A 72,089-nucleotide genomic window follows, 5' to 3' on the forward strand; every position below is an offset into this window, starting at 1 on the left:
TATCCTCTTCCCTGATTTATCAGTTCCTGACCTTTTCTTTGTATCCTGAATTTTGGAAACTTCTTGGGTGTTGTTCTGATGATTCCATAGTTGCCTGCCTGTCTTCCTCCCTCCCTCCCTCCCTCCCTCCCTTCCTTCCTTCCTTCCTCTCTCTCTCTCTCTCTCTCTCTCTCTCCCTCTCCTACTCCTGTAAAATACCCCAACTCATCAAGCTCTGGATTTGGGGGTGTCTGAAGGGTAATCTCCAAAAGACATTGCTGGAAACACCACCTCCCACCCAACTGCATAAGGTCTCACAGCTACACTGTGAACCAGTGAGCCTGACTTCCCAGTGCCTCTCAGGGGTCTCCCTAGGAAATCTCTAAGAGGAAGTCATGCCTTTGGGGCTGAGCTCTATGACTTCTATACTACAATGTCCTCAGAATTATAAGGGTCCATTGTAATTCAGAGAAAGGAAAAGGAAGTTGCCCAATTATTTCTCCCCCATGTATTTCAATTGCAATTAACCACCTCTCCCTTAAATATTTTTCACACAAAAAATGAAAGTATCCTTTTTCGCTGATGACAGAACTTGTCTGTGATCAAGAAATTCTCATTTGCTCGGTGTGACTGTGAGAACAGACACCTGTCCTGTGTCCTTCAAAAATATCACGTGATCTGGTATCTACCCGGCACTTGAGAGTTCGTTCAGGGTTTCCAATACTTGTGCTATTGACATTAGGGCCCAGATAATTCCTTTTTATAGAATACTGTTCTGTATAATGTAGGATGTTTAGCTGTATCCATAGCCCCTACCCATTAGATGCCAATAGCCACCTCCTGGATGTAACAAGAGAAAACTTCTCCAGACATGGCCATACATCTCTGAAGGAAGCAAAATCTCTCTCTCCCCTGAACACACACACATTGACACTTTGAGAACCACTGAGTCAGTTGGATGAATCAAGAATGTAGTAAATGAAAGCAGACAAACTGAGATGCAAATTTGTGTTTCCTTACTTACTGCCTGTGTGGTCTTCTTAGGCGAGGAACTTAATCCATCTGAGCCTCAGTTTCCACATGTGTACGGGGGATGGATGAGATCCATGTGTGAGGGGTAGAGGAAACCATGTAGGTCTTATAAATCGATGGTGTCAGATCTATGGCGGCTGTGATTCTCATCTGCACCTGAAATCCAACAGCTCCTCCTTGAATGAGCCTGTAGAGGCCCACAGCATGGACAGGGTGTTCCCATTTCCCCAGAGTCTGGAAGGAGGGAGAGTGGGAATTCTATTCCAGCTAAACATCATATTATTCATATTATTAATGCCAGGCAACTCTTTCCTAATAAAACCCCAAACCATGTAAACACTAGTATAGTTTTCAATTTGTACTAGATTAGATGCCAGGAGTGTTTGGTTCCATTTTATTTTATTTTATTTTTTAAGTGAAATCTCTTTAGTGGATTTGAAAGCGAGCTATTTTCTGCCTCTCTGGAGAGGTGTAAGTTTTGGAAAGCGAGTTTCCCTGGAATGTTTCAGCTTCAATCAGGGTGGATGGAAAAAAAAGCTGGTTAAATCACATGATAGAATTTCTGGACCCAGATTCATCAGCTCATTTAGGAAGTGCCCTATAGAGTGAAATATGCACAGAAAGGAGGCTTTGTGTCACTCTAAAAGCTATTTTATGTCCTTGGAAAAGCAGGTGGGTGTTTATATTCATACCCTTTTGAGTATTCTGTTTTAAAAGGCTCGCACACTGCAAATGTTGTATCTTCAAAGTCATCCCATGGGAAAAAATCTTCCCATTGAGTTGGGGGACGTGATTCTCAACTCCCCACACCCTTAAGTCTGGGGCACACAGAATTCACATCATTGCTGTTATTCTTGGAGCCAAGAGCAAAGACCCCACATGCATGGAGCATTTCCTGTTGGAGTCTGGGCATCCAAGGATGAGGGGGTAAGTTTTCACCTTTTGGGGCCCACAGTTTGGTAGAGATTGTGAGAGGACAGACCTCGAGGGAGAACAGACCCCAGGAGAGCATCAGACTGTTCTTCCTCTTTCCTATGACAAGGAATTAGGTTTCAGGGGGCTGCTTAGAATGGAGAAGTAGTTCTCATTCCTGAAGCTCTGGAGACAGCTGAGCTCTGGGCTCCATTCAGAGCTCTGGGACCAAGGCACAGAGGTTCTAGTCACAGGGGAACCTGAGACCAACTTCGTGTGTGCTTGCTAGTGTGTTTGTCAATGGTGAGATGCTAAAAGTGGGGGTGGGAGGGAGGGTGGTAGGCTGACCGATGAGGGTGGCTGTCCCACAGCTGTTGTAAGTCTCCAGGCAAAGGGGCTGGTGGAAAGGGCAGTCCTGGCAAAATAGGCTACTTCTTGTTTAGCGCTGGTCCCCTAGGAAGTGATGAAGTACCCATCAGGGCCTCAGCCTGCTCTGAGAACTCACCTCCCATCCATTCTCAAGAGTGCTGGTAATTAATTTATAGACATCCCTTGAGCACTAGCCTGTGTTTAGACTAAGGGCCTCACCTGGGCTTCCTTCTCTTCTCATTCCAACTGTCTCTGGGTAAGGCCTTTGATTCCTTTAATTTCGATACCCACTGAAACGCACTGTGTGATGGACTCCATTTTTATATCTGGCCAAGACCTCTTGGTAGAGCTATGGGCTGGTATATTGATCAGGCTCCTGGAAATTTGTGCTTGGAAGCCCCCTGTGCACCTTTGCCTCCATGGGAAGCCTTCCCTCAGCCCCTAGCAGAGATGGGGCCTCATCCATTTGCCATTATCCTGGGTACCCACCTTCCAGCATCCACCAGCTTGCCCTATGGTTTGTCAATTTGTGCATATTTCTGCATGACTGTGAATACCGAAGAGAAAGGTGCCACATCTGACTTATTTCTGCCTCCTCAAGGCCTGGCCAAGGAGGTGCTTGGTGAATTCTTCTGAAGCCATGAATCTTCATTGATGAGGGCTCTGAAAAGAGACTTGGAGAGGGATCTTATGCTTGTCAATGAGTACATGCCAGTGTATGACCTTAAAGAAATTTGTGAAATGAAAGCCATCACATGTGAATACTGACAGCTTCCAGCTCTGCTACTGTGATGAGGAGGCTCACAATATGTGGCCTATATCTTCCCTCCCTCCCTTTCCTTCCAAATAGCACAAGAGGACACAGGCCCATGGTAGATGCCTTGCCAAGGAGGTGGTGGGCCCAGGGCAGTACAGAGCCTCTTCAATTTCATGTTCATTACCACTTAACTACCTCTGCCCTTTCCCTAAGGACCTAATAAAGAACAAGGAGACTAAGGGGGTCAGTGGGCATCAATGCTATTTGGAAAGACCATCTCCCAGCCTTATGTGGTGACTAAAAAAGATGTTAAAGCAACAGGGAAGAAATCATAATGTGAGAACACAGCCCTGAGCCCCGAGGAGCAGCCTGAACTTGCTCCATGGCAGGACAGTGGAAAGTGACTGATTCACTAAGATTCCCAGTAGGACCAGTTGGGATTTGCCAATAAGTTGGAGTAAAGAGTCTGCAACTGCTGACATTTGTGCTTGGGCCAGGGTCAGAACCCACTGGGTAGGGGTGAGAGAGAAGCTCTTTCAAACCAGGCTTTGGCAGATCACCCAGGGAAAGACTCAGTGGTTCCACCTGACAACTTGAACCATGAGGCTGGGCATCAGTCTTTGCAAAGCAGAATTTTGCAGGGAGGTGGCTCACCTGGGTTTGCTCACCTCAGCGCTATGCCCCTATATGCAACTGCGCAGGGGGCAGTACCTGTTTGTAACAATTCACAGGTATAGGGGTGGAGGGAGAGTCTCTAACTAGAACTAGGAAGATAGAAGAAAGGTTTTACTAGGACCCTTGAATTTGCACCATGGAATGAAGACTAAATCTGTTCCTCTATCGCAAACACCTATATAGCATTTACTATCTGCCAAAAACTCTTCCAAGTACTTAAAAAATCCTGACACATTTACTCTTCAAAGCATCTCCATGAGATATATACTACTATTACCCTCATTTGACAGCTGAGGAAACTAAGGAACAGACAGTTTGAGCTCTCTTGACTAGATATAGCAGAGGCCGGACTTGAACCTCGAGAATCTGCCCAGCATTCATGCAGCTAGTCACTGCATTAGGCTCCTTCATATCCACAATAGACACATGTGCATAATACATTTTAAAAATGAGGATTAGATACTATCCTCCAAATTGCTCCTAGGGACTGATAAAAAGTCTTAGCCACCAGCTGAGTAGAATTTGTATGGGTTGTGTGCCAGTTTTTCTTTCTTGTTGCACAAAGTCATAGATCCTATGATGATGTGGGCCTTATCATTCTCCCTAGCTGGAGTCCACACTCCCTTTGCTCTCAAGTCTTTGTAATCAGCTAACATAGGCAGCCTGCTAATCTGCTCACAGATCATTCTAAATACCAGATCAGTTATCAGTTATATAGTTTTCCCAAGGTCTGCTTTTCCCAAGTACTCTGAAAAACATCTATCATATGCTCCATGCTATTAAAGAATGGATTTTTCTGTGTTTCATAACTTTGGAACTTTGTTTCTCTCCAGTCATGACATCCATGTGTCTGGCCAGCTGCCTTGGTCTTCTGTGTGCTGTGGGTGTGGTGTGGATGATGTGGCTATTACCTCTGTGCAGCCACCACCTCTGTGGTGATCCTAGTGACACAGCATGAAGGGGAGCAGGTAGATATGGGGACCCATAGGGCACCTCTGTGTCTGTCTGTCTGTTAGTCATCATACGTCATCATGACTAACTTCTGGAAGTGATAGCTGCTGTTTCACCTTGGTCTTCCTCATCCTATGCAAGTTCCTCTTTTGGTCAAGTTTCTCCTGGAAGGACACAGTGAAGGAGATTCTGAGAAGTCTAGTTCCAGCCCATCTGAGCTGGCACAGCAGGACAAAACACTGCCGTACTCTTGTATGATCTTTCTGTCAGCCACATTGGTGACTGCTATGTTGGAGTGAGGTGGTGCACATGTACATAATCAAAAGTCTACTTGTTGAGCATGACATTGGAGCAAGGGTGATTGCATAGGTGATTTTAAGATATCTTCTTCAGCTAAGATAACTTGATGCATCCCCCCCATCCATACCTGATGTGGCTAGCCCTGAGGGTGGGGCCATGACCTTTGAGATCCATTGGCTCGAATGCCCTTTTCTCTGGAATGTGGTGGCATGAACATGGCCAGTGACTGCCTCCGTGACTCAGAGTTAATGAGAAACTTATCTTGAGCCTCTGAGTATTGAATCAATATACTTATCAAGTGACCTATACATATACCTTTCTAGGAAGGTATATAGGCCAGCTCCTATTTGATCAAGAGCCCCAATTTCAATTAAGCATAATAAACAAAACTTGCCTAATAAGTAACAGTTTCAGAGCTACAGTTTTGAATGTCATGTCCACAAAGGTGGACCTCTGCTAGGACTTTTCAGTGCTTCTACAATACAGGTGAAAGCAGGACTCTTTAGTCTTTGTCTTGGGTACTTGGGTGAGCGCCAAGTCCTTCCTGATATGAAAGCCAGGTGCCATTAAGCCTTAACATTAAGGACATACTAAGAGGGCTCAAAGGACTGGAGGTCTCAATGTATGTCCCCTAGAATATGAGGCTTGTGTCTGATTTCCATAAGTGTAGAAACAATATGACCGAAACCCTTTGCCTGAAACCAGAATGACAAGAGAAACTAACCACAACCCTCCAGCACTGTAGGGGTCCATCGTGGAAGCAGATCTGAACTGTAGGTTGAGGACTCAGCTGTAGAGTCATTATCCTGGACAAGACTTTTTAATTTTTCAAATGAGAGCATACTTATGAATTAAAGTGACTGGAAAACTTGTTATCCAGGAATACCTGAAAATGTTATGGGAGTGATATATGTTCCTCTACCCTCTACACACATGCATCCAAGGGGGGAGAAAGAAATTTTCAATGAGGCCTTCTTATGAGAGTGGTGGGAAAGAATAAAACTGTTCTCTGCTTGTACCCATCAAATCTGTTCCTGTACTGCTTTGCTCAATTTAGGGCCAAGATGAAGGATACTTTTGGATGACCATGCACCAGGTCTAGGCAGTAAGTTGAATTCTTTGAGCCTTAATTTCTCAGCCCAATTGTGGATGGTAACAGTGAATACCTTACAAGGAATTTCTGTGTGTTTGAAATGAGACCAAGCCAGCCATTTAGTAGGTGCTCAGTGAAAAGAGGAGCCTGAAAAAGAACCTCACCTCCTTCCATGGGCAAGGGGGCTCTCCAGCTTAGCCAAAATCCAAATCACAACTCAGTGACTAGCAGTGCTTGTCATGTTGAGCAAACAACAATAGATATCCCAGGTGTAAATTCAGACAAGCATTCTGTATCCACCACTTGCTTATAATGCTCTTTTCATCAGGGTCTGGATTTGAATGGAGAAGTCACCCCTCACTACACTCCGAGTCAGTGCTCTGATTTTTGATGGAAAATGGCTAGAAGTGAGAGCATGACTCCTAATCATGAAGGATCCATTTACACCAACCTTCATGGTGGGTCTATCTGGTCCAAGGGGGAAGGTCTGGCACTCTGGGGCAGGTGGACAGGCTGAGACACAGACCCCTCCCATGAGCCAAGATTCATATTGGTTCCACTTCTTGGCGCAATGCTTGGGAAGCAGCATGGTGGAGTGGCAAAGGGTGTGGGCTTTGAATTTCAACTACCTGGCACTAAATAATGGTTCTTCTCTTTCTCCATCTTTTCTTCTTGGCCTACTTTGAAATTTTTGGCAGTGCTTCCCTTTATCTTCCAGAGGCCTCACTCCCCCCCAAAACTCCTGTATTTCTTCCTCCTCATTTGGCCTCTCCCTTAATCGATGTTCATGCCTCACTTCATCTGTTTGGTCCCTGGCCCCTTCCATTGTTTTTCTCCTTGTTTTTCCTACCCTGCTGCTCTCTCCTCCCTCATTCCTCCTCACAGCTGTCCATTCAGCCACTTGCTGTTGCTTTCCGTTCCTCTCTTTCCATCTCTCCACTCCTTCCCTCTCTCTCTCCTCTGCAGTCATATGGCTCTACATATCTGCACAGAGGTGCTTCCTACACAGACACTTCCCCTCCATTCTCCTTTGCCCATCTGACTGCATCTCTGGGTTGCCACAGACCAGCTGCCAGGGAAGAACGCAGGACTGAAGACAGGAAGGAGAGCTAGGCTAAGGGTCTGCTGGGCCTCCAGAAAGAGAGGAATTGTCTTGGGAATCCCCTGACTCTGTATTCCTCTGTATCCATTTTAGTTGGAGCAAGATCTGCCTATTGGGAAAGAAGACTTCCATTTGGGCATTCAATTAATTGACACACACACAAATAAAATACCAATCTTAACAATGAAAACAAATGCAGAGCTTCAACATCTCCATTCCTCAGGCTAGGAAAAACTGTGCTCATGTATTGATTTTTCTCCCTTCCCCCTCTTTCTGCCCACTGGGTTCAGCCAATGTTCTCCTGGAAGCAAGAATGGCCCTTNTTCCTCTCTTTCCATCTCTCCACTCCTTCCCTCTCTCTCTCCTCTGCAGTCATATGGCTCTACATATCTGCACAGAGGTGCTTCCTACACAGACACTTCCCCTCCATTCTCCTTTGCCCATCTGACCGCATCTCTGGGTTGCCACAGACCAGCTGCCAGGGAAGAACGCAGGACTGAAGACAGGAAGGAGAGCTAGGCTAAGGGTCTGCTGGGCCTCCAGAAAGAGAGGAAGTGTCTTGGGAATCCCCTGACTCTGTATTCCTCTGTATACATTTTAGTTGGAGCAAGATCTGCCTATTGGGAAAGAAGACTTCCATTTGGGCACTCAATTAATTGACACACACACAAATAAAATACCAATCTTAACAATGAAAACAAATGCAGAGCTTCAACATCTCCGTTCCTCAGGCTAGGAAAAACTGTGCTCATGTATTGATTTTTCTCCCCGCCCCCCCCCCGGCCTCTTTCTGCCCACTGGGTTCAGCCAATGTTCTCCTGGAAGCAAGAATGGCCCTTTGTAAAGCATGAGCCAGAAGACAGGTCATTTAGTGTAGCTGGTGGCCAGGACTATTGCTTCAACCCTCAATTCTCTTTGTATGGCACTTGCCATAGAAACAGGCACTGCAAATTTTGACTGCAATGCATTTGAGTCTGTGTGTGTAGATGTAGAGATAAGTGAGGTCTGCCTCATTGCCCATCTGGCAAGGTGAGAGTCGGGTGCTGTAAGGATTACATGTGATGATATACGAGGAAGGCCTGGCGTATTACCTGGCACAGATGAGGACTTCGGAAATGCTAGTTTCCTTTCCCTTAAATTGTAGGCATAACGAGGAATCAGAACTCATGAGCTCATGCCATCTCCCAGGTGGGAAGGACCTCCCACCTAATGTAGAAATCCGCCTTCTATGGTGTGGGCCTGAGAGCTGCAGGTGCACGTTCTGCTTGATCCCTCCCCTGCCAGGGAACTCAGGCCCTAACTCCCACTGAAGTTTTGATTAGCCGTCATTGCTAGAGTTACTTTTATGTCTCATTATTTCTCCCCCATACTTCCCACCAAACTTATCGCCAAAGCTAAAGCTACCTAGAAGTGTTCTGCTTGTTTGTACTTGTGGCAGCCCTTCTGAAATCGGAGGTCAATTTCTGTGACTGTTCTTGTGTCCCTCCTTCATAGTTAGACATCCCCAGTGTGCTGAGTCACACCTTAAATGACTCAGTTTCCCGATCTCTCACTTTCTTGGTGTCTGAGAGGTAATGCAATACAATGGGAATGTCAGGCAGAGAGAGCTGTGTGGGGAAAGCTGTGTGTTGACTCTGGCAAGTCACTTCTCTTTCTTGTCTCAGCTTTTGTATCTGTACAGTGGGCACATCAGTGAGGTAAACAAAGTGCTTAGCACAGTGCTGGGCCTGTAGGAAGTTAGTAATCATTGCTTTCTTGGTCATTCTCTCCTGGACATGCATGATTCGCACTCATCACTCTCCAATGTGACTTAGTGAAAGTGGCCGCTTCTGAAGTCTGCATCAGACACCCATAGTGGACACCACTTGCCTCTGTCATTTTGGAACCATGACTCCAACAATAAGCAGTTCAAGGCAGCTTTGGCCTGCAGCATCACACAAGTCCCTATCCCAGCCCCCAGCCGCATGGGGAGCACATGTGATCTTTGAACCATTTTATGTAAATAGAAATTTCCCTTTTGTTACAGTCAGTTCTGTTCACCTCGGAACATACTATTGTAGGCAGAGTTTGCACCCACCATTCCCTTCTTCCTTCCTGAAGCAGTTGGGGTGAGGTGAAGGGATGTACCAGTATTTGTTTAGAAATCCGGGTTGCAGACAAGTGCTTCTGAAAGGCAAAGAGAGTTTAATTCTATCAATTCAAACAAATGACAAGTCCCAGATGAAAAAAATATCATCAGACAATAGAAAAATCATGGCCACAAATGAAAAACAGAGCTGCCACAGGTAACAGGATCATCATTATCCAAGTCTTTTTTTTACATTTGTTTGTGTTTGTACCCTTATTTGGAAGCTGTGAGTGTTGGCCAAGTGTTAGCAGGTGTCATAGCTTTAAAAATGAAAGACCATAGACTAAGTTAGCACCGAGAAGGCCCTATCCATTGACTTCATTGCTGCTGTAGGTGAAGAAAAGGTATCAGTAGTGTGGCTGCAGCTCCTGAGTCCCTGGGTCCCTTTGAGGAATGCCACTGCTCTGGAAAAAGTGAGGACCTTCTTATAAGGCAGGTCCATGCAAGTTCCCCCAAGCTGATGCTTAGACCCTTAAAGAAGCGTCCCTCTCCAAATCCTAAATATTTCCATCTTTGCATATTCTCTTCTGGTAATGGCCTTTATTTGCACACATGTATATTTTTTTACCTGAGAGGTCATAGCAATCTATTTTTTTCACTTCTCTTCATATTGGGAAGAACTCTTTGTGTTACTGTAGGATCTTTACAATGATCATTTAAAAATATGAACATGATGTTACTTCATATGGATGGAGAGTACTGTATTACGTTTCTGTTGCTGTCACAAATATCCCTGTGAATTTAACAGCTTAAAACAATGTAAATGTATTACCTTACAGTTCTATAGGCCAGGAGTCTGGGCCTCGCAGGCTAAAATCAAGTGTCAGTGGCCTGGGCGCTTACCTGGGGGGAATTTGCTTCTGAGCTCATTCAGGTTATTAGCAGAACTCCGTTGCTTGCTGCCCTAGGACTGAGGTCCTGCCTCTTGGCTGGTTGTCCCCTGGGGCCAGCCCCTGCCTCCCTGAGGCCGCATGCTGGTTCCTGCCTGCAGGCCCCGTCCACAGCAGAGTCAGCGACAGTGCACCAAGCTTTTCTCACGTTAGAATGTCTCTGACTTCCCCTTCATTTGTCAGCTCCAGCTGGGGAAACTTTGCTGTTAAGGGTGCATAGAACAGCCCAGAGTCCATCTGGATAATCCAAGGCAATCGCTTTATTTTAAGGCCCGTAATCTTAATTATATCTGCAGAGTAAGTCTCTTTTTCTTCATGTCATGTAACGTATTCATAAGCTTCAGGGAGTAAAACACTAATATCTTGGGGAAGCTATTATTCTGTTTACTGTAAACACTTAACTAACCATTACTTATTGTTGGATATGGAGACAGTTTGTAGGTGTTCTATTTATGTCTTTGTTTATTTCTATAGATAATACTGCAGTGAATGATTATTCACTTAGTTTTTGCTTTTAGGACCAGTAGCTTAGATAAACTCTATGCATGGGATTACTGCTCAAAAAGAGGGACATGTTTACAATTTGATGCTTATTATTCTATTGCTTCCCCAAAGGGTTGCACCTTATATATATACATATATATATATATATATATATATATATATACACACACACACATACATTATTTATTTATAGTTTGATGATTTAAATTTTTTTCCATTTTACAATTGTTCCAATTATCCTGTTTATATTGCTACTGGCTTTAGATTTAATCTGTTCACCTCTACCTTTTTCCAGAGCTGAGTGTTAGCATAAGCTATAAAAAAAAGATTGCAGAGTATTATAAAATGTTCTATTAATTGGTCATGCTTTCTTTCCAAAGAAACTGCAAGCAAACAATAAACAAACAGATTTGAAGACAGAGACTATCATTGTCTTTTACTCCAGAGTGCTTTGTGGAAAGCTGAGATCCTAGCTGAAGGGGGTGGTGTGCTGGATGCAGTGCATGCCAGCTTGGGACAGAGGGTTGTATACATCTCTTTCTAACTTGGCATTCAGTGATGTCAAGTTGCTAGCTTAGTTCAGCCATGGTAAGAACATTTACACCATGGAAATTGGTGAACACTAGAAAACAATGCTATATACAGATACAGATATAGATATAGATAAAGATATTTTTTTTCTTGAGTGCTATTGGTTAATGGGTAATCAATGGGTCCTTGGGGTTCTAGGTACTCACTTTTGGTGTCAAGCGGATTTTGGAGAGTATAATTTTTTTCACAATTGACACTTTTTATTGAATTCAAAAGAACAACAACTACAATTCCCACCAGTGAAAAATAAGATAACTATTTCATGGATATTTTAGTCAACAATAATCTCTTCTATGCCTCCCCAGGATGATCTGATATAAACAAATGTACCCTTGAAGTAAAAAGGACAAAGCCTCAATTATGAACAAAATGGAAAATTCCCACATTGAGGTCACACCATACAGTCAAGTACCAAGCAAGAAAGTTAAATAGGTTTAACTGAAACTTAGCAAAAGACTAATTTCTGATTTCATTAATCAGTGAAAATAATCTTTATTTATACACACTTTCATTTATAGTAGCAAACATATATGAATGGTGAGTACTTAGCAAAAAATGTCTCCATAATTGCACTTTGAATGCCTTCATGATTTAATAATGGAAAGATTTTCTAAACAGATCTGCTCTTCAATAGAGTAAGTGAAATATTAAAATTCTTTCATGGAACAATCATGCAATAAGTAATGAAAAACACCTTGCCTACTTAACCTACAGTAGTAGTATCTTAGCTAAAACATAACTTGGTCACTTCTCCACATGTGAGACTGATACAGCAAAAAATTGCAGGCACTTATTTATTTTAGGTGGGTAAAACAAATATTTCTGGGAAAATGTAAAGTAGTACAGTTGGCTGTCAAATGCTTTACCCAAGGATCCTGACCTTCCAGAGTCTAGACATCTTTGGACTTTAGAACCCTTCTGTGTTCTCAGCACCTGTGTTGTACACCAACTTCCACTGGTCTGGAAGTTATTTTCATGGCTAGGCAATACATTTTATTCTAACATTTATTTCTACTTCATTTCTTCCAGTTATTAAACAGTGTTTGTTTGAGATAAAAGAACAACCATATTTAACTAGGACTTATGGTAGTTGTATATTGAGTTGATTTGATTTTGTTTTCTTTGTTATTTTTTGTTGGTTGCTTTAAAGAAATGTAGGCTAAGATTCTCAAAAAGCAATCAACAAGCTTACGGAAAATGTAAATCATATTAAGACCTTGTAAATTGATCTTTTAAAATACAGTGTACCAAGAGTAGAGTAGAAATAGCAGAATCATTTAAAATGTGTTTCAGACTACTTCCAGCCACGATGGAGGTGTAGGTAGATATACTTTGCCTCCTCACACAACAAAAAGGACAACAAATTTAAAAATAAAACATAATCAAAACTGCCAGAGAATCAAACTGTATGAAAGCCTGAAAACCAAAGAGTTAAAAAAGAAACATTCATCCAGACTGGTAAAAGGGGCAGAGTTGGGCAGCCGGGGTGGAGAGGACCCATGGCAAGGCTGGTTCTCTTGGCTAGAGGACCATGAAAGCCAACAGAGAGAATCGAGTAAGTGGCATTGTTTCCTTTTGGACCCAACTCTCATACAGTGTCACAAAGCAGCGACCTGGGTTGCCCTGTCTGAGTGAATACATAAGGTCCTGCCCTTTACTACATAACAGGTGTGCCAGCACAAAGAAATATGGCCCAAAAGAAAGAACAGATCAAAGCTCCAGATAGAACTAAGTGAGGAAGAGAGAGCCAACATATCAGATGCAGAGTTCAAAACACTGATAATCAGGATGCTCATGAAATGGTATGGTTGCAAAATAGAGGAAGAAGTGAAGGCTGTACAGTGAAATATAGAAAAATGTACAGGGAACCAGCAGTGATGGGAAAGAAACCAGGATGCAAATCAACAATGTAGAGCAGAAGGAAGAAATAAACATTCAACCAGAACAGAATGAAGAGACAAGAATTCAAAAAAAATGAGGAGAGGCTTAGGAATCTCTGGGACAACTTTAAACATTGCATCATCTGAGTCATAGGGGTGCCAGAGGAGAAGAGGAAGACCAAGAAATTGAAAACTTATCTGAAAACATAATGAAGAAGAACTTTCCCAATCTGGCAAAGGAAATAGACTTCCAGGAAGTCCAGGAAGCTCAGAGAGTCCCAAAGAAGTTGGAACCAAGGAAGCACACACCAAGGCACATCATAATTACAGTAGGCAAGATTAAACATAAGAGAGAATTTTACAAGCAGCAAGAGAAAAGGAGATAGTTACCTACCAAGGAGTTCCCATAAGACTATCAGATGATTTCTCAAAGGGAACCTTGCAGGCAAGAAAGGGCTGGAAAGTATTCAAAATCATGAAAGGCAAGGACCTACAACCTAGATTACTCTATGAAGCAAAGCTATCATTTAGAATGAAAGGGCAGATAAAGTGCTTCCCAGAACAGGTAAAATTAAAGGAGTTCATCTTTGCTGAGCCCTTATTATATGAAATGTTAAAGGGACTTATCTAAGAAAAAGAAGATAAAAATATGAACAATAAAATGACAACAAACTCACAATTACCAACAACTGAACCTAGAAAAAGGAAACAAAAATAAAAATGAACTAAGCAAATAACTAGAATAGGTACAGAATCATAGAAATGGAGATTACATGGAAGGCTATCAATGTGGAGGGCGCAAAGGGAGGATGGGGGAAAAGGTACAGGGAATAACAAGCATAAATGGCACATACAAAATAGACAGGATAAGGTTAACTGTACTGTAGTACAGGACATGGTGAAGCCAAGGAACTTATGTGTACAACCCATGGACATGAACTAAGGGGGGATGAGTGCTGGTGGGAGGGGAATGCAGGATGAAGGGGCATAAGGGGGAAAAATGGGACAATTGTGATAGTATAATTAATAAAATATACTTAAAATAAAATAAAATGTGTTTCAATTTCATTTGAAAAGATAAAAGTTAAATTATTCTCTTAACAGTAAATCTTAATTTATTACTATAATTTTTCTAGTTACATTGAAAAATTATCAATGAAAAAATTTTTCAATTTCAGGAATTCATATAATACTTATTAAATTATTGGTTAAAAATTTCAATGATAATAGTCTAAATTTAAAATTTAAATGAATAAATTTAAATTTATTCATTCATTCTGATGAATACAGAATAAAAGTCGACTGCATTTGTGCTTGAACTGCAAAAACAAACAAAAACACCAACATAGATGGTCCATCATATGACACTAAATGAGACATTTTTGGCTATGTAAGCATGTTAAGTAAACATGTTTTCCCTGCAATTATTTTTATGCATCACAAGTGAAGGCAGACTTACAACAAATCTGAAATAAAACAATGCCAATACCTTTATTCTGTATTTTCTTTTGTAGTATTTTCATCGCTAGATTTTTGATGCAATTTTGAGGAAGAATTTTCATATATAACAAACTAATGCTAGTTTGGTCAAAGTCATTTACAAAAACAAGTCCCCCCCATGCTTTTTAACATAATATACAAAACTGTAAAGTCTGTAAAGGTGGAAACTCTCTGGAATTTCTTAAAAGTATTAGAAAGCACAGCATGGCGAAAGAAAGGATTCTATATGAATAGTGTTTAAGCGCTCTGTAACATAAGCTGTTCTTAGGGTAACTGGAGTGAAACTTGTCTATATATACACACAAAATATTTCAGAAGCAGGTGAAGTAAACAAAAGCACCAGTTCTTTAAACTGGACTTAATCACATAGACTACTAAGCCTCTGTGGTTGCTCACCCTGTTCTGTGGGAGCAACCCCGGTGCCAACAGACCCTGTGTGACCCTGTGGTAGTTCCACATTAAGATCAAGGCTAGCTTCATCTGCCATTTCTTGAAGCAGCATGTCTATTTGGTTTTGTGGTGTTGTTGTAGTGCTACTCATTGTATCTTCCATTTGTTGTGTGTGTCTGAACATCCAGTGTTTCAAGCTGGTATTCAAATTTATCCATCAGTGCAATCTTTTCAAGGTTCATACTCCTCAATGTAACATCTGTAGACTCAACTACACCTGCCGTGGACTTGGTTACCTTGCTCACTGTTTGTTCTTCTTTCTCTCTCTCTCTTTTATTGTTGTTCATTTTCACCCCACCATGCACCCCTCCCCACCCATCCTGCCTCCCACCCTTGAACCTACCCCCTCTGGCTTTGTCCATGCGTCCTTCAGACATGTTCCTTGATGGCCATTCCTTTAATTTCCCCCATTATCCACCGCTCTCCTCCCCCTGTAGTTATGGTCAATTTGTTCTTTATTTCAATGTCTCTGGTTATATTTTCCTTGCTTTTTTTGTTTTGTTGATTAGGTTACACTTATAGGTGAGATTATATGTTATTTGTTTTTCACTGCCTGGCTTATTTCACTTAGGATAATGCTCTCCACATCTATCCATGCTGTTGTGAAGGGTAGGAGCTCCTCCTTTCATTCTGCTGCATAGTATTCCATTGTGTAAATGTACCATAGTTTTTTGATCCACTCAGTTGTCAATGGGCACTTAGGTTGCTTCCAACACTTGGCTATGAACACTGGGGTGCATAAATTATTTTGAATTGGTGTTTCAGGATTCTTGGGGTATAATCTCAGCAGTGGAATTGCTGGGTCAAAAGGTAGTTCCATTTTTAGTTTCCTGAGGAAATTTCATACTGTTTTCCACAGTGGCCATACCAGTCTGCTTCCTCACCAACAGTGCACTAGGGTTCCCTTTTCTCCACAACCTGGCCAACACTTGTTCTTTGTTTATTTGCTTATGATGGCCATTCTGATTGGTGTGAAGTGGTTGCCCTGCCCATTGTTACTGCAGTTTGAACTCTGACCACCACGGCATCCACCCTAGCACTCATTTTCAAGAAATTAATTGCTTGGTTCCTCTGGTGGATTGCATTTTCAGTATGTATTTTTACAACTTCTGTATTGCCTTTCTAAATGGTCTTTTAAATCTTGGCTTCTTCTTCTTTTTTTTAATTGAAATTTTAATTGCAGAGATTAAAATACATGATGTTGATAGGATCATATGGTGCCCAGTATAACATATAAGGTGCTCAATAAAGGTTCATGAATGTATGGTGTGTATGTAGATAGATACACACACATCACACACACTCACATTAGGCATCTTTTGATGCCTAGGTTTCATCTGTTGGCTTTTTCTTCTTTACCTCATTTCTTGGTGTTACTGTTAAGCTCTTTGCAGCAAACTTCAAGTTAAATAGGTGTTTCTCCGTATTCAATGTGGTCCTACAACTTTTCTTGGGAGTCAACAGCCTGGGACAACAGACAGTTTTGATGTGAGGGTGCTCAGAGTTCCGTTCTAGTTTCGACCTGGCTGGTCTGGAACCTAGGTTTGTCAAGAATGCAGTTTAAAATGGAATAAGAGGGAGGACAGCACTTTCAGACAGCAGCCTGATGTAGAGGAACAAGTACAGATTTGGGGATGAGACAGATCTTGTTTCAAATACTGGTTCCACAAAACTTTTGGCTTGAGATTTGAGGCAAGTTGCCAAACTTCTCTAAATCCTAGTTTCTTTAACTAAAAATGAAGAAACTCATATCTATTTCATAAGGCACTTTGGGAGATTAAATAAGATATTTATATAACACAAAAGGTATACAGACAACAAATATAAGTTATTTAATTCCCTGAAGTGGTTGCCAACTCTCCTTGTGTCAACTAAATAAGTGGCTTGATTATATATTTTATCTCTTCAAACACACTGTCATTCACACCTTACACTTGGACTGCTTTTGTAATATCCAGAGAATTAATGGCTAATACATTCACCCAGTATAAGCCCTCTGATTTCCATTTTCTTGCTCCGAATTCTCAGGGAGATTTATATATTGAGGACCAGGAGGCATACCTCATTTACATCAAGACACTGAGCACTCCTTGAATTAGTCTTCTTATTTCACAAGCAGTCATTTATTTGAAAAGTATTTATTGAGCTGCTACCTCTCTGGTAGTAACAATACCCCTTTCATTTCCATAATACTTCAGAATTTACAGAGCAAGTTCACACCCATGATTTTATTAAAGCCTCATAACAATGAGATGAACTAGATATTGTTATCCCTATTTTAGAGATGAGGAAGTTGAGGCTCAGTGAAGAGAAGCCACTTTCTCAGGGTGGCTCAGCTAGTAAAAAACTGTGACAGCAATCATTCCCTCATTGCGAATAAGAACAAGTATACCTTGTTCACCGTGCCAAAGCAGAGCCACTTGATTGGTTAGCCCAGTTGTGTCAATTAATTTGTAATGATGATTTACATTTGCATAGCATAATTGTTGTTCACAAAGTACTACATGTGTTATCTCAATTGAGCCTCACAAAAACCTATGAGGTACAAGGAGAAGGAAATGTATAGCTAAGAGGGAAGAAAGAGGACATGAATTGAGGACCTACTATGCACCCAGAATAGATCTTGCTAATATAACTTGGATTTCCTAGAATGTTGAGTCAGAGGCAAAACTGATACGAGACGTTAAATTGAGAAGTGTAATCCAGGGAAGCAAAAGTGAGGAGAAAAAGCAGAAATGAGACAGAGAAAGAGGAAGAGCAAATGTAAGATGACACTTGATTGAACTGGCTACAGCTTGTCAAGAAAAACAGTAGGTTGTCTACAACTCAACACCAAAAAATAAACAATCCAGTTAAAAAAATGGGCAAAGAACCTAAACAGACACTTCTCCAAAGAGGACATACAGGTGAGCAATAGACACATGAAAAGATGCTTAACATCACTAATCTTCAGAAAAATGCATATTACAACCACAGTGAGATATCACCTCACACTTGTCAGAATGGCTACCATCAGTAGATCAACAAACAACTAATGTTGGCGAGGATGTGGAGAAAGGGGAATCCTTCTGCACTGTTGGTGGGAATATAGATTGGTACTGCCACTGTGGAAAGCAGTATGGAGTTACCTCAAAAAAATTAAAAATGGAACTGCCTTACAACCCAGTGATTCCACTTCTGGGAATTTGTCTGAAGAAATCCGAAACACAGTTTTTGAAATATCTGCACCCCTATGTTCATTGCAGCATTATTCACAATAGCCAAGATTCGGAAGCAGCCTGTGTCTACCAGTAGATGAGTAGATATACTACTTAGCCGTTAAAAAGAAGGAAATCTTACCTTTGGCAACAGCATGGAGGGACCTGGAGAGTAATAGGCTAAGTGAAATAAGCCAGTCAGAGAAAGACAAATGTCATATGATTTCATGTATATGTGGAATCTAAGGACCAAAATGAACTAACAAACAAAATAGCAATAGATTAATAGATACAGAGAACAGACTGACAGCTGTCAGAAAGGAGGGGAGTTGGGAGCTGGATGAAAAAGTTGAAGGGATTAAGCCAAAAAACAGAAAAAACTCATAGGCACAGACAACAGTGTGGTAATTACCAGAGGGAAAGGGGGGATGGGAGGAGGTAAAAGAAGATAAAGGGGGTGGTGGTAAATGGTGATGGAAGGGATGACTTTGGGTGGTGAATGCACAATAAAATATACAAATCACATGCTATAGAATTGTGCACTTAAAATCTGCATAATTTTGTTAACCAATGTCACCCCAATAAATTCAATAAAAAATTTTAAAAACATAGTAGGTTGCTTGGCCATGTAGGAAATCTCAGAAAGGAACCATTCTGACTTGGTGCACTCCTTCCTGTCTCCTGACCCTGATGACGGACAAAAACCCTCCCAAGGGCATGAACTCTTTTACATTTCTGGGATGTGTTACTCGCCCTCTCTGGGCAGTTACTGGGGGTGGCCAGAGCAGTGGGCCAGGTTAGGCTGCAGTGGCTGTTACTAAAGTTGGCATAGTATAAGCCATCTGAAGTCTGGCCCCTGCTGTGGAAGGGAGCTATGCAACTGTCGATGTTAGGGAACAATGTGACTGTGGTGGTGAAAGCTGGGGGACTTTGTGACCATGAGCATTATGTTCGCTTTCACTGGGGGACAGGCAGAAATGAGCAGACTTGTGATGGGCCTCACAATAGGTCTAAAACACAAAAACCATCTTATCTCACCTGTGGTAAAAACCTCTTATCCCACAGGCTGCATAATCTGTGCTCTTCAGCAAAGTATGAATTGCTCTACTTTACTATTTTCACTAATTTTTTTGCAAAAGGAAAAAAAGAGAATTAAGCATATTTTTTCCATCCATATTCCAAAGTCACAGAAAAATAGAATAGTCATTGCACTAGTTTCTACAAGCAGAAAGGGATCTCTGAGATGCCAGCTTGCTCCTGACCCTTGTTGGAACTTGGGGCCCACGAGTGGATTAGCCCTTTGCAGTCAGCACATTGGGTACCCACTCATCCCAGGGGTTATCTCCTTGGTGAACTCTCTCTTCTGCCTATGTCCCTTCCTTAACCCAAGGAGTGATGATGTCTTCTACCTAGAATTCCTGCTGCCACATAGTTTCCCAATTTGAGAATCATCATTCTAAAATGTTAATCTGTGTAAATCACTTCTGTAGAAAGGTCTTTCCACTGTCCTGAAGTTCAAGCCCAAGCTATTCAGCTTCCATGATCACACTATTGCCTTCCCTTCTCATATCACCTGTTAGAATGCTTCCATTTCACAACTTACGTTTGAGTGCTGAGGAAGAAAACTTCTGTGCCTATGTGCCCCTTTTCCTGCTGTTTCTTCTGTTGAAAATACTTTTGTCCTTAACTTTTGAGAACTTCTGTTTGTGTAACCAAACTTTTTTCAAATGCTTCCTGTTCTCTAAAGTCATCATGGCTCACCTGTTCAATCAAAATTGTTCTTGAGTTTTTATTTATACCTCATTCAGTAGTAATGATCACAGAATCTCATTATATGTTTACTCAATTTAGGCATCATTTTCTCCCTCAGATCATGGCAGAGACTATTCTTTGGGAGGCTGAGGACTGGGTTATATCAGGAGCTCGATAACTGTTGGTTGATGTAATTTAAATCTCTAGATTCATCCTTGGGTGGCCAAACTTCTCAACTAAAAGCAAATTCTTGTGATTGCCATAGAATTTTAGGTCCTAAAACTCAATATACATTCCAAAAAAAAAACAAACCCAGTTCTTGTAGACCCTGAATGGTTGCTCCAGCACCAATCTATCATTTGATGTTTCTTTCTTCCCAAAGGCCCTTGAGTCCACTGTAGATATACTTTTGATTATCACGTGATTACTTCTTCACCTTGAATATTTGACTAAATATGAATATGCACATGTAAAGGGTGAAACTGCATGAGGACAGGTTAAAAACCCCCACAAGTATCCAGAAGCAAAAACCAAACAATTCCAGAGATCACACAAGAGACATTACAGTTCTAAGTAGTCACAGTGAAGAGACCTTGCTGAACACCTGCAACTTTCGGTAATGACCTGTCACTTCTTAGCAATGATGAACCATGGAGAGAAATGAAGAAATGGAAATACGCTTTTGTAAGGTACTACACTAAGCATGAAATAGAATATCTGTCAAATATAGACTATATAAATTAATGTAAATATATGTAGTCTAAACCCTAGAACAATCACTAAAACGGAAACCAATGGGAGATAAAATGTAATACTAAAAGGAGAAAAAGGGGCAGATACAAGAAGGGACAAATAGAAAAATGGTAGATTTTTCTATTGATAAGTAAAACATATCAATAATTATATTATATGTAAATGTCTGTCTCCATGGAAGAAGGACAGCCATCATGCCATCACAAGTATGGGAATGATAGAAGCTGTGTCCCCTGTCTGAACTGGGCGCCAGAGAAGGCAAGGAGGTGAGCAGCAGAGCACAGAGCCTCCATGACAGGCAGCAGAAATCTGAAGGGGCCTGAGAGGCTGGGGCAGAGCCAGAGAAACACTGACAGGGGTGTTTATTGTGAAAGGGGGACAGTTCCCAGTAGAACGTGCCTTCACCAACCCATATAGGGCAGGAAAACATTCATTAAGAACAGAGACAAGACTGTGAGGGGAGTTGCTTACCTATGTATGAAAACCACAAACCTGAAGCACTTTGAAAACACTAGATGATGATTTAGAGAATTGATGGGCTAACTGATTTAGACCAACAAAACATTACTTTAGATTTATAGGGTCTTCCACAGTGTGGGTCACATAACCACATGGTGCAGCTCCTGGTGCCTAAGTTCAGACATTGAGAGTATGCATTAGAAATGTTGGTATCAATTATCAGTGGATTTGTATTGTTAAGCTCTTTTACTTTCTTTTTATTTTTATAGTAGGCAATTTGATATAAATGTACAAAAGTATCTAATGGAGGAAACTTGGAAATCTAAAAAGATGGGTTATTTATCATATGTAGTCTGAGAATTATTGCCACAGAGCAGAGGTTGGGAAACTAGCCCACAGGCAAAATCCAGTCTATATGCTCTGTACAGTTTATGAGCAAAAAATATATTTTTTAAAAAAATTGTGTGACTTATGAAAATCATAAAAAATTCATACTTCAGTGTCCATAAAAAATGTTATCAGGGCACAGCCATACTCATTCATGTACACATTCTCTATCAACTATAATAGCAGAATCAAGTAGTTGCAACAAAGACCATTGGGCCCGCAAAGCATACAATATTTATACTCTTAGTGCTTCAGAGAAAAAAGTTTGTTACTTTAGAAATAGTTACAACTCACAAGCCTGCATCTTGGTAATCTGGCTGTTTGAAAATCATCAAAACAAAAGTCTTTCTTCAAAAATTGTCTCTATACGCTCTGGGCTCATTTTAACAGGTCTGCCTCCAGTGAAGTCTCCCTAACTGGGGGCTGCTACTGTCCTGCTCACAGCTATTTCATAGATGACCCATGACTGCCAGTACATGGCTTGGCTCACCCTTGTCTCCCTAGGAAAACCACCTGCTGCCTTTGTTGTTCTGGGCATTCCCATTCCCATTCTCACCTGACTCTGCCTGGCTTGTAAAATCTGATGGGATCTCTGCCCAAGGAGGGATGGCGGAGAGTGAGTGGAAGTGCCACCCAAAAAAGGTGGTAATGTGAGCAAAAGGAAGACTGCACAGAGATGGGCAACACTTTGTGCCTGCACACCTGGGCTGTGATCACTTAGCTCCTGGGTTTCCCGAACATTGAATTCATACACAACTTGAGACAACTGTGCTCAGGAAAGTTGATAGTTCAGGCTTCTCAAAAATCCAATGTTTTGGGACTTCTGGCCAAGATGGAAGCATAGGTAGACACAATGTGCCTCCAAGGAGTTAAAATAGACACATTCATCCAGACCAAAAAGAGAGCTGGAGTCGGGTGGCTGGATGGAGAGGGGTTGTGGCAAAAAAGGCGGTGGCTAGTGGGCCCCAGGTGCAGGGGTGGCAGCTGGCAGACCCAGGGAGGCGGCAGATTGTGGAGGGGTGCAGCGCACCAGGCCACTGTCGGACTGGGTGGACCTACATTCATATGCAGATAAACCAGGTGAAACTGGGGAGCAAGACAGACTGCACAACCCAGGGCTCCAGTGTGGGGAAATAAAGCCTCAAAACACCAACTGAGAACACCTGTGGGGATTGAGGTACATGGAGAGACTCCACCCTCATGTGTGAGTCCATTGGAGAGACCCGCAGGGTCCTAGAACGTACACAAGTCCACCCACATGGGAATCAGCACTAGAAGGGCCCAGTTTGCTTGCGGGAGCCGCAGAAGGGACTGAAATTTAGCAAAGAGCGAAACAAGCACCATGGTTCCCTCTCTTACTCCTCCTCCACATACAGGGTCACAACCCAGAGATGTGTCTTACCTTGCCCTGGTGAACACCTAAGGCTCCTCCTCTCATACATAACAGGCACGTCAAAACAAGAAAAAAAATGGCTCAAACAGAAGAACAGATCACAGCTACAGAACAAATACAACTAAGTGATTAAGAGATAGCCAACCTATCAGATGCACAGTTCAAAGCACTGGTGATCAGGATGCTTACAGAATTGGTTGAATTTGGTTGCAAATTAGATGAAAAAATGAAGGCTATGCTATGTGAAATAAAAGAAAATGTACAGGAAACCAATAGTGATGGGAAGGAAATTGGAACTCAAATCAATGGAGTGGACCAGAAGGAAGAAAGAAACAGCCAAACGGAAAAGAACAAAGAAACAAGAATTCAAAAAAATGAGGAGAGGCTTAGGAACCTCCAGGACATCTTTAAATGTTCCAACATCTGAACTGTAGTACCAGAAGGGGAAGAAGAGCAACAAGTGGAAAAGTTATTTGAACAAATAATAAGGCAGAACTTCCCCAGTCTGGCAAGGGGAACAGACTTCCAGGAAGTCCAGGAAGCTCAGAGAGTTTCAAAGAAGTTGGACCCAAGGAGGAACACACCAAGGCACATCATAATTACATTAGCCAAGATTAAAATGAAGGAGAGAATCCTAGAAGCAGCAAAAGATAAGGAGACTGTTACCTACAAAGGAGTTCCCATTAGACGGTCAGCTGATTTCTCAAAAGAGACGTTACAGGCAAGAAGGGGCTGGAAAGAAGTATTCCAAATCATGAAATCAAAAACCTACATTCAAGATTGCTCTATCCAGCAAAGCTTTCATTTAGAATGGAAGGGCAGATAAAGTGCTTCTCAGATAAGGTCAAGTTCAAGGAGTTCATCATCACCAAGCCCTTATTATATGAAATGCTAAAGGGACTTATCTAAGAAAAAGAAGATAAAAAACATGTACAGTAAAATGACAGCAAACTCACAATTATTAACAACCAGAACAAAAACAAAAACAAAAACAAACCAAGCAAATGATTCGAACAGGAACAGAACCACAAAAATGAAGATCACATGGAGGGTTAGGAACAGGGGAGTGGAGGAGGAGAAGGGGGGAGAAGGTACAGAGAATAAGTAGCATAGACGGTAGGTAGAAAATAGACAGCGGGGAGGCAAGAATAGTATGGGAAATGTACAAGACAAAGAACTTATATATATTACCCATGGACATGAATTAAAGGAGGAGAATATGGATGGGAGGGGGTATGCAGGGTGGATGGAAATAAAGGGGGGTAATGAGACAACTGTAATATCATAATCAATAAAATATATTAAAAATAAAGAATCCAGTGTTTCCCAAGAAGGAATCTGCAGGGGGAGAGGGCAGTTCTGGGGGTATGAGACTTCTCTGTGAAAGCAGGAACACTGTGCTCCTCTAGGTGACCAGGTACCTTGGGAGGAGTTGAGCTAGATAAACAGTTTCATTAGAAATAAGCCATGTGGAGATGACTGAGTAGATATGTCAGAGATGGACTTTTGCTTTCTGGTGCTTGCTCAGTCCTTTGGACCAGCAGGGAGGCAGCTGGGATACAGTGAAAAGAATACCATTCTTGATGCCAGAAGCATCTGCCACTTACCAGATGCATCATTTGGGGCCGCTTGCATTGCCTCTCAGAGCTTTGTGTGTGAGGTCCTATCTAGTTCACCGGGTAGTGGAGAGGATCACAGTAAATAGGGGAGTGAAGAGTTTTACCAACTACAAGGCCCAGTGTAAATGTCAGAGGCTATTACAAGGCAACTTGTGAGAACCACGCCTTTCAGTACCCTGGAGTGACCAGGGAGCAATTTTAGTGTTAAGATTGGGCCCAAAGTCTTTTGACTTCTATGAAAATCATTTGAGGTTTTTCTTTAAGTTAGATACTCTGATTGTAAGGGATCCAAAAGCTCTTTGCATATCCCACCCCACCTCAACCCCAGCTTTTGCTGGTACTTGGTTTCCTCTCTATGACAGCCTTGCTAGATTATTTGCTGAACTCTGTTTACATGCTTCCAGGGATGGAGAACTCACTCCTCATCAAGGCAATCCCGTGCACCTTGGCATAGCTCAGGCCACTGGAGAATTCTTATTATCGAACTGAAATCCACTTGTTGGGCTTTCACTTATGAGTTCCTTTCATTATTTGTATCCCTTGGGTTCACTCAGAACCAATTCAACAAATGCAGTCTTCAGCTCTACAAAAATCAATCCAATTTCCTTTATAAATTGCTGGCACTTTCATAATTCTCCACCCTTTTTGTTTCCCCTAAACTAGCTACTCTCAAGCATATTAGTTTCCAAACCCCTTTATACTCTTAAAAAATCTCAAGGGCTTGAAATATCTTTGTTTATGTTGATATAGAGCTATCAGTATTTGCCTTATTAGAAATTAAAGCTGAGAAATCTAGAAAGTTATTAACTGACTTAAGAATAAAAATTATAAACTGATTGTATATTAACATAAACAAAATTTTTAATGAACAATAACTGTGCAGTCTAAAAATGTTTAGTGGGAAGAATGCCTTGGTTTACATGTTTTGTAAGCCTCCTTAATACCTAGCTTAATAGAAGACAGTGGAGTCCTCATATCAGCTTCCTTATGCAATCTGTTGTCACCTACTATTTTGGTTGGCATGTATAAAGAAAATGTGGTTTCACATGGATGTATAATAGGAAAGGGTGTAGAATTTTAATAGCTATGGGTATGTCTAATTTTTAGATACCTATGGGTATGTCATGTAACTGCTAGAAATCACTGCACACCTGTGATGTGTTTAGAAAGGTAAATAATACCTGGGAATTATTATGAACATAATTTTGATTATGTTCACCTGCATCCCAGTGATCCTCAAAGGATCCTTGCTCTGACCCTCATCGGCTGGTAAATCTGATCCTGAAATTTATGCCTTGGGAAATGAAGGCTTCTTACTAGATTAGCCTTAGATCCCCCTCGGGCTCTAGCATTTTGCTGTTTGATGATGGTGGATGGCCCTGACGGGGGGATGGGCATTTTCTGTAGGCATATAGCAAATGTGGATATAGCTATGGCAGCCATATAAAAATTTTCCTGTGGCAGCGTTTCTTTGAGAAATTATTTCTAAGGTTGAGTTCATTTATTTTCATGCAGCAAAGGAATTCAACAAGCTGACAGTAATTCTGATATATAGGTACCCTATCAGGTTGCTCTGATAAGTGATAATAAAAAAATTTAAATTTGTTTGTTCCACTCTAAGGAATGACTAAGAAAATGCCGAAGTGAATGTGGTGGGATGACAGAGATTTAAAACACTCATAGGTCTAAGACCCGCCATTACTCCCTGACTTCCAACACCGATTCCCTGAGGAGGCGGACGGGCTCCTCTGAAAATTATGCATGGAGGGTTTAAACGAAGTGTCTCTTCTGGGGAAGCCATGGTCCAGGTGAACCAGCTGCTTGGTGGCTTGTTGCAGAGGTAAAAGTAGAATGTTTCCATTGCCTGCGTTTTTCTGCTTCATGCACAGAGTTTTATTCTCCGGTGTACATTTGCTGCCAGTGTGACTGGGGCTGGGCCAGTTCAGGAAACTGCCACCACACCCCCACAGGTGCTCCTTCCCGGTGCTGCCCCTATTCGCATCCAGCACTTGCTTTGAGCTTGTGCTCTGGGCTTGTTGGTGCTCTGGGTTCTCCTGTGTCGTCTATCAGAACTTTCTGCCGTGATGGCCAAGTGCCATACCTGTACTGTGGACATGGTAGCCACTTGCAGCATGGCTACTGAGCACTTGAAATGTGCTCAGTGTGCCAAGGAATTCAATTTTTCATTTCAAAACTTTAATTACTTGTAATGAAAATAGCCACACGTAGCTAGTGCTACCATCTTGAACAGTGTCCATCCATGGCCTGATTTTTCCTGTCACTGAAAGTTCTCCATCTACTGATGTAATTATCTCTTTCCCTCGTCAAAGCCACTGAAACTCCCCTGAATGGCCCCACTGAGTGGCGGTGAGGATCCTGGACTAGAATTCAGAGGCTTGAATGTTCCTTGTACAAGTTCCACGGATCTCATCTCTTCTCTCATATCTGCATTAGTTTTAAAATGGCAGCTTATTCAATAATGCCCTGGCTGGGCACTTGGCCTCCGTAGCTGCCTGAAATATTTTTGTCTTTCCTTGAAATAGCTTACTATTTATTATGATTAGATCTCAGGGAATCTTCCCACCCTTCTGAGCTACCTTCTTTTAAAGAGTTCTTTCTCACACTTGAAAATGTGTCTCCCTTTAATCTGAAGCTGGTTTCCCTTCCTGAAGAAGCACGAAGGTTGACTGGCGAGGGCTCCTTTGCCCCAAGGTGATGTCCCTCAGCAGCTCTCCTGGCCCATCCAGAAGAGATGCAGTGTCAGGTCCCCTATGAACTGCTTCTCTAACAAGGCGAGGATTGAGTTTCTGCTTTAGCCAAAACAAATATCTAGAAATCCAAAACCTTTCTCAGACCTAAAGTGTTTTTTCCTTTTGATGTGGAACCTGCCATCTCATTAGCTGCATTATTTTAGTGAGTTACATCTTTTTTCAGGTATTTCAAATCATCTTGTCATGCTTCTCCTTTACCAAAATGCCTCTGAGAAATTTGACTACCAAGGAAAGGAAAATAAGAAGAAAACTAGAATTTAAATGAGCATCTACTTACTTTAGGGCCTATTAGCATTCATCTTATATTATCTCATTTGATTTTCACAACAACTGTGTTTTGCAGATGGGAGGACAGAGACTTTGTGTATACACACATGTGCACACACACAGCTTATAGGAATACACATAGATACAGTAACACCATATATTAAGAAGAGCAAGGCAATGAAGAATACAGGAATTAGGGTAATAGTTACCAAGTATGAGCAAAGGCAGGTGAAGGAGTTGATAGAAAGACTATTTAGTTTAGATGAAGGTTACTGTCATGGTCCTAGTTTTAGTTCTGAGAAGTGGTTTCATTAATGCATACATTATTTAAATTGACTAATTAAATGACTAATAAAAATGGCCATGCAAGGACCAATGATCAAAATGTTCCATGAACCTCATTATTAATTCAGTGCTTTTTGCCTGTGGTCTGATATGACCAAACCAAGTTTCTAAACATAGTTGCCACTGGCTTTACATAATAGGACTTATTTCTTGCAAACATACAACTTTTTTTTTATTTTTTTATTTTTTTATTTCTTTTTTTATTTTTTCCAAATTTTTTATTTAATTATTTTTCAAGTACAGTTTTCNCAGATGGGAGGACAGAGACTTTGTGTATACACACATGTGCACACACACAGCTTATAGGAATACACATAGATACAGTAACACCATATATTAAGAAGAGCAAGGCAATGAAGAATACAGGAATTAGGGTAATAGTTACCAAGTATGAAGAAAGGCAGGTGAAGGAGTTGATAGAAAGACTATTTAGTTTAGATGAAGGTTACTGTCATGGTCCTAGTTTTAGTTCTGAGAAGTGGTTTCATTAGTGCATACATTATTTAAATTGACTAATTAAATGACTAATAAAAATGGCCATGCAAGGAGCAATGATCAAAATGTTCCATGAACCTCATTATTAATTCAGTGCTATTTGCCTGTGGTCTGATATGACCAAAACAAGTTTCTAAACATAGTTGCCACTGGCTTTACATAATAGGACTTATTTCTTGCAAACATACAACCTTATGAAGGTTGAGAGGCTCTCTGCCCTCCCATAATCATGCCAACTAGATTATGTGAACTCCCACGAAGGCAGGAGCAGAGAAGAATGGAAGAAACACACGGGTCTTTAACTGTTTCAGCCTGCAAACACTATGTGTCANCCAGGCTGTTTTGATTATAGTGGCCTTGTAATACAGTTTGATATCAGGTATTGTAATCCCTCCTACTTTGTTCTTCTTTCTTAACATTGCAGCTGCTATTCGGGGTCTTTTATGGTTCCATATAAATTTTTGAAGTGTTTGTTCTAACCATACAACTTTATGAAGGTTGAGAGGCTCTCTGCCCTCCCATAGTCATGCCAACTAGATTATGTGAACTCCCACGAAGGTAGGAGCAGAGAAGAATGGAAGAAACACACGGGTCTTTAACTGTTTCAGCCTGCAAACACTATGTGTCACTTCTGCTCACAGTTTGTTGGCCAAAACTAGTCACATGGCCCCAAACTAATTGCTAGAGCGGCTGGGAAATGTAGAGGAGAAAGTGAATATTTAGTACTATCTGTCTCTGTCACCTTTTATATTTTCCTCTTGTTGGAGTATAGATGGGCAATTCTGGGAAAGATTCTATTTTTATTTACCCTTCCTGTACACTTTGGTAGAGAAGGTAGCCCTGTCAAAAGAGCCTAGATTTAGAGTCAAATGTATCTGGGTTTGAATGTTAGCGCTCCTCTAACTACACAGGTGTATTTTTTTTCTGAGCCTGTTTTCTTATCTGTAAATTGGGGATACTAATCTAAATGTTCAGGTTTAGTGTAAGGGTGAAACTGGCCAAGGGTGTAAGGTGTCCACTAACATGTTGAATCTCAGTAATTTACTAAATGGTAGCAGTTATTACTATGCAAAGCTGCTATGAGATCACTGTTCAAGTTATTTAAATCTCAGTGTAGCTTTAGGGATTGTTAAATATATCTTCCTTCATAACCACTTCAAAATAAAACCACGAAGCTCTTGGTAGTGTTGTTATCTTGAATAGGTCTGGTCTAGAATGAGGAAGGCGTCTAATTGTGCCAGAAGCCCGGTGCATGTGAAATAGCTATCTCTCTTTTGACCATTAGGATGCTTAGGATTAGTATCCTCAGAAAAGCAAGCAGGCATATTAGGTCCAAAGTGGTCTTCAGAAGATAATGGTATTTCTTCAGCTGCTCTGTATCACTCGGGATGGAGTAGGTTAAGCTGATATGACAACATCCCTAAACTCCCAATGGCTTATGGGAAGTTCACTTAAGATCTAGGAGACTTTCTAAGCCACTCACTCTCCATGGAATGATTCAGTGATTCACATGTTAGCAGCTTCCGCTGTCCGCAATGATACTGTTTGGAAAATATATAATCTTTTCAGTGAACATGGCAGGGAAAGAAGTGCTGGACATTACTGCATTGGCAATTGCTTTGGCCAGAAGGTGACAATGACTACTTCTACCTACAATACATCATCCAGAATCAGTCAGATGGCGCTGCCTAACTACAGTGCTGGTAGAGACGTGAATCCTCCTTTGTGTCCAGGAGAAAAAGCTAAACAAGGGGGACCACCAGAAGTCCCTGCCAGACTCTGGTTCTCCACCCAATCTCCACTATAAAAAGCCCGTCTCCCATGAGCTAGAGCTCAGTAATTAATCTGTGTGTATAGAGGGTGTACTACATAGTCTAAATACATTGAACTCTTTACTCTAAAATCTTTTAAGTATACTGCTTTCCTGTCTCTGTTTATGTTGTTCCATTGGTTTTGGAATGGAATTCCCTTCCATTTCTACACTTCCAAATTTTACCCATTTTCAAGGTTCCATCTTAAATACTGATTCCTCTGGCCACATCTCCTCCTGTGCTTAGTTTTTCATTTATTCTCCTATAGCACATTAGCCTTCTCCTGGTCTGACCTGTTTGCTTTTACTCTCTATTGTTTGTTCAAACATTTGAATGAGCCAAAGACAGAGTATGGAAAGGAACATGTGGATCTTGACATCACAACTGAAACCTTAAGTCTGAGGATCAGGAAGTATAATTGTGTCCTTTACATGGGTAAAATCCTGCCTGCCTTTTAAAGTCACAGTTTGCCACCATGGCAAGATACTTGCAAGGCTCTCTGCCAGGTGACTCAGTTGGTTGGAGCATTGTCTCATACACCAAAAATGCTGTGGGTTCGATTCCTGGTCAGGGCACATACCTAGGTTGTGGGTTTGATCCCTGGTCGGGCATGTGTAGGAGACAGCCAATCAATGTTTCTCTCTCAATTGAATCCTCAATTGAGAAATCCGCACTTTCTCTCTCTCAATTTCAATCCTCTTGAGTGAGGATTAAAATAAATTAAGGTCATAATTTGCATAGAAATCAAGAAGAGTATGAGCAGAGAAGCAAGAATAGCTTCTCAGAAGCTCTTTCCTGAATTTAATGCTTGCACCACTTTCTTAGGTCAGTCACTTCATCTGGCTCGATGTCTGTTCCATACCTAGGATAGACAACAACGTACAACCCACTGGTACTGGCCAGGTGGGACAAACCATGAGACCCAGCTCTACAAGAAATTTCCTTTGGGAAATGCCATTGCTAACTATCCAAATGACACTTGGTTATGAATCACAGAAAGACCTGATGTCCAAGTAGTTTGCTAAACACAAGCAGTGTAATTGGGTTTCTTACCATTTGGGGGTCAGATGCAGAATATCTATTGGTAACTGGCCTCTACACACGTTTCTCAGGGACACACGTTCTTTTCAGCAGCATTTCTGATGATGGTTTGCCCACAGATCTGCTCAGGAAGTGAAGCCCTTCTTGTTCTGTACATGATGTGTGAAAACCTAACCAAGTTTTTAGGACTAACACATGAAGCAATAAGTACCCATTGAACTTCCACGACATTCTGGGCACCTGCAATGTGTTCACATACTTTCTCTTAATTTTTTACAACAGCCCTGTGAGGTAGAGTAGAAACTACCAGATCTATTTAGGAGAAGAGTCTGAGTGTCAAAGAGCTAGTTCCCGAAGCCACACAGCTAGAAGGTACATCAACCAGGCAGGTTATTATAGTTCATGTGGTCAAGATGGACCATCAAATTTCTTCCTTCTTGCTGTCCTGTATTAGGCAAGTGGATATAGTCAGGCTGGCTTTAGTAACTAGATCACTCACTGGCATTTCTCATTCAGAAGATGAATTAGAGTCTGAGTGAGGAACCTGCGGTGTTTTCTATAACTTCAAAGACAATCTTCCCAGGTGCATTATCTCAGTGAATCTCCACAACCACCTTGCACACAGGCAGAAGTTCAACAGGAGGAAGCTGTGGCTTAGAGCAGGTTCTGGTGAGTGTCCAAGGGCACTGTTGTTTGGGGTGATGCTGGGACTAGAGCCACCCTTCTGCTATTCAGGGGGTCCTGTGGGAGTAGCCACAGTCATAATAAAAGCCAGAAAAGCTGCCGTAGACTCAGCAGCAAGATACACGAAAGGGTCTCTGCATGAAGATGAAATAGAGATAATGTTGTATAAAAGCCTTTGGCCTACCTCCTGGCATGTAGCAGACGCCTGAATGAAAGTGGGCTGAACTGTTAGCTGACAATCAGATTGTTTCTAGGAGGCTGGACAGAGACTGCTTTTCACTCTTCTCACTGAAGTCTAATTCATCATCATATTTGCCTCAGTGGCAGGCGTAAAAGAGGAAAAAGTAAGAAGAAGAGGAAAAGAAGAGCAGACAAACCATTCAGGATGCCCCCTCACTTTTAATTTATTACTCCTGGGGCCAGTGGTGTGCAGGGCAGACAGGGAGGGAGGAAAGAATCCATTCACGGCCTTATCGGCGGCGCTTCCTTCCTGACTCCCACCCTCCATGCTGACAGAGGTGGGCTTTGCCAGAGTGTTGGGAAGCTGAGCTGCCAAGCTCTGTGGGTAATGGCTGTGCATAAGCACTATCTGGATTTTCACAGCCAGCTGACTGATAAAAAAAAAAAATCTTGACAGCGAACCCACCCCAGCAGTGGGTAGTTAATGGCACTTTCGGCTGAGCTCATTTCTGGCACGAGAAGCAGAGGATCACAAACCAGACCTCTAGCCTCAAGATGGATTCGATTTCCCAGATAGGGATGGTGGTTTCTAAGCCTTGAGCAGTGACGAAGCCTCCAGTTTCCGGAAGTTCTACTCTGTGCGGCGTTCTCCTGTTCGCAGAGCAGCCTCCTTTCCATCCGTGCTTTGATCCTCCTGGAGGCTCTGCTAGGTGGGTCATCTAGGGAGATCCCTCTTTCCTCCAACAGGAAACTGAGGCCCAGAAAGGGCAAAAGGTGTGCCCAAGCTGGCACAGCTGGCCTTGACCCTCTCCTTCAAGAACCCCTTGACTAGAATTTCTTTCCCAGGTGATTTTGTTTGCAGCGTAGGATTCCAAGAGGTTTTCTTACCTTTAATCAGTACTTCTGGGCCCAGTAATCTAAAATGAGGAAATTGAGGCTTTAGAGAGATTACGTTCCCTGTTCCAAATCATCCAGCTAGTAAAGGGCAAAGCAGGATCCAAACCTGGCTTCTTAACTGCCCTGTCAGTGCTTCGCAAATGAGGAGTAATTCGTGGTTCATTTTGGGGGAGCCTGGAGTTACACAATTGTAAACATTTTGCATTTTTGTTTTGATGATGAACTTTAAAATAATCTCATTTACCTATGGTACATTAAAAACTACTTTAATCAATGTCAATGATCATTTGAAATGGAAATATTTCTTTTTAATAGAGAAACCATAAGACACTCATTGTTTCACTTTGTGGATCTTGAAGTGGAGACAAGTCCCATGCCCCAGGACACTTTCCCAGGGTTCTATGAGAAGGTGTGCTTCTTCCATACAAAAATGTTGGCACTTGAACGACTAGGACTTTGGGACGCTGGCTCCTCCCTGTACAGTTGAAAATCTAGGGTGACTTTTGACTCCTCATAACCTTAACTATTAGGAGTCTACTGTTGACTAGAAGTCTTACCAATGACATACTCAATCAACACATATTCTGATTGTTATATGTATTATACACTGTATTCTTACCATAAAGTAAGACAGAGAAAAGAAAATGTGAGTGACAAAATCATAAGGAAGAGGGAGCACTTTTCCGGTACTGTACACATTTACTGGAAAAAAATGTGTGTATAAGTGGACCCATGCAGTTCAAACCCGTGTTGTTCAAGGATCAACTGCATATATTACACAAGTCTCAGTCAATCTCAGCTGTGGAGCTGAAGAAACATTTCCACATTTTTCTCCTTGAAGTCCGTACATGAGTGATTATCACAATATTTTGAAGATGAGGAATCTGAAGAGAGGTTTAGATCTGTACCCAGGGTCACACAGCTAGGAACTAGCAGATTCCAGCTCCAATCTCTAACACCAAATCCACACTGGCGAGCACCTAAGAAAATGAAAAGTCCAGTTCCCTAGCCAGAGAATGACTAAAAGGCTCCAATTTCTTCTCCGGAAAAGATCTAGAGGGCACAGATTCAAAGTGGGTGGGAGTGGAAACAAGGAATGTTACAAACTTCCTGTTGGTCAACAGGGGTCCTCCTCCTGGGGGAATGAAAAGGTGTTTCTCCCACTAGCTCTGGCCAGCACCTGTCCCAAAGCAAAACCAGCTCCGTCTGCCTCCAGGATCCTACAAGGTGATGATCCCCAAATTCCATCACAGTGTTTACAGTTCTGCAGCCAAACACTCCCTTACTTCAGCTCGAAGCAAAGGATTGCAATTGTTTGCATCCACTTTCTTATCTGGACCGCCTCTCCCACAGCTCCTACATGTGGTTTTCATATGGCTTTTATGAATGCCCGAAGTCTGTTCCAGCTTGTTCTAATGTTGCAGTGTTTTAACTGCCATAACACAGTGGTATCAACAGATAAATCAACGAGATATGCTGAAAAAATTATGGGCAAGAATCCTGTTCTCTTCACCCGGCCTAATTCATCCAAGAGTAGAATCTGCCTTGGGAGTTGCAGGGAGAAGAGTTATGTGGAGTATGGACCAGGAAAGTACGCCAGCCCAACGAATCTATTATTCTAAAACTTCTGGACTGTTTTCACTTAAATCAATGGCAGTCGTCTCTAGAGTTGCCCGTTCTCTGAACCTTGTGATTCCTCCTTTTAGAGTGTCTGCAGAGCTGCTTCTCAGTTTCAGCTGTCTCCTTTTTCTCGTGATTTCAGTTGCTTCATGGGACTTTCTGCAGTGAATCACGGTAGTTTGGTTTGCCGACTCACAATATTTTTGTATCGCCAAGGATGTCCTTGTCCAGACCTCAGATTTCACTCCTCTCACTTTCCGAAAGGAGAAAGTTTCTGAAAGGTTGTGAGAGCACGCAGCACAAAAGACCTCTCTCCCTCCCCTCTGCGTTCCAGCATCCGGTGCTCCCCTCTCCCTTCATTCTCGGCATCTTCCTTAGGGTCGGATAGAGAGAGTTGGGGAGCATTTGCTTTGGGAAAATAGGCTCTGTAATCCTTGGACCCTGGAGTGACTTTCAATAGGAAATCTGAATTCCTGCTCTATGTGAAATGAGTCTCAGATGCTGAGAAATGAGTATTTGAGAATAATTCATGATTTGCTTTCCATAAATCAGTGCTATTTTACCTACAAATCATTTTGAGAACTGTATGGCTTTGTAAAGAACTGTGTCTGGGCAGAGAATTCCGATTGGGAGTTGAGGGTTATATGTTGATCCCCAGTCCTGTCACTGAATAGTTATATGACTTTGGCAAGTTGCTTCAGTTATTAAATTACATTTTTCAACAATTAATTCATTAGTTCAACAAACATTTGTTGCCTGCCAACTCTCTGCCAGTCACCATGCTGGCCCTTTCCAGCTGTGATGTTGTGAGAACAGGATTCTGTGATTGGTTACGTTCTTATAGAATAAAGCTGATAGAAAGGGACTACCATTATTTAACACTTATTAGGAATCTGAGAGGAGATTTTATCTGATCTTTGCACTAACTCTGCAAAACGGTACCTCCACTTTACAGATGAAAAACTGAGGCTGAGTGGGCTAAATGACGTACACAAGGTTACATTTCTTCTACGTGGTGGCATCTGGGCTGGCACTCAGGCCTGGCTGGCCACTGACTGCCTTAGAAAGCTAAAATGTTATGTCCATTCTTAGTATTTACAAGTGTTCCAAGCAACCTGGGGTACAGCTTTATTTCTAGGTAAAAATGGAAATTGAGTTGCTCACTCTGATTGATTTCACTGCTTTCTCTCACCAGGACAGATTTCTTCTTATACCTGAGAGTGGAGACACACACGGTCCTGTGCTTGGGAAAAGGGCGTAGCTGGTGGGCCTGCTGTGGGGTGGCTGAGCCTCTCCAGGCTGCTTTTACATCTGGAGAAGTGTGCCTTGAGGAAGGAACCTGAAGTTTGGAGTCCATCACAATCTCTGCTCTGCCTTCACGGTATAGACAATTTAGCAAAAGTGTAGGCATTCACATTTAGAAAATGCCAGAAAGAGAATTGTCTCACAAGTCAAGAGGGCAGGTCCCCAGAGAAGTCAGTTACCTCTGGAGCTGGGCTGTCAGCTGAAGCTCTGCACTTTCCAGAATTTCTCCTATTTAGGTTTATGTATGAGACATCAATGAGTTCATGGTTTTGAATCCCAGAGGGGGCTTTAAAATGGAGGGCTTCAGGCAACAAAATATGTACCAATCAGTGTAATTTTATAAAATAGAACTTACTGTAGGTATTTTCAGCAGGACAGAATTTAAAAGAAATAATTATACACTTACAAAATAGTTTAAAGGCTAAAGGAGCAGGTTCTAGACTAGGGTTTTTTTTTTGTGTGTGTGATTTCCAAGCAATACAGAATTTACCCACCAGGAGAGCTACTATTTCTGAGGTGCCACTGGTGCTAGTTAGATCTGGAGTGGGAACTGCCACCAAGAGGCAACAAGAGTCAGGAGAATGGCTCTCCAAAGCTGCAATCCAGGGATGAGGAAGACAGATCAAGAGGCTGGCATGACCACCACTATTTTTCAATACACATAACCTTGGAGAATAAACACTGCAACCTGCTGAAAAAAAATCAAAACTTCCCTAAGGAATGATGACAACCAGAAGCCAAATAAATAAGCTCTACTTCACTTTTTCTTTCAGATCTTAAGAGTGTGTCTCTTAAGATCTTATTGGGCTTCCAATCTCTTCAAATATAAGAACAGCGAAATGAAGATTGTAATGCCAATCCAACTACCTACCACAATGGGACAGGGTAATTCTTCAAAGAGGCCTTTTTTTTTCCAGCTGTACTTAAAACTCCATGAATAAAAGAACTTCTTCCAAAATAAGCGAAGTAAAACAAAACAAAACCCCTTAGACATACAACATTTTCTCCTTTGAGAGGAAAACCCATCCTCATAAAGAAGACACCCTTGTCCAGTATTTACATCCTTTTTGTCCCATTCGGGAAAAGCCAACCCAGCTGAGCCCTACCATGGGCCCAATAACTTTCCCTGCTGGAGCCCCACCCAGCTCATGCCTAATGCTACTTCAGCCCAGTAGGGAAGTTTCTCATCAAAGAAAGCTGAGTCCAATGGGGAAAGTGCTATCCCTGTCTTCTTGCTAGAACAGCAGATGGGAAATGTCTGTTCAGGTTTATTTACAATAGACCCTGAGCACCAGCTCTGTTTTAGGCCTTACATTGGCCACTGAGTACACAGAGATGAATGAGACACTGTCAAGTAGGAGAACATTACCTAAGTTCCGTGATGGAGGTTAAGCCAGAAAGAATGAAGGATGATGACCTTAGAAGAGCCAGACCCTATAACTCTTCTTTGTGCAACCAGTCTGCTCTAGCTGTCCACATAATTCTCACCTGGACACAGGAGCCAACTTTTCCAAGTGACCATGTTCTGAAGATCAAGGTGCTCTGGTAATTCCTTATGGAAGACAGCTTCTGAAATGGCTCCCCTTGACCCCACCTCTTGGTATTAACCCCTGTCTAAACTCTTCCTCCTCTAGACTTGGTGACCTTCTTCTGACAAATAGAACATGGCACACATGATAGGATACCACTTCTGAGATTAGGTTATAGTACAAAATGTGAAAGGTGCTGAGGTTGAGAAACCCTGGACAAGAACTTGATCCTCCTTCCCTGGCTGTGATCTTGGTTCCCCTGGTTGACCAGATTCCAGATTTTTCCTCTGATGTTTCTCCCTCCAGCCAGTTCTGGAGGGACTGGTACCAGTTCAGATACTTCAGTGAAGTATCCAGCTCAGCTAGCAAATCCTGACCTATTCCCACTCCTAACACACATATCACCCCCACTAGACAACATGGCTCTCTGAGAACATCCTTTTGGGCCAGTGTTCTCTAACTTCACCTTCTATGGTTGGTGACACATTCAGGCAATTCTCTTCTGCCTCTTTCAAACATCCTTTATCCAGCCAGGGACCTGAGGGGTGCAAGGTGGTGGAGGCCCAGCCCCAGCCTGTGAGTCAGTCTGTCAAAGGTCAGTCCCCCTAGCAAAGGTCTGTGCTCTGTTAGCCCCATACCTGATGGCCTCAACTCAGACCCACTGTGACTTTTGCTGATAGTTTCTGGCAAAGACAAATGCACTTCCTAGAGGAACACCACATAGCAGGGCTTTCTGGAGACATCAAAGTGACAAATATTAAAGTGCAGAAAATCCCTCAAAATCATCCAAAACAACCTGTTCTGTTTGTGAAGAGCAGAAACATCATCATTACTTTGTCATTTCCTTTTACTTCCGAAAGCATCAACTCTGAGAAGAAAGACTTCTGCTGTCAACTCACCAGCTGGTGGACTGAGACACGTGCTCTGCAGTGAGTAGTCTGAGAGGAGGAAGGAAGTTAATGAACACAGACAGAAGAGGTTGAAACAAGGCCTCCTTTTGCTGCTGCTTGAAACTACGCTTTCTTGCAAGGCAACTTTCCAAAGGTTTTTAATAAGCAATAGTCTTGTTTTTATTTTTTCTTCCTGAGAGTGAGACAAACACCATGTATTTGGGAAAAATGCCTAACCTATGTGTGATCTGTGATCATCTCATGTTCTTCTTCTACTTGCCATTTGTACCTCATCTATCAACCCCAGGACCCAAGAAGTGGACCATAGAGAATGTTCCACTCCGTGGCACATGCTGTATTGACAAAGAACCTCAGTCCTGAGTCCATGCCACCTTCCCCAGCCTAGGAAGGCAGAAGGGAAACTGAAAGATTTTTGCCATCTTTGTTTGGCTTACTGGTTCTTTTGTTTAACAAACACAGAAAGTCTAGCATATTGCAGGATCCATGTTTGATGATGGAGATTTTAAGAGGCTCAGACACAAGATCTAAACTCAGAAAGTTCATGGTCTTTGGGACGGAGTGGAGTATGGATGAAGAGGTACAGACCAGGAGTAGTGGCAATCCAGGGTAGGGTGTGGGGACCTCAGGGATGGCCCCTCAGTGCAGGTGACATGTGAGTGGGGACTCTTGGTTCAGTTCCCCTTGTTGCCTGTTCTCCTTGAGCACTTGAAAGATAGATGTAGCACAATTACATTCTGACAACTTCTGTTAAAAATATTTATACTTACACATACTCAAATGTACTCTTTTTGAAAAAGACTCTCCTTCTAGAGGAGGTTTAGGTTTACAACAGAATTGAGAAGAAGGTATATAGACTCTCAAATATACTCTTAAACCGAAACTGTCTCCATTCTGGGAATTTACAGCATAGAAAAAACACTAATACATAATGGCATGAATATACAGATAGGTTGTTTTTGCAGCACTGCTTATACCAAAAAAAAAAAAAACCCCACAGAAAAATAGGAGAATTACTAAATAACTATAAAATAATCATGCATTCATCTTATGGAAAATTTTGCAGCTCTTTAAAAAGAAAAATAAAGGCACGGTTCTAAGAGATGACCTAGAGGGTTTGTCTGTGAGATATTGTTGAATGAAAAAAGCAAGATGAGCAAAAGTGTGCAAATATGATGCTACTTTTGTGAAATGATGAGAAAAACCTCATGTAAGATGTATATGAATATATAGGTCTCCAGAGAGTTACATGTTTTCAGAGATAGAGTGCACTTTAGATTGTGCTGGGTATCATCTATTGGCCTCCAAATCCATCCCCCACCCTTCCAACCAGCCAGGTCTGACCTACATGATCTGTGTCTATAGAGTCCAGTGTGCCCTTAGGCTCCTCATTGGTTTGGCACATGGGAGGTTCCAGCAAAAAAATGAGAAGGAGTCCCTGGCTGGTGTAGCTTAGTTGGTTGGAGTGTCACCCCATACACTAAAATGTTGAGGGTTCAAGTCCCAGTCAGGGCCCAAATCTAGGTTGTGAGTTTGACCCCCGGTTGGGGAGCATATGGGAGGCAACTGATCAGTGTTTCTCACATGGATGTTTCTCCCTCTCTCTCTCCCCCTTCCTCTCTTTCTAAAATCAGTACACATATTCAATTCTTTTTAAAATAATTTTTTTAATTTATTCATTTTTAGGGGGGAAGAGAAGGAGAAAGGAGGAGAGAAATATCAATGTATGGTTGCTTCTCGTGAGTCTCCTGCAGGGAATTGGCCTGCAACCCAGGCATGTGCCCCGACTGGGAATCGAACGGCGATTGTGCGGTTCGCAGGCCCGCGCTCAATCCACTGAGCTACACGAGCCAGGGCTCAATTCTTTTTAATGAGAAGAAGGGAGATATGTGAGGTTAGGGCATATTCCCCTGGCTCCTTTCAGTGGTGGTGGCTGCAGGAATGTGCCACCACGGCTCCTGGTAGAGACCTTCATATGACGACTCTCTTTTATCATGGTTATTTTTGGCTCTTCCAGCTGAGGCCTATCTGCTCTTGCTTCACCATCTTTTACTCTTTTGTCCTTTACCCTGCTCATGCCTTAAAAATTGCCCCTTAATTAAAGTTTTCTTGAACACTCTGTATCTGTTTCCCGCAACGTCCCTGACTCATGAGGTTGTGAACATGCAGGGACTGGGGCAGGAGGCTAGAGAAGTGAGAGACAGTGATGGAGGGGAGAGGAGAGGGAGGTGGAGGAGCCAGGCTAAAACAGAAAAGGAAAACAAAAATGCGTGAATGGAGTCAAGTGCATCTACATACATACACGGGTCTATAGGTAATGAAGTTACGTAAAATAGTAAAAAGGGAGGAGATTAAGAAAACTCTTCCCCTTTCCCCACCCCTTCTTTGCAGCAGAGGTGCTGTAAGGAGCCATGGTCTCTGCTCTCTGCTTTTTGCCCATCCCCCCACCCCCGCCCATCTTTCCAGGATAGGGAAGCTGCCATGAGCTCTTCTTTCTTGATCTCACACAACTGCATGGCGTGAAAGGGGCAAGGTCCCAGAGTGCACACAGGTCAGGGAAAAAAGACGCAGCCCTTGGAGATGGGAACCTCCGTGGGTATGCAGCCACCGCAAGGAGTTCTCCCATATCCTACGCCTGCAGCATTTTTCTCCCTGCAGCCTTTACTCTTGCTGACATGGTACTGGGTCCTACAGAGTCCAGTTCTCATCTCCCAACACCCCCAAAGTCTCCCCAGACCTCCTCCTCCTTACTTTTCAGATGAGTTCATCCCTTCCTTCATTCCTCACTCCTCATCTCTTCCCTTTTCCATATGCCTATTGTCACTTTTTTCAACTGTAGGTCATGGTTTGTTCTGCTTCAGGCACTAAAATGGGAGCTTTTGAGGGCAGGCATTGGGTGTAATACCCATGTGTGACTATAGCACTTAGCCCAAGGCCAAACACATGGAAGTATGCACTGACTGTGCATTGGATTGAATTGACTGATGGATTATAGGGATTTCCCAATGGTGTGGATCTCTCCATTGAACCAGTCTACAACAAAGTATAAAGTTACCTGTAAAAGTATAAACAAAGTCTACAACAAAGTATAAAGTTACCTGTATAAAGATTGTTGAACATGGAAGGGAAAACTAATTCACCAAAGTCTCAGAGTACACCCCATTGGCAGGGCTTGGCTGGAGTCCTTTGTCCAGGGTCCGTTTGGAGGGCCTGGGAGGCAGCCCCTGCTCTGACCCCTCTCACTCTCTTCCCACTCATCCCCTCAGTGTCAGGGTGTCCTCCCTGGAGAGTCCTGGGGCTACCAGGGGTTCTTTCTCTCGCCATGTCAGCTCTGCTTAGCTTCTTACGTGGCTCATACTTGGTCCTCTGTGCCTGACAGTCTCTGCTCTAGGATGACTGCTTGTTACCAGTTCCACAGGGAGAGGTGGTAGGGATGCGTATCTCTTAGGCTCTGACATGTGACACTTTCCAGACACGGTAAGCAAAGCATGTGGGGTTGACATTCCTGTTTTATTTCAGAAGGCAGAGTGGCTCCGCACTCTGCATGAAAAACCAGAAAAGAAATGCTTACTCATCTTTTTCAGACTTCCAGAAAATTTACATTCCTTCTAATATTTGCTTGTTGCAGCTATCTCTCTAAAGAAAGGATGGCCCTGGTGATTTATGGCCCAAACCTGACTGCTGTCCAAGAGGATTATTAGACACTCTGTGCCTAAAAAGTAAGTTTGTATCACACGCGAACACATTTCCGCCCCCCTTCTCTCTGTCTCTGTCTCTCTCTCCCTCAGTGAAACCTAGACACAAGCTCTCCTATTAGGCCATGGGCTTTCCAGGGTCCATGATATTTGTATGGCATTAGAATTCATCTCCCAGTCACCCAGACTATCACCATCGGTGTTCTGTCCACTGAACAAGAGTTGTTTGGGGCTGTGCTTTTGAAACTGCAAAGAACTGTACAATATGCAATATTGAAAGTAAGATGATTGCCTAATAATTCAGAAAGAAAATTCTTTTGTCTCAATTGAATGATTTAGGGAAAAACATTAAAAATTTTTTTTAAAGATTTATTTCTGGGAAGACAGGAAGGGAGGGAGAAAAACAGGGAAAGAAACCTCAATGTGCAAGACCTCAGTTGGGGACCTGGCCTGCAACCCAGGCACGGGAATTGTTTGATTCCCTGATAGGGAATCAAACCAGCAACTTTTCGGTTCACAGGCCATCGCTCAGTCCACTGAGCCACACCAGCCAGGGCTAAAGAAAAACATTTTGACTTGAATCACCCAGTTGATTACTTCTGTTCTCAAACTCCTATTGTTTATGCTCACACAGCTTTTGACATCTGGGAAGAAATTCTGCCATGAACATGAAGTTGCAAACTTTTTCTTTCCTGGATGTGACTTTTTTGCTGTATCTTTTAATAACTCTCAGACTCTTTGGACTGGCCTTCCTATGACTAGAGTTCTCAGGTTGGCCAGAGGCAAAAGCCACCTTCAATTTATTGGCAGTACCTCTTGTTAGTCCAACCCTGCTCCTTGTTACTTGAAGGAGACAGTGAGAGTGGGCATGCAATACCTTGAAACACATAGGGTGGTGCCCACCTTAATTTACTAGCTAGCAAAGAAAGTTATCTTCTGGGCAGGGTGACAAAATTGCATTGTGATTTCTGCTTCTCCAAAGCGGAAGAGGGAACACAATTCCTCCCCCAGAACTCTTTGGTTTGGCAGTTCAGGTTGTTTGAGTTGTGATAAAGGCTAATATTGATCCAGCCAGCTTCCCAAATCTGACCTGCTACCTGGAATCTGCTCAAGTGGTGACCAAGTCAGAGTCCTGTTTGTTATCACAGCCCAGAACCCAAGCTGGTATCAAATACCAGAACATCATCTTGCTAGGACTGCCTTGATGAGTCATGTGTCAGGACTGGGAGGGGGTTTCGGTTTAATTCTAGTGTGTAGAAAGAGAACACACAGAATAATAAAATCTAGGAGTTGACTTGGGGTATAGGGTCTAGCTCATGGTCTTGAAATATTACAGATGAAGAATCAGAGGCCTAGAGAGGATTAATGACTTACCCGGTTTATTTGGCTGGTTAGTAGCAGGGTGATAGCTAGAGTTGTCTTGGCTAGATTTACCATTTATTGAGTAAAAACTATGTGCCAGGGATTCGGCACTTTGCATTGCACATAATAGTAGATTCACCTTCAAATGGCTTAGATATAGAGGAAACACATTGCTTACATAATTACATGCAGTTCTAGTCGGGCTGGCTTCAAGGTTCGATTCAGTGGCTTAGGTGAGTTATTAGACCAGAACCTGGCTTCCTTCTCTTCTTTCTCAGCTTCTCCCATTGCATTGGCTCCTTTCCAGAAAGACTTTGTCCTATGGTTGCCAGGTCACTACCAACAATGTTTGGGGTTACAGGCTCCAGGGTTCAAATTCAGTAGATATTGGAAGGTCTGCTTAGCATATAGCTGCATGATAAATCTCCATTGGTTTCCATTGGCCTGATTTGGTGTTTGTGTTCCACTGCTAAACCAACCATGTTGACCAGGGAAATAGACTATGCTGAATTATTTCAGTCACTGAGGACATACTCCTGGGGTGGATTCAGACCCAAATCCCTCAACATCTACACAGCTTACTGTCCACATTAACCTGACTTTCATTTGACCATCTTCACTCATGTAACCTTACTATTCTACTGTCTTCATCAATGCAGCTTTGCTCTTCCAGGGAACTCTTGCCCACAAAGATATATGTTGCAGTTTACTTTATTTTGGAAATCAACTATATAGTCCTCACCAAAACAAACAAACAAACAAACAAACAAATGAACATGAAACTCCCAATTTCCACTAATTGTCAGATGACTATTCTCTGTCCAAGACTCTTGGAAACACTGTCTCTGCCCTTGCTTGTCTACCACTCCCCAACCATCATACCATGAGCCAATCTTAGATAAGCCTCCCCTCACTGAAAGCCCATCTGAAACCAGACTCTACAATCTTACAAGCCTCCAAACTTTGCTCTGCAATGTTACTATGACTCTATTGTGGCATATTCTCCCTCACTTTAATAAAAATATACTGAGCTTTGTGGTTATTTTGATGATGTTTCAGAAAGTCAGCATTCAGGATTAATTCCACTCAAAATACTTTATTAGGAAAGTTAGGGTAGAGTTAGGGAAGGGGAATGGGAAATGGGTGATGGGGACAACCAGTAAATGTTCACCCATGCTCCTTGGGTGGGGCTCTAGCTTTTATACCTTACGTAGGTAAATGTCTGAGGGAATGGACCTGGGAGGTCAGGTGTCTGGCATTGCTCAATTGGCATGTGCTTTAGGGAAAGGAATGAATGAGGAACCAGATGAACACCAGGGTGATGGAGGACAACATGTACTCAACTGGGCATATATGAATTTACAGTCTCTCCCCCCTCATGCAAGATGCCCCCACAGCCCCTCAAGAAGCTATTGGCTTTAAGCTAATATTTGAAGCATAAGGGAGAGTCTGGGTTTATTCTGGGTCAGCAGGAAGAACACTGAACCTGGAGTCAGAGATACTGTCTTTCAGCGCTAGTCTCCTTCACTCCCCATTTGTGTGGTCCTGGGCACTCACAGTACACACACTCTCTCTGAGTCTCATTTGTAGAGTGGGGATGATAAAATCTAGCTCATCTTTGGAGATGCAAAGTAAATGATAAATATGAATGGACATTTTTAATGTGGAAATACATACACATTTTCACTCATTAATTTTGTCAGCCATCCCTAGATTCTTACACTGTTGCTTTTGTGACCAATTTAGCTAAATGATGGAAAGATTTAGAGTTTAGGATGCCAGCAGAGAGAAAAAGCTAATTGCCCCAAACCAGGTCTACAACTGACCACAATGGTGAAATTCTCCTCACACAGCACAACGTCCCCATTCGTAACAAACCTCACTTCTCCTGCTTTAACTCCCCAGTTGGTCAGTGGAAGGAAGATAGTCAGAGAGACCAGTCTAAGATGTCAAGAATGACATTTACTGGATATCTACTCTTGGACACATTACTTAGTTTGTTGGAACCTTAATTTACTTATATGTATTGTAAAATGTACAAAAATGCAACCTAATCACATGGCTGTTGTATGAGTAGACTCTCAATACCTATGGCTGAATTGGAATATGATATTTAGGACACAGTCTGCTTGATGTTCTTGTGAAAAATTATACTTTTGTGGTAGGTCATTTAAGGTAGCCTTGGCCTTAGAGAAAGAAAACACATGAGGGAGCGCATCCATGTCATCGTGAAGCTAATTGATTGCAACAATAATAAGTTTTGTAATTTTGACGATGACTGTTGTAGGAATAATTACTATCCCTTATAATTGCAAGTATTTCTGGACATGACATTTCCTGATACTCTGAAGTTCTCACAAAGTGGTATGGGGGGTTGGGACATCTTTTGTCCATTTGCATTCCATGGGATACTTTTATATAGCAAAGCATTTCACAATGATGTGTGTTTCTTCCTCCCACACAAGAACCCTGGTAAAATGTCCCTTCCCTTCATGTCTGTAGGCCTTAGGTTCCCACAACAGACTGCTTAGGGATGTACATGGATGACCTTCAATGTTGGGGGTGATGTGGTTCTGTCTGTGTGACTGCTGGTTTGCATGGGTTATTTAATTAACATGGTAGCTTAGATTTTGTGGTAAAACAAAGTAAAAGTTGAATTCAGCTAAAAATTTAAGAATAATAGTGAAGAACCTTGATCTGCTAGGGGCTCTTTGGAATGGAAGAGGATCAGGAACATGGAGTCTTATTATTCTCTAGTTGGCCTGAATCAGCTCAGCATAGCCTGAATATGGTGAAAGAAATTCTGCTGGTCACTGCTGTTCAAGAGGAAGGATGAGAGAGTTCAATGGTGAAGGTAATGTTGGAGATAAAACAGCATGGCAGTGAGATACCCAGGTGAGGAATGCAGGGAAGAAAATGAGAGAGATGGAGAAAAAGAAATAATTTCTAAATAGGACTTTACTTTTCTTTGTTGGATTCTTCCAAATCATTGCATTGACTCCTTTAAGAAGACCTAGAATATGCCATAGGACAGATCTGCATTAGTTTTTAAGGCTATTGGGATTCAAAGCTGCCACTGAATACAATTCCATACAAAATACAATTCCATACAAAATACAATTCCATACAAATACAATTCCATACAATTCCCATGTCAGGGTACAACCCATTGGAGGTAACTTGTGGTTGTTGATTCTTAAGGGAGATCTTCTTCTACACCACCATGTGGTACCAGTATGGGAGACAAAAAGTTTTCTTCGCAGTCTTCTTTAAGACAATGGACACCAAGTTGATGTCTACGTCTACACAATGAGGGGGTAGACGTTTGAGGGCCTGGATTTATGGATTCAGGTGAGATTTCTCAGGGACCTACCTAGGCTTGTCTTCCGTCACTCAGCTGCCACAGGGTAGTAAAGTGATGCTCACATGCGTCAGGCTTGCCAATGCCATTGGAGTGACAACTGTCTCTAGGGCTCTACCAGTCTCTCTGAGTTTCCGCCTTTATTCAATTGCTTGTGTGAATATTCTTTTATTCTGAACAGCTCATGTATTAGAAGTCTAAATCAGAAGAATTAGGCAGGGAGAAGAAATAAAGGTCATTTGCTTTCGAAAGAAAGAAGCAAGTAGCATCATCTTTGCTCTAAACAACAGAGAGAAAATAGGCTACAAAAAGAATAGAAGCTCAGGGACTTGTGGGATATTAATAAAAAATTTAAATTCACGTCACTGGAGTCCTTGGAAGAAGAACTGTCAACACAGAACCCAACACCCTGCGAAAATGTCCATCACTCAACATGATGCAATTGACACAGAACACTCAGCCCAACAACAGCAGAATACACAATAGCAAAGGACAGATTCCACATACACAAAATATGTCCTGGGCCATAAGATAAACCTCAAAAATTTAAAACATTACAAATCTTTCAGAATGTGTGTTCTTACCATAATGGAATCAAAATAGAAAACAATGACAGATACGAGGAAAGTCTCCAAACATTTGGAAATGAAACAACACATTTCCATGTAATATATGGGCCAAGAGAGAACTCTCAAGAGAAATAAAAAAATACATTAAACTTCAAATAAAATGCAATACATTGAAATTTGTGGGACACAGCTAAAACAGTGCTGAAATGAAAACATATAGCACTGATGCATAAATTAGAATAGATCTAGCTTTCTACCTTAAGAACCTGAAAAAATAAAAGTAAAATAAATCCAAAGCAAGCAGAAGGAAGTAAATTACAAAAGACAATTTAAGAAACTGATGAACATGAAAACAGAAAACTGATAGAGAAAATTAAAGAAACAACTTCCAGGCACATGGAGGTGTAGGTAGATACATTTTGCCTCCTTGCACAACCAAAAGAAGGACAACAACAAATTTAAAAACCAGAGCTACCAGAAAATCAAACTGTATGGAAGACCTACAACCAAGGAATTAAAGTAGAAACATTCATCCAGACCAGTAGGAGGGGTGGACAAGGGCAGCCAGAGTAGAGGGGGGTCATGGCAGGGTGATGGTTGGCAGAGCACGTGGTCCCACATTTGCAGGCAGATAAACCAGGAGAAACTATTGGGGAGCAAGACAGACCATGCAACCCAGGATTCCAGTGCAAGGAGATAAAGCCTCAAAACCTTTGACTGCAAAAACCTGTGGGGATTGAGGCAGGGGAAGAAACTCCCAGCCTCACAGGAGAGCTCATTGGAGAGAACCCCAGGGCCCTAGAACATACATACACAAACCCACCTATCTGGGAGTCAGTAGTAGAAGGGTCTAATTTGCCTGTGGGTAGCAGAGGAAGTGACTGAAAGCCTGCCAAGAGCTGAGCAAGCATCATTGTTCCCTCTAGGACCCTTCCCCCACATACAATGCCACAATGTAGTTACCAGGGTTGCCCTGCCCTGGTGAATACCCAAGGCCCTGCCCCTTACTATATAACAGGTGTGCTGAGAAAAAAAAAAGGCCCAAATGAAAAAACAGATCAAAGCTCCAAAAATAGGACTAAGCAATGCAGAGAGCCAACCTATCAGATGCAGAGTTCAAAACACTGGTAATCAGATTGCTCAAAGAAATAGTTGAGTATGGTCACAAAATAAAAGAAAAAGTGAAGGCTATGAAAAGTGCAAAAAGTAAAATGTACAGGGAACCAACAGTGAAGGGAAGGAAATTGGGACTCAAATGAATGGTTTGGATCAGAAGGAAGAAATAAACATTCAACCAGAACAGAATAAAGAGACAAGAATTCAAAAAAATGAGGAGAGGCTTAGGAACCTCTGGGATAAATTTAAAAATTCCATCATCCGAATCATAGGGGTGCCAGAAGAAGAAGAGGAAGAGCAGGAAATTGAAAACTTATTGGAAAACATAATGAAGGAGAACTACCCTAAACCAGCAAAGGAAATAGACTTCTAGGAAGTCCGGGAAGCTCAGAGAGTCCCAAAGTAGTTAGACCCAAGGAAGCACACACCAAAGCACATCATAATTGTATTACCCAAGATTAAACATAAGGAGAGAATCTTAAAGCAGCAAGAGAAAGTGAGATAGTTACCTACAAAAGAGTTCCCATAAGACTATCAGCTGATTTTTCAAAAGGAACCTTACAGACAAGAAGGGGCTGGGTCATAAGGAATATTCCAAGTCATGAAAGGCAAGGAACTACATCCAAGATTACTCTATCCAGCAAAACTATCATTTAGAATGGGAGGGCAGATAAAGTGCTTCCCAGATAAGGTCAAGTTAAAGGAGTTCATCATCACCAAGCCCTTATTATATGAAATGTTAAAGGAACTTATCTAAGAAAAAGAAGATGATCAAAACTACAAGCAGTAAAATGACAACAAACAACTATCAACAACAGAACTAAACACAAAAACAAAAACACAAATGAACTAAGCAAATAACAAGAACAGAAACAGAATCACAGAAATGGAGATCACATGGAGGGTTATCAGCAGGGAAGGGGAGGGAGTAGAAGGGGGGAAAGGTGTAGGGAATAAGAAGCATAAATGGTAGGTACAAAATAGACAGGGGGAGGTTAAGAATAGTATGGAAAATGGGGGAGCCAAAGAACTTATATGTATGATCCATGGACATGAACTAAGGTGGGGGAATGTGGGTGGGAGGGGAAAGCAGGGTGGAGGGGAATAAAAGGGAGAAAAAAAATGAGACAACTGTAATAGCATAATCAATAAAATATAGTTAAAAAAAGAAAATCAATGAAACAAACACCTGGTTCTTCAAGAAGATTAATAAAATTGACAAACTCCAGCAAAAAAAAAAACAAAAACAAAAACAAAATCAAATAGCAGAGATAAAGGAGAAGATCCAAATTACCAATATCAGGAAAGAAACAGACAGTAACATTATAGACCTTGAAGAGAATAGTACAAACTATACACATACATCTAACAACTGGATGAAATGGACCAATTCCTTGAAAAAATAGAAAGCACCATAGCTCACTCAATATAAAATAGATTATTTTAGTAGCCATGTAACTATTATATAATTTGAATTTTTTAATTTAAAACTGAAAAAACCCTCCAGTCCCAAGTGATTTCACTGAAAATTCTACCAAGCACTTAAAGAACTAACACCAGTTGTATGCAACATTTTCCAGAAAATGTAAGAGGAGGAACTACTTCCCTATTAATTTTATAAAATATAAATGCTGTTGAAGGTTCTAGCCAGTGCAATAAAGCCCCAAACCAACCAACCAACCAACCAAACAAACAAACAAACATGAAAGAAAATAAAAGGCATGCATAGCATATGTGGAGAAACACATATGATCACTAATATATTTGCTGATGGGAAGGCAAAACAGGATAGCACTCTGAAAAACAATTTGGCAGTTTCTTAGGAATCTAATATGCAAAAACCATATGACCCAGTAACTGCACCTCTGGGCATTTCTTTCCCCAGAGAAATGAAGACTACATTCACACAAAAGTCTGTAGACAAATGTTTACAGCAACTTTATTCATCTTAGCCCCAAACTGTAAACAACCCAGATATCCTTCGATGGTGAGTAGACAAACTACAATACATCCAATCCACGGAATACTACTCAAAAGGAAAAAAGGAGATCCATGCAGCAGTATGGGTGCATCGCCACAGTGTCAGACAAAGAGAAAAAGCCCATACTAAGAGAAATAGCCTGTCCCAAAAGGTTGGTTACTGTTTGATTCCATTTCTCCAACATTATGAAAATGACAAAATTATAGACGGAGAGTGGGTTAGTGGTTGGTTAAGGAGGGTGTGGGGAGAGAAGTGAGTGAGTGTGGCTCTAACAGGGCGACATGAGGGATCTTGTGGGGATGGAAACGCTGTGTATCTTGACTCTACCCATGTCAGTATCCTGACTGTGATACTGCGCTATAATTTTCAAGTTGCTACCATTGGGAAAAATTGGGTAAAAGGCCCATTGGAGATCTTTCTGTATTATCTCTTAGGACTCTGTATTATTTCTTACAGCTGAATCTATAGTCATTTAAAAAGAAAAAAATTTTGTTAAAAAAATCAGGTCAATTAGGATACCCACGTTCATGCAATAAAAAGGCTTGACGGTTGCTGCTTTACAAGTACACAGACTGATCTGACGATGCCAGTAGATGTCATTTGTGCAGCCTGTTTGGTAATTACACCTCGTGGGTCCTCTAGTAATTACAGTGGGACTCACACTGTATTTCCCATGCCGGAAATCATCACATTCCCTTCGTAATTACTCAGGGCCAAACACCTTTGGCAGAAAAGGGCTTGCAACTGATGGTTGAGAAACTTCCAAGAAATAAAGAACTCGGCTTGGTTTGGAGGCAGGACTGGGCAGTGGTCCACACTCCCTTTAGGTCTACCATGACCATTAGCAAGATATTTGGGAAGAGTGTAAAGAATGTCCTAACAATAAACAAATGAATTCGTTTTCAAGGATGATAGATCCAAGATAGTGCTTTATTTCCCTCTTTATGGCAAAAAAAATTAACTGAAGAAGGACATGATGACAACCCCTTGGCAAGTGGTCACTGTCTATCTTCACTTGTCTCCCAAAGCGGAACCTTGTCAGGAACACTTAGCCCAGAGCTCTCCGGAAGAAAGGCCTGCTAGGTTCAGGCTATATCATGGACTTCATTCCATTGAGGCTTCACAACAATACAGTGATCTCCATTTTCCAGAAGGAAAATCTAAGGCAGCAGGAAAGTGAAGCAAATTCCCTGAGGTGGCAAGTGGAATTAATGAGAGCTGAAATTTAAACCTGAGTCACTCCAACCACAAAAATTCTATCGGTCTCTTTTTTGGCCCATAGTAGCAGGTGTTGCTCCAATTTCTCCGATTTGAGAGCTAAGAATAACAACAGATCTGTGAGCAATGTCCGTGTGCAGTAGGAGGAGGAAGCATTCTGTGTTATGGAAAGAGCACTGGACGTGGAGATCTAAGTCCTGGATTCTCACACTGCTTTCAGCTCTGAGGCTTTTGCATGAAGCCTTTCACATGTGTGAATCTCCGTTTCTTCTTTTGTGAGATAATTATCGTAACAATTAAATTAGAAAATGAATGACAAGTCCGTAGCAGAGGGGTTGGCCCAATAAATGGTTGTGAGGAGTTCCCGGAGCTCGGAATGGGGCAGAGCAGACACTCTGGCTCTAGTTAATCATTAACTCCTTGTTTACAGCAGGGACTGTAGGCCGTTTGCTTCTCAGGGTCCATTCCAGGTACAGGTATGATAGGAGCCTCCCCATTTACTCTTCGGAGGTTGCAGGCTCAGGGCCTAACTGAGCACTCTGAACTCCTGCCAACCTGTGTGCTCCAAAGGGAACCTCACTGTCTTAAATGTCATCTCGGGAAGGCTTGCAGGGCTGGGATCCCTCAGCTGTTTGGTATCCTCTCCCACAGTCATCCTGATTGCCTATGTGTCTGCCTCCCTACTAAAATGCCAACACCCTGGAAGCGACAGTGTGCTTCATACTGTGTCCTTGGGGCCTAGCATAGGGCTTAGAGAAGAGATAGAATGCAATCCACATTTCTTTAAAAAAAGAAATGGACAAGCACACATATGACCTTCTGGAGGCTGTGGTGACTTTCTGCCTTAGAGTGATCACTACTCGGTACTCCCTGTCTGGGCGGTGTTTGATGTCAGAGGGAGGTGGGATGTGTGGTGGCCCCAACAGGAGGCACTTCGTGGTGGGCAAACCTTTCCAGCAGAGCCAAGGCTACCTTATCACACCTGTTTATTTTCATATTTGGCCTTAAGTGTGTATAAAGAAGCTTTCACGTGAAGGACCCAAAGCACTCCGGCTCCTGGGCTCACTCCTGTAACATTCTCTTGTATTGTTAGCACCTATTTTTTATTTCCTTCCTGGAAGCAGATGGACAGCCTGGCTCTCAGCTTGGGCTCTTAGAGACTGTTGGCAGGGACCACCAGCAATGGCAGAGGATGTCCCCACTTGCTTACTTCCACACTTGCTGTCACTGTAGAAGACAGAGGCCATGGTGTTGGGGTTGCTGGTGGGAAGTGTGAAATTGGGAGAGTCCAGTGTGGGAGAGGCATTCTGTCTCCTCCCTTTCCCCTCTTCCTCTTGGAGATATCACTGTGGTTTTGAATCCCAGCTTGGGCACTCTCCAGTGGTTGACTTTGTGTATAAAAGTCTGATCTTGAGTTTCTGAGCTTTCAAATGGGGATAACAACAGTCAGCCTTACTAGGCGGGGGAGAGGGTTCCTTCCTCAATTCTGCAAGTGTCTGGTGACTGCCTGCTACATGCCAGGCCCTGCTCTAAATGATGGGGACACGTCAGTGAACAAATAAACAAAAAATTCTTAATCTCATGGTCCTTGTGCTCTAGGAGAGAGAGATAGGCAATGAACAACACAAATAAGTAAATTATCTAGTATATCGTAAGGTGAGAAGGTGATAAGTGACATTGGAGAAAATGACGGTCATGCAGGTACCGAGTTCTTGAAGAAAGCAGTGCTAAATCAAGTGGTCAGTGAGGAGAGGAGGGGTCCTTGAGATGATGATGGAACCAAGACCTGATGCTGGGAAGGAGATGAGCCATTCGGACACCCGTGGGGAGACATTCCGGGCCCAGGGAACAGCAAGGGCCAAAGCCTCATGCTGGAGTGGGTCTGGAGTCTCTGCGGACCAGCAGGGAGGCCTCCAGCTGCACAGGAGTGTGTGAGGCTCTTGCAAAAATCAAGTGAAAACAATTCTTTGAAAGATTAATTTAAAAAGATCAATTAGGATTCCCAACTTCATGCACTAAAAGGGCCAGAGACTAGGCAGTGAGGGAAGAAAAATGAGCGAGGAGGTTAAGGAGAAGAGGTGGAATACGCGAGACCCTGAGTCATTGGAACACTCTGAGCAGAAAAGAGAACTGACCCGATTGGAGTTTTAAGAAGACTCTGATGGTTGCATTGAAGGAAAGTATAAGGCTGATGAATTAGGAAGCAAAGAGGCCACTTAGGCAATTAGGATTTGGAACAACCTGTGCACAGTACCAGAACAAGATCAAGAGTGGCGCCTGGCAGGTGATGGGACACCAGGAAATGTCAGGGTTTCAATCCCAGTGTTAACAAGAGACCTCTACTCTGGGCACACGGCCCAGGGGGCAGACACACTCAACCACCTCAGCAGTTTCACCTTAGCTATGTAAACCTGGTGCACTCTTGGGGGAACAGTCTCCTTTGCAAGCAGGACAAAGTAGAAAAGGAACTCCATCATTTTTCTAGTTAGACAAGTTTGTACTGGAATCCTGGCTCCAAAACTTCCCCTATCACCTTGGGAAAATTCTTTCCTATCTCCCTGAACTACAGTCTTCTCACTGGTAACCTGAATAATAACAGTCCCCTCCATCGAGGGTTATTGCGAGCACTTATCATAATGACACACAGAAAGTGTCTGGCAATAGCGTGCGCTCAAAGATGCTGGTGCTGTTTGCCATCCCTCGTGCTCATTCATGCTGGACTTAATTGTAGTCTCTATTTCTTTCTCTAAATGGTGCTTATTTCTTGTAAGTGTTTTCTGATTCAGAGTCCTAAAATTAAAAAGTCTTTAATGTTTACTAAACTTTCAAGTTTAATAAAATGGTTTCTTAACTTTTAAAAGGAAAAATGTTGGACGCATGCACTAATTGCTCTTGGCCAAAAGCCCATGGAAAGTGTTTGTTCCAACTATAAGGCTGACCCAGCACCTAACTGAGTGCTGGGCGCATATTAGGTGCTCAAAGAATGTTTGTTGAATGAATGTGTGAGGTCATAATCAAGGACCCACACTATTCATGTAACTGATGGTGCCTAACTCTAATGATAGGCAAAAAGGAAGTTAAGAGGTAATTATAATAATGATACATCATACCTCTAGGCATTTCACTGCATTAACCAGATTGATTCTTACACAGTCTTAAAAGTTGCCATTTTAAACTGTGTTTCTTCATTACATAATTTTAGACTCTCAACATGAGAGCACTGAACTTGTATTCCAAAACTCTGGGCTGCCATTTAGGCTTCATCTCATGCCTGCTGTGTGGCCTTGGCCATGCAACCTATAGTGTCTGGAAAAATCACGATTCAGATATATTTGATTCTGTATGATAGTGAAGTTGAGGAACATGAAAACCCTCTATGGGTCCAAACCCTCATGTGCAGTGGGGCACTGTCCAAGTACAGACCTCTCTACTTTTTCTCTTTTCCACTGTTTAGCATTGAGATGGAGAGTATGTAACTATGGGAAAAACAGTTATTTATGATAAATCATTGTTGTTATCTGATGGTTTCAGATTCTGAAAGCAATACATGCTTTTCATGAAGAAAATATATACAACCCCAAATCTCTCTTATCCTACCTATTCCCCTGCTCCCTCCCATGTAACCAAGGTCAACACAATTCTTCATCACTTTCTCTTGTCTCATTCACACAGAATCAAATATAAACGCGCAAACATAGGGCTCTATATTTTTCCTGAAGTAGAATTATACTATGTATGTTACTCTGTAAGTATATACATAAATACATACACACACATGCAGACAAGAGGTTTATTTCATTGGTAAACAAATACTGTAGGACCACAGTATACACACTTATTTGTGTCTGGCTATTTTTCTCAACTCCTCTAGAAAAATCCCTTCCTAAATCAACTGGGATAGTTTACATTTATTCTTTGTAATGATTTAACTCATGGCTAAGAGAAACCATAGTTTACGCGCCCATTTTCCTATTGATGAGCATTCCCTTAGTTTCTAGTTGCAAGACAAGTTATTTCATTTCTTTAAGCCATTTCTTCTTCTAAAAGGCAGGGTTATCATGTACTTTAAAAAATAACATTAGAAAGATGAATTATTGTGATAATATTTTCTACTTTTACTTCTCCTTTATTGGCAATATAGATTGCTCATACACGCAATGTATTCAATGTAGGAAAGGACTTTTAAAAAAAAAAGCCTAAAACCTCTCTTAACTCACCATATAGAAAAAAGTATATTTATTTAGAAACCAAAGTTATTTTTTAAAAAGTAAACTGGGTGTATGATTCTTGCAATGTAAAAAAAAAATTAAAAAGTAGGGTTATTAACTGAACATGTTTCATAAGGCTATTGTAAAGATTAAATAAGCCCTGGCTGGTGTGGCTCAGTGGACTGAGCACGGGCCTGTGAAGCAAAGGATCACGATTCAGTTTCTAGTCAGGGCACATGCCTGGGTTGCAGGCCAGTTCCCGGTGGGGGACACATGAGAGGCAACCACACATTGATGTTTCTCTCCCTCTCTCCTTCCCTTCCCCTCTTTCTGAAAATAAATTTTAAAAAAAAGATTAAATAAGAAAATGCATGTAAAACAGCAGAAACTCTGGCCCATTCTAAGTGTTCAATAAATATTAGCTAATATTAGTATTTTCCATAAAATGCTTTACTGAAGTGGGCAATTCTTTTTTTAGATGCAGACATTCAGAGACCGTGATATTTTTGTTCTTTTAGACTTTTCATATCCATTTGCAAGTTTCTTTCTTATGTTCGCTCCTATCCTTTTAGTGAAACTCTGTTGAAGTCCCTCTGTGTGGGTAGTTGAATCACCCCTTTCCCCTGTCAGTTTGGCTTTTTGTTGGGGCACGCCAAAGCTTCAGCTTAAAGCTTGCTATCGGTCCTTATTGAGCACACTTTCTTGGAGGGGGAAGACGTGTCTTAGGGAAGGCAGAGGCTGGGAGAGCCTGCCTTTCTCATTGGAGGAAATATTTAAGGGAGTAGCCCACAGTCTAAAGGGGCAGGCCAGTTCAGGAGGGAAGTTCAATTCAGCTTGTGGGGAGGAAGGGCTGAGCACATCCAGGTATGATACTTCCTTGAGGGTCCAGCTGCAAAAGCCCTTGAAGCAGGCAATTACAGTACCCATGGGGAGGGCCCTGGTCCCTAACGCAGCAAGCAGAACCTCAGGCACCAGGGAGCTGGAACAATTCTAGCCTCTGGAGTAAGAGTCTTGCACAAGGCGGGAAGATGGGAAAAACCCACACACCAGGTTAGGCTCCATGGCAATAGTGAAACAATATGTTTGGCTGGGAAACTGAGCCTGAATCCTAGTCATATGGTGTCTACTAATGAAGGGATGATAGGTAGTGGGCATAAAAGTACAGGATGTCTCTCAGGGTGCCCTGAGGCTGGATCCAAGGCTCTCCTTGTTCTGGATTGGGCTCAGGGATCAAGGGCACAGGTCACTGTAGCTGGGTGGGTGTGGAGAAAGAGGAAATGGTGCCATTGTCTTAACCAAACAATCCACATGGCTGGCTGTTGCCAGACTGTACCTTCCAGACAGATAAAAGAATAATGATACCCAGAGTGACATTTACTGTAAGAAGTGAGTTGTAAGTGTAAGGGGTTATGAGAGCACACTGCAGAGTTTATAGCAGGACCTCAGCAAGTGTTTGCAGATTCACTATTGAATAAAGCTTCTGTGCTTTGGGAACAAACAGGGGGAGCTCTGATTTTCCCTGGCAGAGCCAGGGAGTCTTTTATAAAGTCAGATAAGAGAATTAATGAGTCTCAGAAGAAGCAGTTGGTAGAATTAGAGGAGAAGGGAAAATTCTCACAAGAGGCCTTCCTACGGAGTGTGAATCTAGGAGCAAAGGAAATAGGGAGCCAAGAGAAGACAGTAAGAAAGTTAGGGACATAGTCAAACACGTCAAACATGTATTTCTGAAAAGGTATGTATAAGTCAGATGGAGACATAGCAAATTCTGTTCCCGTACCATTGTGGCACATGTTTTTATTTTCATGGCTACTTGAATAACTTTGGGCACTAGCACATTAGCTTTTCATGTCTTTGTCCTTTGTAGCCTCAAATATTACCCAAATATCAGGTGGTCATGATTTAATATAAAAAGGTCTGCCAATGAAGCCATCAGAAGCTAAGAAAGCACTGAGCACCGAAAAGATATAGAACGTGCAACCAAGAGAGTGGTATCGCCATTAGCTGGGGACCCTGAAGGATCTACCATGGTTGTTAGTTATTTACTCCATCTGATAAATGGACTCCTTGAGAGTCAGATTTGACAATGGGCAGGAGAATGACAAGGTTGCTAGCTAGGGAATCAGGAGACTAGAGTTGTCATCCTGCTTTAAGTAACCCAAGAATAACATTAGACTCGGACCCCATGCAATAAACTTCCTGGGAAGAGTATTGAATCCTAAGGGTTTCTGGAAAATGTGTGAAGGGTTCCTCTATTTTCTGACTGGAGGTGGTATCTGGAATACCATGACAGAATGAGTAGATGGGGAGAGGTTTGGTGCCACACCTTGGAGCTGGTGGTCCATGAGATGATGCTGTGGGCTCCTAATGAGGGCTTGCTTCTACACAGCAGGTGACACGGCTACTTAATGGAGAAGGAGCTGCTGGTACTTCTATAGGCTAGGCTCCTAGAGCTTTCTTCTTCCCTTTCTATTTTGTTTGATTGTTTACTTCCATCTGCTTTTTGGGAAAAAAAACACTCTTACTATTAAAAGAAAACAAATGGGAAGTCATTAAGTAGAAAGAAAAAGGAAAACATTTCATTGTCAACATTTTGCCTTTTCTGTTTGTGCTTTTTCTATATCGCTCTCAGATAGTTGAGTTTCTAAAACTCCCACAAGCAGCAGGAGGAAACTTAAAAAGAACAAGCTCATTATAGGAAGTAAATATAGTGATAGCACATCATTTACATATTCTGAAAACATAGAAATTGGGATACAGTTGAGTCTGGCCTAGTAAAATTAATAGGAATAATAACATTTGTTTTCCTTGTTGTCTTGACAGCAACTAAGATTTACTTAGCTTTCATTCTCCCTGTCCTGGAAATAAAACCCTGTGAAGTAGGCATTGTTGTTATTTCCCAGGTGAGGTTCAGTGTCATTAAGTGACTTCTGGAGATCAAGCAAGGGGTAAGGGGCAGGCCTGGGTTTCGAACCCAGAACTGGTGAGTTCCAAAGCCAGTGGTCATTCTACCTCACCAGTCTGCCCACTCTTTATACATTATGTGGCTGCTTCTTACTTCTAGAGCTAAAGTCCCCTTAGGGGGACTGCTAAAAGCTACCAAGTTCTATTAATTTTTGTTTTGAGGTTCTATGATATAATTTAATAGTGGATGTTTGTTATATTTGTGGCTGCCCATTATCCTTTTTTAAAAAATAAACCTAATTTTTTAAAATATGTTTTAAGTTCACAGTAAAATTGAGCAGAAGGTATAGAGGTTTCCCATACACCCCTTGCCCCACCCCATGAGTATTTTCCCTGTTATCAACATCCCCCACCAGAGTGGTACATTTGTTAGAATTGATAAACCTACACTGACATGTTTTTACCACCCAGGGTCTCTAATTCTGATTAGGATTCATTCTTGGTGTTGTACATTCTATAGATATAGACACTATATAATGACACGTGTCCATCGTTGTGATATCATACAGTGGTTTCACTGTCCTAAAAATCCTCTGTGCTCTGCTTATTCATCCTTCCCTTGCTATTATGTTTTTTTAAAGATTTTATTTATTTGTTTTTAGAGAGAGGGGGAGGGAGGGAGAAAGAGAGGGAGAGAAACATTGATTGGTTGTCTCTCATATACACCCAGACTAGGGACAAAACCTGCAACCCAGGCATGTGGCCTGAACAGGATCAAACTGGTGACATTTCACTTTATGGGTCCAAGCACCTGAGCCGCTCTGGTCAAGGCCCCATCATGTTTTGACTAGTCCTTCTCTAGGACATTCTCCCGGATCACTCCCAATGGAGTGATCAGAATTGAAATGTTTAGAGTCCCTTGCAGCTAGGTAACACACGCACACACACAGCATGTTCTTGATTTCATCTGTCAGATTCATCAATGCAGGACCTCAAACTATTAGTGAGCTTTTTGAAGAAACGGAATCTTCCCAGAACTTCTATGTGTTTATATGGGTGGGAGCGAAGCTGTCATTTTTAGGAAAGCCAGTGGTTGCTTGGCTGAGTCCCTGAGGCAGAGGTGCACCAGGAATACTGAGAGTGAAGTCTGCAATAAAGCTAAGTTCGTGGCATTTCCTGTTTGGCATTGGCCATAGAGACAGTAATGACCCTCTTCCCATTTGCCTTTCTATGGGGTGTGTGTGTTTGTGTGTTTCAATAGCTTTATTGAAATATATTTATATACCATATGGTTCACCCAAAGTATACAATTCCATGTTTGTTTGTTTTTTGGACACTCATAGAGGTGTGTGTCTATCATTACAATGACTTTTAGAACATTTTTATTACTTCCCCACCAAACTCCTTATCTCTTAGCTGTCACCTCAAAACTTCCCATCCCCCTAGCCCTAAGCAACTACTAATCAGCTTTCTACTTGCTTATTCTGAACATTTCATATAAATGGAATCAGACAATATATGGTTCTTAGCAACCAGCTACTTTTACTCGGCATAGTACTTTCAAGGTTCATTGATGTAGCCTCAATTAGTACTTCACTTCTTTCTGTTGCCAAACAATAGTCCAATGTATTGTGGTCTTAAATACTGAGCCTGGAAGCACAGTTTCAAATGTATTTCTTCAGCCTTCCTAAGGATTCTCTGACATCCTTTTTAATATCTTTAGACAACTCCTGCTTGTCTTGGCCAGTGTGGATTCTGCTGTTTGCAATTAGGAGCTCTCACTGACACATTGTACGTATGTCAATGTTGTGACTTTAAAAACCTACCTAAACCAAGACAACCAGAAACTGGACAAGTCTCTACAGGACATTCGAACTCAGATATTCTGTGAGTTTATAAACTTGAGACCACTAGAAACAGTGGCTGACCTCTGGCAGTGGACTCTCTAACACGGATTTTGGTAGAGATAAGAACTTTCCTTCCCACTGTGCTGATTCTTTGTCCACTCTTCTGTGGAAGATCTCATTCCTCTGCTGTCTCTGCAGGAGGCCCCTCCCCCATCTTTCCTCTGCTTTTAGCCAGGGATCTCTTCCAAGCCGCAGCCTCACACATCCAACTTCTTTCTCCCTCTCTCCTGCCCTGACGTTCCATCCCACTTGGCCTGGGCAGAACTCTTCACCTTTCCTCCAGCCAGTTTCCTCTTTGTTCTTCCTCATTTTCTCTGGTGGTGCCAGCAGTCTCTTAAGAGGTCAAGGATTGAAACCTCCCAGTCAGCTTTGCCTCTTCCCTCTTCTTTAGTAACTTGCTCTTTGTGATGAAGAATTACCAAGTCCAGCTTTTTTCTTCCTGTGTAATAGGGTTTTTGTATTCTTTCTATTCTGTTTCTGTTCAAATCACTGTTCCAACCAGGCTTACTCCCAGATGCCTTAAGGAAATTTCAGGGGAGATTCTGCATCAGTCTCTTCCCTTCTCATGCAATGAGTGGCCTCCAAACCTTCCATTGTCTGCCCCATCAGTAAAAAGTTTTGTGTAGTTTCCTCTCTCTCTCTCATGCAAATATACTATGTTAGAAATATATTATTTGCCTTTAAACATACACATAAAAAGAATTTTTAAAACAGTAAGTGTTAGAAAGTAGCTAGGGAGAAGTCATAAAACTTTTTATCCCATACCTCAGTGAAGGTATCTCACCCACTACCTGCCAAGTCCATGGTTCTCTCTGCTGAGCCAGGGAGTCTCCACACTGCAGATCTGGACAGGATCATTCCCTAATCAAGCCTTCCAAGTCTCCAAGGAGAAATGGACTTCTCATCACCTACATAAGCCCTTCCCCACTTAGTGGGTTATGAGCGCCTTCTTCAGCTTTCTCTAGACAACTGGACTCAGGTTGGTTGTTTGGTTTTTTTGAACAAGACCAAGAGGGCTGTCTCCAGGACCTCATTCCTACTCCTGCTGTCCCACTTGGATCACCACCGTCCCTATTCATTCCCTATCTGAACTCACTGCATTGAACTCACTCACTGAAAGACAAAATCCATGTAACTTTGTGCCAGATATCTGGTGAGTTTTAGTAAAAATCTCTCTAATCAAAACCTCTAAAATATATTTATTGAAACTTCTGGTAATCAAATGACTTTGAGATAAAGTTTGCATTTACACTTCCAGACTGTGAATTGGTGAAGTGTTATGTGTCATTACCCATTTTTTCAAAGAGAAATTGAATTTCATAGAAGTCGAGGGACTTGCCCAAATTCGCAGAGTTGTAGAAGCCCAGCTAGCCCTGGTATGTGGATTTGGCTGGTTCCAGAGCTCAGGCACCTTTTCCACCATCCACTACTCCTCTAGCAGAATAATGATTTACAACCCCCCCCCAAATATTACTATTCAATTTAGTTCAGACTTTGGGGCCTCTCCCCAGCCTTGCACCAGTCACGGGGGAGAGGCCCTTTCCCCTTCAAATTCAAGGTTTTCAAATGGGGATCAGACATTCACACCTACCCACTTCACAGGCTTTTGGCAGGATTAATGAGCTAATGTTTGCAAAATACTTTGAGCTTCAAGAAAAGCCAGGCGCCAAGAACTACAAAGGGTTATTAAGACAGTAGGCTTTAAATTCCCTTAACAAGCTCCCTCTCCTCCTTTCTGTTCTAAAGCCCTGTGTCGTGGCTCACCTCTGTGTCTTTAGGGTGAGTGATGTCTCTTCTCCTGCTTCCTCTATTTCCAGGACTTTCACTGTTTATATTCCTTTGAGGCGCAGCTATTTTAATATGGCATATGGAATCCAGATAATGTTTAGAACCTTATCATGATAAAGACCCATCAAGAGCATCTAGCCTGATTCATCATTGTATAGATGAGGACAAAAGCTTAAGGAGGAGTAGGTATACACCAGAGATCTGTGGCAGAGTAGGCATAGAGACCATGTGCCCTGGTTATGTACCAATCATGCATTCAGAAACAAAACTGAAGAGATTTATACAACCTGTCTCTCACTCCTCCCCCAAGGTCAAGTTCATCAGTGTAAACTGGGACTGGATTCAAGTTTTCAGAGCTCCCAGAAGCACTGAGTCAGTTCTAACCCAGGTCTAGATTTTCAGATGGGAGAAAGCAGCTTGGAAGAAGGACAGAACACAGACTAGGGTTCACACACCCCTGAGTTTCATCTCCAGCTCCCTCTCTTTGTAACTGTGTCATGTCGGGCTGGAATTGGCCCGGGGGCTCTCTTTTTCTGACCCTTGTTTTAAAGCACAAATCCAAGCGTGTCACCTCCACGCTCAGTGAACTCCGAATGCCCTCCCACCGCCTGCAGGAATCAAACCTTCGTCAGTAAAGATGCTGTCTGCCTTATCTCTTGCCATTGGCCTTTCTTTCGAAAACTGGTGATTTCTTGAGCTTGCTGTTTTCCTCACACTTGTGTCTTGTCATGTGCAGTTCATTTTTTGCCCTCCCCCCCCACGAATAATCTTCCCACCTTGTTGGCATGGAAAATTCTTTTCTCCATTCTTTTGTCCATTTTGTTCCAATTCTCTTGGAATCCTAAGTTCCAAGTTCCCTTCTCCATTGACCCTCCTTGAGATTCCCACACCTACAGATTAATTCTACAACACACATTGTGTGTCTATTGAAACCAGTGCTGGGGTCAGAATTCAGGGAAGCAGGAACAGAATGGGTGGAAACATGCTGTCCTGGAGCAGACAGTTAACTGCAACGACGCAAAGATGAAGTGGACAGAACAGAATGGGGGCTGGGCACAGGGTGGTATCAAAGGAAGCTTCCTGAAAGCAGCTGATGCTAAGCTGGAGTGTCAAAGGCACACGGGATTTCGCCAGAAGGAGGAGAGAGGATGAGAGGTAGAGAGTAATCAGGCATAGCAGGCAGCACTTAAAGGCAGCTTTAAATTTTCATGTCTCCCCTACCAGGATAGCAATTCTTGCTTACTCACTAATGGACAGATAGCATAGCTTAGGCTGAGAATTAACCATCTCTGGCCAAACACTTGTTTTTGTATGGCGTGTGACATCAGAATAGTTTTATGTTGTTAAATGGTTGAGAAAAAAATCAACAAAATATTTAGTGAAACAAAAATTCTATAAAATTCAAATTTCAGTGTCCATAAACAGTTTTGTTGGAACACAGCCACGTTCATTTGTTTTCCTATTGTCCACGGCTGCTTTTATGCTGCAACAGCAGAGTTGAGTAATTGTGCCTGAGACCAGATGGCCTGTGAAGCCTAAAATGTTTATTATCTGGCCTTTTGCAGGAAAAATTTGTCAACTTCTGGCTCTAGTTGTGGAATCAGACTGCCTACAATCAAATCTTGACCCTTTTTCCTAGTACCTGAGTGACACTGGGCAAAATTCTTAACCTCTCTGATTTTTCTTTATCCTCATCTGAGGACTTAAACTAGGGCTGTTATGAAAACTGAGGTAATATGTTATTAGATTTAAAATGTTTAGCAACTCTCTCTACAGAGCAGACCTATGCCTTTCCCCACCCCTTCCCCCAGGTGCAATTTCTTTGCCCCTCTCTCTCCTCTGAGTTCCAAAGGCCCTTCTTGTGCCTCCGTAACTTATTCCCTGAGCCCATTTCTTGTACCTCTGTGACTTTCTAAGTACACTTTTGCTTGTATTTGATTCTTGGCTCTGAAGGTTCTTTAAAAACATATGTTTAGAATAGTGCTTTGTATATAGTAAACACTCAATAAATGTTCATTATGAATGCTACAAGGTTCCAGAACCCAGTGGTGGGCTTGGCACACTATGCTACTCAAAAGATATTTGTTCAACGAATCAAATGAGTAAGTAAATGGAAGTGCATTCTACCTCACCTGAGTCTGTGTAGACTTTTAAAAAGGCAGGAAAAGGAACCTTGGCCTCACACAGCCTTTCCCTTTGCAGTACCTCCTGTGCATCTGCTAGCAATCTGGGTCTTGCTGCATTTCCCTTTTTGTGCTGTTAATTGTTAAATGAATTTTCAGACTGTGGATGATGGAGGCAAAAGCAGAAGGTAGTGGGGAGGGAACCCATAAAGTATGGACAGTGGGGAGCTGTAATTGTGGGGCTTATGCCCAAGTGATCGGGTTTCCAGAGAGTAGGAGCCCCCCAACATAAACAATTTCTACCAGACAAAGAAAAGAAATAACCATCCCTCAGAGCCCCCTTGAGAGTCCCACTGGGAACTAGGCCTCTTTAGCATTTGGAACTTGCTCCATCCTCCCAGGGAAGCCAACACAAGGGCCATGGAACAGAAGGGCAGCATTGCTCATTTGTAAGCCAAGTGCTTTTGTGGCTGCAACGCTCCCCTGTGGTTTGGAATAAGGCTCTTGTTCCTGGCCAAGCATTTGTCCTTGAAAGCCAGTCCAGAACACTCTGAGTACTTCTAGTGGTGATCTGAACTTGCCCTTCAGGGAATGTGGTATCTATAGGTTGACTGGAACACCAAGCCTGTTGAGTCATTGCAGACCCTGTTTCTAATGAGTTTTAGTTTCCACATTCACCCTAACACTGGCTTGGGAGCCCCTCAAAGGATAGCGCCTGTGGATTCATGTCTGCTTTCTCTAGATATTCATAAAAGTTAACCTCCCACACACACACACATACATGGCAGCTAAAAAATTCTTTTCAAAGTCTTGACTCTCCAGAGGCTGACTGAGTCCCGTAGAAGGAGAAACACTGCAGCCTGTGGGCTGACTGCTGATCACCCTGTGTTTACTTCCACCTTCCTTCCTTGTTTTCAGCCCCACAGCCTATCCTGAGATGGGAAAGGAGGCAGCGTGTGACTCTTACTCACTTACCTCCTGGTACATCGAGAACTGGAATCTTGCTTCAATAGTAATTACTATGATTATAGTTCCCTGTGGAACTCGTAGGGTGAGCTCCAAACACAATTCCTCAAGCTTGTCAAATCACTGCGTCGATTTGCTTATGAAAGGCAGTTCTAATCAAAAGGGGTAATTACAATATTAAGTGCCAAGCCTTGGTGTGCAAACTCTTGAGTCATAGGATATTAAGCTTAATTTAACCGCGCTGAAGGAGACGTGCAGCATCACGCACTCAGCTCTCTGAGCTGAGCTGAGTCCAAGCTGAAAACTTCACTCCAGGAAAGTGGACAAATTACTTGATCTATTAGCCACTATCATGTATTATACAAGCCAGTGCACCTGCCTAAGGGAGTTGTTTTCTCTCTGAAGTCCTAATGCTATAGGGGTTGCAGAGCAAGACCCTACCCTGCCTCACAAAGTTTTTAGTCTTTTGGGGCTGTCATCACACTTAGGCCTGGCCCTGGGTCTGAAACCATCCATTCACTGACCCATCTATTCATCCATCCATCCATCCATTCACTTAATATGAGATTCACAGAATGTCATTCCTGTGCTGGGCATTGTGGCTGCTGAGATAAATAAAACATGCTCTAGGTTTGCCAGAAATGCACTGTTGGTAAAGGTAGTGAACCTATAATGTGAAAGGGCTGTAATTAAAACAAATGTTTAGGAGGAATAGGAAAAGGAATGTCCCAGTCTGCCTTGAAGAAGCCAGATAAGTCTACGAGGAGAGGTGCCACCCAAGCAGATTCCGGAAGAATGAGTGGGTGTGAGAGAGTATACGGTGTCCTAGGCAGAGGCACTAACACATACAAGGTGTGACAAAGGAACACTACATATTTCAGGAAGCTATAAAGGATTCACTAAATTTTTTTTTGAAATGTTAGCACATACACATGTAATGCACATAAGAACTTGAACCTGAAATATTTTTAAAGCTAAATTTTCAAATTTCAATTTCTCCACTTGCAGTGGAGAAATTGCCATGCCCTTTTAAAAAGAAGGAAGCAGGTAATAGGACATCTTGCTGGTTTTACTATCCCAAGCCCCTGTCTCCAGAATGGGGGTCAGGCTCCAACTGCTATATTTTGAGGAATCTATGCAAAAAATATGATGGCAATCAAGCAGATTCCACAAACTCAGAGGCTTACACACACCACACATGGAGACACAATCACCTCACCCCATGAAGCACACGGGTGCTCCTGCTGGGTGTGGTAGCAACCAAATGGATAGTACCCTTTTATACACACAGAGGATGACCTGGTGCCCTCAGGGACACACCCTCAAAACTCACCACCAAGTGTGATCTGGGGTTCAATAGCAGCAAGGGAAGATTTCTCATAAAATGAGTGGAGCGATCCATCACACTAAGGAACAGATTGCCTAGCTAATGAATGTGCCATGCTGCTTATAATCACCTGTTTGCATTAACCATTGAATCATCTTTCAGTTTGGCTAAGGCACCACAAGGAATGACAGTGCACATTTGAATCCATTTAGTTTTGACTTTGATTTTTTTAAATAACATGGAACCAAAGATTTCAGGAGAAAGAGAAGTAAAGAAATATTTATTATGCCCTCTTGATGTTCCATGCTCTTCACATTTCTTAAAGCTAATATTCAGAGTAAACTTTGCCATGGAGAAACTGCTATTTCCATTTTTAAAATGAAGATATAAAGTCTCAGAGAGATTAAGTAATTAGCCAAGATCATCCAGATAGTGGGTCAAGGACTAGAACCCAAGACAACCTCATTTCTATACCTGGCTTCTTGCAGTAGCATGCTGCTTTCTTTTTTGCTAAGAATGAAGATAATTACTATTTCAAAAATTAAATCAATCATGTAAGTAAATCATTCAACATTTCATCAAATTAATCATTTATTTTTACCTACTAAATCAACCATGAGCCCGGTTGAGACATAGCCCATAAGAATCGCTGAACAGTTGGGATGTGTCATTGCCTTCTTTCCAGAAAAGCTTACCTGAGCCATGTTCAACCAGCAAGTTTGTCTACCACTGGTCCTGAGCCACCTGCTCCTCACAGTAACTGATTCACAGCAGCATTTAGAAAAGGTCCACTGTGGAGTCATGCCAAGGAAGTTCTGGGGCTAAGGCAGCTGAATTTGGAGCCTGATTCTTTTCTTGTCCAATGTGCTTCGCCATATTCTTCCCTTGCTAGGTTGCAAGAGAAAGGCTGGAGAGAAAGTGTACTATTGTGAACAAATCCATCCATCTAAAGAAATCGTCATTCTGAGCTCAGTGTCAGTGACCAGGACATCAGCCCCTAGCACTACCTGGCCAATCTGCAGGGGTTGAGACTTCCTTTTGCCCTTTTGGTGTTAGGGGATGATTGAAGATCATTTTGGTTTGATCAGGTGGAAAGTGTAAGAGTTTATTTAAGATCTTTGACTGAACGAATAATTGCCTGGAAAGCCTTCCCCCCCCCCCCCCCGACTTGAGACTCTCCTTTTGTTACTGAATGAACAATGGCAATGATTACTGGTGCTTCGCTCATTACTTCCTCATGCCACAAGCAATGCTAACCTATGTCTTTGTTCAGAATCCCTTCCATTCCCAGGAAATGATAAAGAAAATATGAACTTTCATTCGATTTCGAGTCTTCAGTGAATATGTTCTTGCTCCTTCTGGCTCGAATTTAAAAGCCTGACTAATGTAATCCATCCCAGGAGTGAACCAGTGTTGTTGAGTTCTTCCTTGGGAGGGTATCAGAAAGGCTTGGAGATTTGGCAACAAGGTTACACTGGGTCATGCGTTCATACTTTTTTGATAGCAGATTTCTTGGGAGGCTGGTATCTTTGATTGGCCTGTCATTTCTAGGCTTTAATATATAGTGTAGAAAGAGCAGTGGCAGGTTAGTCAAGTGACAATGTTTCTAGACTCAGGTCTACTCCAGTTGGTAGCTCAGTGACCCTGGCTAACTCATGTCCACTCTCTGGACCTCCGTTTTTTTTTTCTCTGTAAAATAAGGGGCTTTGCCAGAAAGCTTCTCATAGGGATGACATCATACATTTAACAACACTGTAAACATTTATTGACTGTCTCCGATGTATGGGACACTGGGCTAAGTGCTGCAAATAAAAAGGTGAATCATACGTGGTCTTATCTCCTGCGTTTTCTGGGTATAGAGGAAAGGCATACACAAATTGGGTTGACACAGTGTGTATCCTGTGTTGGAAATTTATAGAATCTAGTATTCTGTGAAAATTTTCTCCTTATATCCTTTTACATTCAAAGTGGCTTTTGAATCAGTGGGTGTGTTCAGAATGACAGTTGGGGTCCAAGCTTATGGAGAGATTACTATATTGGGGGAAACGCATTCAGTTCTTAATGTTGTTGTTATCTTCACACAACAGTCTCTCCTGCATAGAGGTGATGACAAACTATGGAGACAGCAGCTCTGTAAACAAGCCTCTTATTAATCATTATCATAATGATCTGAACCAACCTGCTGAGCTTTTTGATGTTTGTTCAACTCCAAGGATTAAGATGAAAATCTTGGTGTGATCTCTATCATAGTTGCATTAGGATCTGTGGTCCATTAATCTCGGGCTACAAATGACCAGAGGTAACCCCAAATGGACACAAGCCAACTCATTTCCCATCCCAGGGATCTCTGCACTTCCCCCTCCCCCTTCCTTGGCTCCCACAGCACTTGTGAAGGGTTTTCTGGGTAGAATCCAGCCAGAATGGTGTACTTTCCTTCTATTCCAGAGTTATCAAAAATATTTTTCTAGTGCTTCCCTTTAGGCTGAATCTCCAGTGGCCATGGGAACCTGCCAAACAAGGTACTTTCCAAGAGTAGTATCTTCAGAACAAAATCTTTAAAAGATGAAAGAAAGGCAGAGGATGCTCAAACATCAAAACTCCAGGCATGAACTCAAGATCTAAACACATGGCAACGGTTGTCAGGGGACAGGTTTAGTCCTTTAGAAAAAGAGACCAAGGTTCAAATCTCAGCCCTGCTCCTGTTTTGTGTATGACCCAGATGATGAGGCAGTTAGGACCATAGAATTTACAAACAGGTAATTACCCAGATTCTATTAAGCGCTCCATGAGCGGGCTCACATAACTTAATGTTTCTATGTCATTTAGGTAAATTGAGAATATTAATATATATAGATCCCCATAGGGTGGTGATGAGATAATAATATTTTTGTAATTGTTAAGCATAAATTGGAAAGCAAGTATGTCACAATGAGAGCTATCTGTGAGCTCAAAGCAAAGCTATTGTGAGTAAATACATCACACTTATAAGCACTGTCTGCTCACTTTTCTGGCTCCCAGGAGGATATAGTAGGATTTCCTTCTTTCTCAGACTTGATCACCCAGTTTCACGTGCTCTGAGGATGTGACCATGCTGATATGCTAGCTGGGGGGATGCGCTCTAGCCTGAGGATTAGGCTCATCTGGATGACGCAGGGAAGTTAGAGACTTAATAATCCAAGGATCTTTCCCAGTTTAGATTCCTCGACTTTTGCTATCTAGATCAAATGATTTCCACACCTCTACCCCATTTCCCATTAACAGCTCCCCTGACTGCTCTGGCTATGTTTGACACCGAACAGGACCCAGTGGCCAATGGACATCAGTGATTTTGCATAGAGTCCTGGAAGAGTCATCCTTGCACCTGTCCCCCAGTGGTGCTTTCTTATGTCAGGCGCTCATTTTTGAGGCAGGCTATATATACCTGAGAAACAAAGAACAACAGTGAAACAACCCTAGAATGGCTAATACAGTAGCAGCAAAAACAGTTTTACAACAATAACAAAATGATAGGAAAAATAAAGACTATACAAACAAGGGAAAAGAATGTTCTCCCTCTTTAAAAAAAATTCTTAGAGGGAGAGGAGGAAAGGGAGAAAGGGAGAGAGAAATGTCGATGTGGGAGAGATACAAACATCGATTAGTTGCCTCTTGCAGACTCCCAACTGGGGACCTGGCCTGCAACCCAGGCATGTGCCCTGGCTGGGGATGGAACTGGCAACCTTTTGGTTCACAGGCCAGCACTCAATCCACTGAGCCACACAAGGCAGGGCTGTTCCACCTCTTAATGTATAAGAAAAAGTTTTGTAAACTGTCCAGTGTCTGTGCAGATAAATGTCAGGGGGGTTGCTATACCATTGCGATGTAAGTGCTCTCAATCTTGTATTTTGGTAGTGGGCAAGAGTGCGCTCCAGGGGAAAATCCTGCAATTCTAATGAACAGCCTAAATGTAAGCTGGTTTAGAATTGAAGGAAGATGATCAATTCAGATAAGCAAAAGGGATGTCCTGAAGGACTTATCTTTTTGCATCTGTCTCACCTTTGCTCAGGCTGGACACAAAGTAGGTACCCCAGGAATTAAGAATTTTACCTCATTCTGTTAGCTTATTGGGTACTTTCTAAAGATTCTTCATGGGAACACTAGCAATACTTAGACCTTCCTTTTGTGATTATTTCAAACAGAGCAACAAAACTACAGCTCACTTTTGAGAGAACAGGGACTGCACAGAAGATGTTACACTTGGCGATTCCTCTAAGACAACCAGGAATTTATTCTGGAGGCCTCTTCCCTTAAAGGATGTCTCCCTTTAAATCTTCCAGTATGCACAGTTTGCATGTGTGAACATAGGCTCAGGTCCCCACATTTTATGGAAACAACACTGAATCATTTGGCAACAAAGGAAGGGCTTTGGATGCTTTTTGGAGGTGTGGCGGAGTGGCAGGATCCGGGCAAACCAGTCGAATGGGTGCACCAGTGGCAAGCTCTGGAAGGAAATGGGTACTGAAACCAGAATGAACTGTGATTAGAGGAGCTCCCAGGCATTCCTACCTATACTCCTGGGATGTTGTATTCTTCACAGCCCATGTATGGATGTTCCTAGCCAGTGTGTGACCTGCTACCCAACCAGACTGAGGGCTACCCACACCTTCCCACTTAGATTCTCTTGGCCAAAGAGCCCTTTACAGAGCTTTCAGCTCAGTAATCTTGGGTCTTCTCTCCAAGGAGCCCTAGCATTTTCCAAGACTGCCTTTGGGTCCACTGCAAGGGCAAGGAGTTGGGACTAGATAAGCTCTTGAAGTCCCTGCTTGAACTACACAGTTTTGATTTTTGTTCTTTTATATCTTGAGATTCTTTTAATGATTTATTTTAAGAAAAGAGTATTTCTGCTTAAAAATGCTTGAAAACAATTTCCTTTTTTTTAAAAAAATGGGTAGACAGACGACTCAAGAGATAAAAAGTGAAACTGATCCCTATAATATCACCCAAGACTTCCATGTTGCCAAATTCAACCCTCTTCCTAGCTGACCTCTTGGAAGCATTTGAC

General features: G+C 42.1%; 1 pseudogene; it reads right to left on the reverse strand.

The window, feature by feature from the left end:
* Positions 1-15,021: 15,021 nt before the first annotated feature.
* Positions 15,022-32,986, reverse strand: LOC118979865 (charged multivesicular body protein 1b-2-like; annotated as a pseudogene).
* Positions 32,987-72,089: the final 39,103 nt, after the last annotated feature.

Source organism: Sturnira hondurensis, unplaced genomic scaffold (assembly GCF_014824575.4).
Source record: "Sturnira hondurensis isolate 20B ecotype Veracruz unplaced genomic scaffold, ASM1482457v3 Scaffold0022566, whole genome shotgun sequence".
Taxonomy (NCBI): Eukaryota; Metazoa; Chordata; class Mammalia; order Chiroptera; family Phyllostomidae; genus Sturnira; species Sturnira hondurensis.